General features: G+C 43.0%; 1 protein-coding gene across 1 annotated transcript; it reads right to left on the reverse strand.

Moving 5' to 3' along the window:
• Positions 1-9,461: 9,461 nt before the first annotated feature.
• LOC137325348 (cystathionine gamma-lyase-like) lies at positions 9,462-59,809 on the reverse strand. The gene is made up of 12 exons (XM_067990334.1): positions 59,518-59,809; positions 52,242-52,323; positions 49,511-49,606; positions 44,211-44,320; positions 38,679-38,810; positions 35,244-35,301; positions 33,681-33,758; positions 28,716-28,868; positions 25,209-25,330; positions 24,398-24,450; positions 15,865-16,003; positions 9,462-9,951 (listed from the first exon to the last, which is right to left on the reverse strand). The coding sequence occupies exons 1-12, from the start codon at positions 59,692-59,694 to the stop codon at positions 9,898-9,900; spliced, it is 1,254 nt and encodes a 417-aa protein (XP_067846435.1). The 5' UTR covers positions 59,695-59,809; the 3' UTR covers positions 9,462-9,897.
• Positions 59,810-64,640: the final 4,831 nt, after the last annotated feature.

Raw genomic sequence — 64,640 nt, forward strand, 5'->3', positions numbered from 1 at the left:
CTGCCCTACCACCTTCAACGATTTGTGCACATATACCCCCAGATCGCTCTGTTCCTGTACTCCTTTTAGAATTGTGCCCTCTAGTTTATTATTGTCTCCTCATTCTTCCTACCGAAATGCATCATTTCACATTTTTCTGCGTTAAATTTCATCTGCCACGGATCCTCCCATTTCACCAGCCTGTCTCTATCCTCTTGAAGTCTATCACTATCCTCTTCACTGTTCACTACAGTTTCCAATTATGTCAGAAAAGTCCAGCATAATAATCAGGAGATTGATTTTGAATTGACCAAAATATGATCTTTCTTCCAATCTTGAAGCAATATTCTTGTTTAGGTCTACTAAAGATGCCCTCCTGCCTCCCAGTTTTTCTCCCTCCTCACCTAAAGTTACTGATTCATGTTGGTGTAGTTTCATGGACACTGACCACACTCCCAAGTGATTAGTGTGCATGTGTGAGCCTAGACAAAGAGTTGCACAGCACTGAAAATTGTAAACCTACATTTGATTCCAAAAGCACGATGCTGCTACCTACTGTTGGATTTTTACTTTTCTAACTGACACTACAAATTGGCTGATAAATGGAAATCTAATATGCTTGTAAGAGAATTTTTATTTAGTAATGCAACCTTTTAAATTCAGTAGCTAAAAGCAGATTTTGCTTTACATTTGATGCCTGATGTATTCCAAATAGCAACATCTATCCATATGATTAAGTCTTTTGCCTAGCGTGTGTTCACATGGCATGAGAGAGTATCTTCAAAGTGTCACACTTCCAAAGTATCTATCACACTTGACATTCCATTTGGTTCAAATATCATTCATAAAAAAACAACAAAATCACTGGTGACTGAGCAATGCCTCAAATGTGACTAAATGTAGAAAAGCCAACAATGAAAAACCAGCAAGCAATAAAAAGAAAAGTTACCAGTAAACAACTAGCAAGTACGAGATGAGAAGAACATCGCTCAAACTATTTTCAGCCATCATGTTTGATTTCTCCATAACCTAAGGACAGTGTGTTACAGGTAAAACTTTATAACATAATAAATGCATAAAAATTAGATGATTCACAACAAAAATATTAAACTGATCCATAGAGCTACCTTTCTATGTTTTGCTCCATAAGCTTGCCTTTGGCACCTGGGCCTTGAATTCTGTTACATTCTCAGCTTGCAACATATTTCCTTTTGATATAGAAGTGATTATAACTTCAAAAATCATTCCCACTCTGCATGTGTCACCCTGTGCAGTTCAACTCCCAGAATGCATCAACGTCACTCTACACAACAATTCCCAGAGCACAACTTAAGGCTCAGCTGCTGGGGAATAATCTTTAAAAACCAACAATCTTGATTCAGTTCTGAGTGACACTAGAGAGATAATTGAAAACAAACAAACCATCACAGAATTTTCATTTCAAGGTATCAATGTGGCCACAAGCTGGGAGCTTTCATTATTCTGTCTGATACAGCTGTGGTCTGTCAGTTCTCATATAAAGCATCAGCAGGAGCCAGGTTACTGCATTGTTTCTGTCATTCAGGACATCAAAAATTAAACAGAAATGTTGGAAATGCACAGCAGGATGACCAGCAGCTGAAAGAGCAGGTGAACTGTGGAAAGTCCTATAATGTGGTACAATTAGACTTTAAAAAGGCACTTGATAAAGTTCCACACAAAAGGCTATTAATCAAATTCAAAGCTGTAGGAATTTAGGGTGAAACCAGGGAATGGATAAGAAATAGGTTGAAGGGTAGAGAACGAGTACTCATTAAAGGAGCGATGTTGAGGTGAGGGGAAGTACTGAGTGATTTGCCCCAGGGCTCAGGGTTGGGACTACTGTTGTTTCAAATTTACATAAATAATTTGGATTCAGAATCTCAATGCAGGTGACACCAAACTAGGAGGGACAGTAGAACCTGAGGATGCAGCTCGGAAATTACAGAGAGTTACATGAAATATGTAAGTGGGGAGAGCAAAGACAAGAAATTTAGTACAAATTAGGGCTGTCAAGTGATTGAAAAAATTAATCTCACGATTAAAAATTTTAATCTCAATTAATCTTTGTTTTAATTGTGTAATTAATTGATACAATTACTGCATCCATCTCATTTAAGTTTGTTTTATTACTGATGTCCGAAGTGATTTGTAGAGATGCTGGATCGGCTGAAAATTGATAAAGAAGAGGTACTAGAAAGGCTGACTGTACTTAAAGTAGATAGGTCACCCGGAATGGATGGGATGCATTCTAGGTTGCTGAGGGAAGTATGGGTGGAAATTGTGGAGGTACTGGCCATAATCTTCCAATCATCCTTAGATACGGGGATGGTGCCAGAGGACTGGAGAATTGCAAATGTTACACCCTTGTTCAAAAAAGGGTGTGAGGATAAACCCATCAACTACAGGCCAGTCAGTTTAACCTCGATGGTGGGAAAGCTTTTAAAAATAATAATCTGGGACAAAATTAACAGTCATTTGGACAAGTGTGGATTAGTAAAGGAAAGCCAACACGGATTTGTTAAAGGCAAATTGTGTTTAATTAACTTATTGAGTTTTTTGATGAAGTAACAGAGAAGGTTGATGAGGGCAATGCGGTTGATATTATGTATTTGGACTTTCAAAAGGCATTTGATAAAGTACCACATAATGCATTTGTTAGCAAAATTAAAGTCCATGCAATAAAAGGGGCAGTGGTAGCATGGATACGAAATTGGCTAAGTGACAGGAAGCAGATACACCAGATACATCGACGGCGTTCGCACATCTGCAGTGAAACGTGGAAATCCGGAACTTGCTCCTCCTAGTTCACCGGTGGTATGACAGCTTCGAATTAAAGGGATATCGCCGGCTGGAATCAATGAAATCATTGAACCAGTGCCAACTTACTCATCTGCCCAGCTGCAAAGTAACTAATATCCCACAAAACAGGTACGCTTAAAAATACCAGGTCTAAACTAAGTTTTAATAGCATGGTAAGTCTTAATGACTGCTAAATAATAAAAAATTAACTTTTAAAAATGTGGAGTCTCATTGCTCCTTATTTTTAAAGTTTTTAGTCATTAAAAACATTTTTTTTACTTTTCCCTTCTGTCTTTAATTTGATTATTTCTTACCCTCTTTTTTTCTCTGTCTATAACTGTTTGTTCTAACACTGATTTTCGTGTTGTACCTTTCACTTCCTGGATTTCACATTCCAGCTTACAGAAACCATCCGCAGCTTGTTAAAAATGCTGTGATCTGATTGGTCGAGGGGAGAGATCGATCCTCTCACTTCTTCCAGGGTCCTAGCTTCGCTGGAGCTAATGCTGGGCTCTTCTCCACTTCCTATTAGAGGAAGTACACCCAGTAAAGACTGCGGTAAGTTAGTGAGTTAGTATAAATCTATGGAGTGGCGAGCACTGATGGTTCGCTGCTCAGAGCAATTTCTGGGCCATTCAAATATTGGCATAGTAGAAATAAAAGTTACAACTGAGAAGGTTCAGATGTGACTCTGAACTTGTAATCGCTTAAAAGACCAAGATACTATGTTATTAGAAGAGTCCAGAAGCACAGCAAGTAAACCAATGGTTTCTTTCTGCAGGCCAAGACCATGCATAATGCCAATGGGAGGAACAAGATGGGTGGAGTCGTCCCCAACATCCTCATCCTCACACAGGCAGAGCAAGAAGCCCTGGACATAATGAGCATTGGTGAAGGAGGATGGTGACATACCAAAACAGGGTTTCTGCATATTACTTGTATCTCTTCCTTTAACTCAACACAGCTACAGCAAGCTTAGCAACTTCAACCTGCATTTTCAACTGTCAGACTGTCACCTGATCATGTATAACTTCTCTCAATCCCAAATGAGGCCAGACCACAAAAATGGTTTGATCTATCTCACCAGTGCCAACAGACAGGCAGAGCGATCGCTCAGCCAACCTGATGTGCTCTATATTTGAAAATTGACCCTCTGGTCTTTAAACCATTGTTCAGCAGATGTTACAGAGACTCCAGCATATGCGGGACATCATACGAGGTAGGACTAACAATCTAAGAACACAACTGCACAAATGTTTTCCCATTTCATGTTATAAGCTCTATAGAAATTAATCAAGACAGGGATAGGAATTCTAGATCCAACAATCATCTTCTTTCAAGAACCATGAATGCCTCCAGGTTTTGACCCCAAGTATAAGAGTCTGTCCTATACAATAGTAGGATCTTCCCTCAACTCTTTGTTTCTTGGACATCAGGCACAGTTTACAGGGCTAATAAAGGGTTACCAATAAATCTGCCTACTTGTATCTTTTGAACGACCTGTGGGATCAGAAACCTTCATATTCAAGGAAAGAAAACCATCCTGTCTGTAGGCTGTTACTGTCTTTGTCCTTAAGCTGAAACACAGCAGTGGCTGTTGGAAAAGGAAATGGGTCAATCACTGGATGGTTGTGGCCCTTTGGTAAACAAATCCCAAGCAATAAGCCTGCTGTACACCATCCCAACTTGATAATACCCTTGATAAATTTCTCAGCCAAGTGTTTTAGGGTTTGTACTCCTATGTAGTGGATTTTCTATGCTGGGAGAGAAACTGAAACACAACCAACAAGTTTGCATCTGACAAACTATAGAAGAGTACAATGACTCCCAGTGCACCCTCAGTCTTAGGGTTAGACATGGATAAGTTGTGATTATGAGCCTAGACCTTGTTGACTGTGGTGCATAAGGATGTGGCTATAGTCTACTCAAGATCCAGAGGAAGGGTGCTATTCTGAGGTTGGGAAACCCCTGAGCCAACATACTCGAGCTTTGAGTGGCTCTTGCTTCTGTGGATTGAGAACTTTGTTCCAATTTGCTGAGAAATTCATCACCATCTTCCTTTCCCATCCCTCTTGTGGGAGTCCTGAACCCAATCATCTAGGATTAGTAATGTTCTAAAGTGGGCTCATGAATCCCCATTAGCTGTAGGGATCGAATCTACGCTGCTATGAACAGGGATATAATTCTTATTGATTTTGTCATGTCATTAACAGTTTTGTTCAGGGAGTCAAATGAGTCACAAGTGTTCTACAGTTCCATGGCATAGTGCCCATGGAAGGGTGCCGGGTTCTCCAGTTTACAGTAGGTAGACGGGAAAGTAGAGCTGAGGTCACATTCAGATCAGCTATGATTTTATCAAATGGCAGTGCAGGCTCGAGGGGCCGAATGGCCTACTCTTAGTTTGTACGTATGTATATTCGTATCCCAATCAACCCTGCAAAGTCCTCCTCACTAACATCTGGGGACTTGTGCCAAAATTGGTAGAGCTGTCCCACAGACTAGTCAAGCAACAGCCTGACATAGCCATACTCACAGAATCATACCTTTCAGCCAACTTCCCAGACTCTTCCATCACCATCCCTGGATATGTCCTGTCCCACTACTCCATGTTGAGCACCACTTGGAGGAAGTACTGAGGTAGTAAAGGCACAGAATGCACTCTCGATGGGAGATTTCAATGTCCATCACCAAGAGTGGTTCGGTAGCACCACTACTGACCGAGTTGGCTGAGTTCTGAAGGCCATAGCTGCCAGACTGGGCCTGCGGCAGATGGTGAGAGAACCAACATGAGGGAAAATCCTACTTGACCTCGTCCTCGCCAATCTACCTGTCGCAGATGTATCTGTCCGCAACAGTGTTGGTAGGAGAGACCACCACACAGTCCTTGTGGAGACAAAGTCCAGTCTTCACACTGAGGGACACTGTCCATCGTGTTGAGTGGTACTACCTCCATGTCAAATGGGATAGATTCAGAACAGATCTAGCAGCTCAAAACTGGGCATTCATGAGGCGCTGTGGGCCATCAACAGCAGCAGAATTGTATTCCAGCACAATCTGTAACCTCATGGCCCGGCATAGTCCTCAGTCTGCCATTACTATCAAGCCAGGGGATCAACCCTAGTTCAATGAGGAATGTAGAAGAGCATGTCAGGAGCAGCACCAGGAGTACCTAAAAATGAGGTGCCAACCTGGTGAAGCTACAACACAGGACTACCTGCATACTAAACAGCAGAAGCAGCATGCTATAGACAGAGCTAAGCAGTCATACAGCCAATGGATCAGATCAAAGCTCTGCAATCCTGCCACATTCAGTCGTGAATGGTGGTGGACAATTAAACAACTAATGGGAGGAAGGGGCTTGTTGAAAACTTAAAACTTATTATTACCTATTATATACAATGCATTAACTCCAAACACTTATTTCAGACAAGTAAGAATTTATTAAGAAAACTTGTATACAAGGGAAGAGTACCCTAAACAATGGTCAGGGCTACGTCTTCACTGAGTTCAAGAAACAGCTCACGTTTATACAGTTCATTAGCAATGCCCACCTGTCATAGAATATGGGCGTACACGTACATTCTTTATTGGTTCAGGTAGTTAGTCAATCAAAATAGGGAACCCACCCTCTGGTTCCTCATGGCCGTCTCGTGATGTTGGACACAGGCCTGGGAAAGTGTTTTTCCCTAAGAAACTGTCTTTTTTATCAGTAAGTCTGTACCTAGTCTCAAGGCTATATGGTCATTCATTTCTGTTAGTCAGACAGTTATCAGCATGAGAGAACTTGAAGTAATTAGACAATAGTGCTTCTGTATGTCTTTGATGAGAAATTAAAACGTAAGCTTTAAATTGTATTTAGCTGGTCAGTTAGTATGGTCAAATATCCATCATGCATTTCTTCATTTATGGTTTAGGAATATTAAAAAGTTAATATGGTCAGGTATCTCTTTATGCATTTCCACAGGCTCCATGAACATCCATCAATGGTGGCGGAGCCCAGCATGTGAGTACATAAGACAAGGCTGAAGCGTTTGCAACCATCTTCAGCACAAGTGCCGAGTGGATGATCCGTTTCGGCCTCCTCCCGAGATCCCCGCCATCACAGAAGCCAGCCTTCAGCCAATTCGATTCACTCCACATGATATCAAGAAACGGCTGAGTGCACTGGTTACAGCAAAGGCTATGGGCCCTGACAACATCCCGACTGTAGTACTGAAGACTTGTGCTCCGGAGATGGCTGCGCCTCTAGCCAAACTGTTCCAGTACAGCTACAACATTGGCATTTACCCGACAAAGTGGAAAATAGCCCAGGTATGTCCTGTCCACAAAAAGCAGGACAAATCCAATCCAGCCAATTACCGCCCCACCAGTCTACTCTCAATCATCAGCAAACTGATGGAAGGTATCATTGATAGTGTTATCAAGCAGCACTCACTCACCAATAACCTGCTCACCGACGCTCAGTTTGGGTTCCGCCAGGACCACTCGGCTCCAGAACTCATTACAGCCTTGGTCCAAACATGGACAAAAGAGCTGAATTCCAGAGGTGAGGTGAGAGTGACTGCCCTTGACATCAAGGCAGCATTTGACCGAGTGTGGCACCAAGGAGCCATAGTAAAATTGAAGTCAATGGGAATCAGGGGGAAAACTCTCCAGTGGCTGGAGTCATACCTAGCACAAAGGAAGATGGTATTGGTTGTTGGAGGCCAATCATCTCAGCCCCACGATATTGCTGCAGGATTTCCACAGGGCAGTGTCCTAGGCCCAACCATCTTCAGCTGCTTCATTACCATCCCTCCATCACAAGGTCAGAAATGGGGATGTTCGCTGATGATTGCACAGTGTTCAGTTCCATTTGCAACCCCTCAGATAATGAATCAGTCTGTGCCCGCATGCTGCAAGACCTGGACAATATCCAGGCTTGGGCTGATAAGTGGCAAATAACATTCGCGCCAGACAATTGCCAGGCAATGACCATCTCCAACAAGAGAGAGTCTAACCACCTCCCTATGCCATTCAATGGCATTACCATCGCCAAATCCCCCACCATCAATGTCCTGGGGGTCACCATTGACCAGAAACTTAACTAGACCAGCCACATAAATACTGTGGCTACAAGAGCAGGTCAGAGGCTGGGTATTCTGTGGCGAGTGACTCACCTCCTGACTCCCCAAAGCCTTTCCACCGTCTACAAGGCACAAGTCAGGAATGTGATGGAATACTCTCCACTTGCCTGGATGAGTGCAGCTCCAACAACACTCAAGAAGCTCGACACTATCCAGGACAAAGCAGCCTGCTTGATTGGCACCCCATTCACTACCTTAAACATTCACTTCCTTCACCACCGGCTCACCGTGACTGTAGTGCGTACCATCTACTAGATGCACTGCAGCAACTCACCAAGACTTCTTCGACAGCACCTCCCAAACCCACGACCTCTACCACCTAGAAGGACAAGGGCAGCAGGCGCATGGACGACCACCACCTGCACGTTCCTCTCCAAATAACACACCATCCTGACTTGGAAATATATCACCGTTCCATCATAGTCGCTGGGTCAAAATCCTGGAACTCCCTACCTAGCAGCGCTGTGGGAGTACCTTCACCACACAGACTGCAACGGTTCAAGGCGGCGGCTCACCACCACCATCTCACCACCACCGTCTCAAGCGCAATAAATGCTGGCTATGCCAGCGATGCCCTCATCCCATGAATGAATAAAAAAAATCCTAAAGAGGAGCGTCCAGTGGACATGGTGCAGGGAGTGGAGTAAAGAACTAAGCCTGGACGAGTACAGGTGGATTGTGAACAGAAAGCTGGTTGGTTTCAAGATACTTGGCAGGCTTCCCTATGCCACTCAAGTGGCAATTGATACTTTGTTTCAAACAGTTGAGGGAATATAATCTAAAGGGTTAAGAGCACCAACTGGCAAACTCACTACAGCAATATCATCTCAAACTCAGCACTTCCAATCAAAGGGAGTCTTTATATGAAAGCAGTCCTATATTAGTAAACCAATAATTATTACTTTGGAGGGACTACGTATAATTTGCCCTTGATTTATATAGAATTTGGTGTCAAGATTCCTGATGTGTTAATCAATGCTGATGAACTTTTGATACCAAGGGGTATAAAGGGGACCTTAGCATTAGTCAGTGCCATTGCAGTCTGTGTTGTTTAACACCCGAGACCCTGATATCAACAGAAGTTGGCAATTTCTCAGCCCCTCTAGGTGCCAATGTTTCCTCAGTATTAGTGTAATACATGTTCAGCAATACCCGACTGGGTGCAGCTGGATTTTTTGGGTTTGCAGTGTTCATTTATCCTGTCCAGAGTAATTACTGGTGCTTTTCATAAAAGAGAGGCAAATTTGGTGCAAGTCACAATATGATGCTTAGGTGATGAGCATTTTATACAATGATTGTGAGCAGTGACACTCATGAATGGATTATTGCATTTTGGTATTATTAAAAGCCTTTGACAGCAGTTGGGATGGACCCAATTATGTAGAAACTTGATTTGTTTTCATTCACCCAATGTATTAAACGTATCAATACTGAAGGATTTACTGCACAACCATTATGCACTTTGGGCACACACTGTGCTGAGTGTCAAAATGTGTATTTTAGAACTTCACATGATTAAAGAAAAACAAGGACATATACCAGTTAGAAGTTTAATGTTTAGACAACAGCCTAGAATCACCAGTGATTATAGTTCATTTCACCTCTAATATATTGTAAAAATCGTTTCCTAGTTTCTTCCCCTTCCCCATCGTTCCAGAGACGGGCGCAAGATAGTAAAAAAAAACACCTGAATTTTAATTTTTTTGCAAGTGAATTTAAGTCAAACCTTCACAAAGCTACTCAGAAAATCAAATTAAAAAAGGCATAAATCTGCTGCTTATCAGTTTGCATACATATATTTTGGAATTTCAATACTCCAAGTGATCATTCATTACAGATCAAAGCATCTTAAGAGGCTGCAATTAAGCCAAGCTTCAGCAGACTTCATCTTTGATTCAAAATGTTTTGCCACACTCCTTTTGAGGTTTTTCTCCATCAATAATTGCATTTCCTTCAAAGGAACACCCGCAGATTAATTGTGAAGTGATTTGTTGCTTTGCTTGTCAGGTGTAATCACATTCGGATGCTGGAGAAACAAATTAACAAAGTAAGTGACATTTTTTTTCCCACCGCATTCCCATTGTTTAAATCCCACCTCTCCTGGTACTTCATCCATATGGCGAGTCTACGTGAACAACCCTAAAGAGTGAATGAGAGCAAGCCACTCATGTGCAGGGACATCACAGCCAAGCCTGTTCTTGTCCTCAAATTTTCAGCAGGGTCACCAACCCCACCACTGCCCTGGGGTCAGCTAACCCAGTACTGATTGAAGCCCTTTATGGTCAGTATTGACCAGATGGCCCATTTGCCCACTGAACTAATAATTAAAATTTGTGGCCGTCCTGAAACATAAAATATTAAAAACAGGAACAGAAGTTTTGCATCACATTTTGTGGCAATTGGCCAGTCAGTTATTCAGCTGAACAATTCTTTCTCCAGGCTAGAGCTGCCAAATTTCAATTTTAAAGATTTGGGAAAACTACCATAAAATTGTCACATTCGGTGCTACTGAAGCAAGAAAAAAAAAGACACGCAGACTACCAGTACGAATAAAAGTTACATATAAAAGCATAAAAGTGGTTAATTACAGTATGTACCTGGGCACTTGTCAGTTGAGGGCAACCACTTAGAATCCACAATTCGAGATCAAATCAGTGAGCATTTAGAGTTGCATATGATAACCAAGGGCAACCAGCACAGATTTATTAAAGGCAAGTCATGCTTGATTTTTTTGAAATGATTGTAAAGATGAAGGGAATGCAGTAGATGTAGCGTATATGGATTTTCAGAAAGTTTGACAAGGTCTCTCACAAGTGCTGCTTACTAAACAAAAAAAATCAGGCACATGGTAGACCAGGAAGTGTAGCAACACAGACAGCAAGTTGGTCAATGGACAGTAAACAAAAGTTTAGGGTTAGTGGGTGTTGCTTAGATTGGCGAAGCACTGAAAATGGTATACACTCAGAGACAATGCTAGGGCCACTTTTGTTGTTAATTAAGATTATGGCCCAGGGTTTCTGATCATAACACCAATGGTAACCCATTTAAAATTAATGGGTTCACACGTGCCTGTGTGTATCATAGTATGTTACAACACAGAGAGAGAGGCCATTCGGCCAATCGTGCCGGCTCTTTGAACGTGCTATCCAATTAGTCCCACTCCCCTGCTCTTTCCCCATAGCCCTGTAATTTTTTTCCCTTCAAGTATTTATCCAGTTCCCTTTTGAAAGTTATTATTGAATCTGCTTCCACCTCCTTTTCAGGCAATGCATTCCAGATCATCATAACTCTCTATGTAAAAAAAAAATGTTTCCTCTGGCTCTTTTGCCGATCACCTTAAATCTGTGTCCTCTGGTTATCGACCCTTCTGCCACTGGAAACAGTTTCTTCTTATTTACTCTATCAAAACTGTTCATGACTTTGAACACCTCTATCAAATCTCCCCTTAACCTTCTCTGCTCTAAGGAGAACAACCCCAGCTTCTCCAGTCTTTCCACATAACTGAAGACCCGCATCATTCTAGTAAATCTCTTCTGCACCCTCTCTAAGGCCTTGACATCCTTCCTAAAGTGTGGTGCCCAGAATTGAACACAATACTCCAGTTGAGGCCTAACCAGTGTTTTATAAAGGTTTAGCATAACTTCCTTGCTTTTGTACTCTATGCCTCTATTAATAAAGCCCAGGATCCCATATGCTTTTTTATTTAAAAAAAACAGCCTTCTCAACTTGTCCTGCCACCTTCAAAGATTTGCATACATACACCCTCAGGTCTCTCTGTTCCTGTACCCTCCTTAAAATTATATCATTTAGTTTATATTGCCTCTCCTCATTCTTCCTACCAAAATGTACCACTTCACACTTCTGTGCATTAAATTTCATCTGCCATGTGTCTGCCCATTTCACCAGTCTGTCTATGTCCTCCTGAAGTCTGTTACTATCCTCCACATTGTTTACTACATTTCTGTGTTTCGTGTCATCTGCAAACTTTGAAATTACACCCTGTATGCCCAAGTCCAGGTCATTAATATATATCAAAAACGTCCTAATACGGACTCCTGGGGAACACCACTGTATACTTCCCTCCAGTCTGAAAAACCCATTCACCGCTGCTCTTTGCTTTCTGTCCCCTAGCCAATTTTATATCCACGCTGCCAATGTCCCTTTAATCCCATGGGCTTTAATTTTGCTAACAAGTCTACTTTATCAAATGCTTTTTGAAAGTCCATACACACATCTATCGCACTACCCTCATCAACCCCCTCCGTTACTTCATCAAAGAACTCAATCAAGTTAGTCAAACACGACTTTCCTTTAACAGATCCGTGCTGACTTTCATACTTTTTCAAGTGCCAATTAATTATGTCCCAGATTATTGTCTCAAAGTTTCCCCACCTTCTGTACAAAAGTAACAGAATAAGCAATGAAGAAAAGACTTCAGGAAAACACAGGTTAGAGTGTAAAGTAGGTGCCAGATGCAATTTAGTGAGAAGTGCAAGGTGATGAATTTGAGGCAAAACAAGAAAAAGGGAGTATATACTCATTGGACGGTTGCTGAAGGCTGTGGAGAGACACATATGGGGGTGGTGGGGTTGCAAATCTATAAGCAGTTGGTTACCAATTTAAAATTTTCACCAAGGGAACCAACAAGTAATAAGAAAAAAATTCTTTACCCAGAGATGTTAGAGCATGGAATGTTTTGCCAGTGGAAGTAGTTGAGTTAGAGACAATTATGTCTTTTATGAGAAGATTAGATAAACATTTGAAGCAGAGGAAGAAACAGAGCTAGGGGGTTAGTTTGGGTTGCTCTAGCAAACAGCCAGCACGGATACAATAGGTCAAATGGCCTTCTTCTGAACTGTAAACATCTCTATTTATATGGCTGTATTTGCTATCACATTTAGTCTCAAGGTCACAATTATAAACACTGAACCTACAAGGCAAAACTTGGCATGAAAGCTTCAAATGCTCATTTTGAGACCCAATTAGATTGAGAACCTCCTAATTCCATAACAGTGGTGGGTTGAGTTATACTTAGAATAGGCACAATGGAGATTTGTTAATCCCATTAAGCAAGAACCTTTATAGTGGCTGCTACAAACCACTACAGAGCACCAGTTTACAAGATCTGTTGGCCTATAAAATGACCTATAGGATAATGCACATTCATTTTTTAAACAGCGCATTTTAAAGTTTATACAATATTAGGAAAACATACGCATTATTGTTTAGAATTCTATTGAGTGTTCTTTAGCGATAGATTTGTTCAAATTTGTTTGACTTCATGTCATGTTTAACTTATCAACATAGCGGTCTAATCTTGAAACCTATCAAAAATTGACTAACAGCTTAAAAAAAAGACACCGCCTCCCAAAAGCCTGACAACGCAAGAACAGCATGTGCGTGCAAAAACAAATAGTTACACAAGGTTAGGTTCAGATATTCTCTCACTTATAATGGAGGGATAAGACCACAAGAACATGAGCCTGAAAAGGAAATCTAAATAGTGAAAGCTCAAAATTGGCACTATATTTCTAATTGGTCCAGATACAGGCTAGTTCATTTTAAGACTATTACACTTCCTATACATTTGGTCTTCTTATAAAAAAAGGAAAAACTAAGCTATTTGGACTTTCAAGACACCAACCAGATCATCACACCCAAAAAGATACCTCAATAACCACTCTCCCACATCCACCCCCTCACCTAGTTCCCAAAGACATTCTACCTCTCTTGGATCTCTTCCAAATCCAGCACCCCATCCAACTCCCCACCTTTCCAGACACTCCACTTTCCAACACTTCCGGCTCAAACTGGCACTCCTCATCCTTTCCACCTATCTCTCAATTCAACTGGTCACTTTTCTCCCCACTCCAACTTAGTCAAGCTGGTACTCTTTTCACTTCTTCCACCTCCACCCCATTCAAGCGGGCACTCATCCTTCCTCCCCTCCAGAGTTCATGCTGACATTGTCTCCTGCCCCTACTCAGTTCATGCTGCCAATCTCCCTCTCAGTTAATGCTGGTACTTTCCCTCTTTCCCCATCCCAAAGCACCACTACCAGCTTCTTCTTCCAAAGCACTGTACCTACCCTGTTCCTTCTCCTCTTCATTGCTATCCATTTCCTCCCTTCACTGACATCCACTCTACCATCCCTGCATTACTATTCATTCTACCCCATACCCTATCCACCATTTCACTCACTATCCATTTCCCCACCTTCCCTCTCATTGACACTACAGTATATAGAGGCAGCAATCCTAACCATTAGCGCTAGGGGTGTGCCGAGATGATTGGGACCTGACCATTAGCGCTAGGGGTGTGCCGAGATGATTGGGACCTGTCCAGTCCACTAACCAAACTCGGGGAGAACTGGGGCCAGACAGTGGAGCCGTAGTGGTGATTTTTGTTAGTAAACACTGAAGTTGACTGGGCCACCAAAGTGCTGACCATCAGCATGAGAATATGAACATCTTATACAAAATAATACACATCTCTCCTGAAAACAGGTACTTCTGCTTGAGGTAGAATTTCACAGGGGCCAGAACTCTCCTGTACCTCAAGTGCCCGTTCTTCAAAAGGTCAGCAGACTATTTCCTCCAAAGGTGCAGAACTTGTCCTCACCAGACATCCATACACTTTCCAGAATGAGTCACTAGACAGTGATCATGGAAATGCATAGAAGTTACAACATGGAAATAGGCCATTTGGCTCTACCAGTCTATGTCGACATTTCGCCTCCATGTGAGAAAATAGTTCAAATAGCATTTACTCATCCTGTTCCCATGTCCCTTCAGCCTCTTTTCCTTCATCCACATACCCAATGTAATTTTGAATGTTAATAGTTTCTGCCTCAACCACTAACCCTGGAAGTGAATTTCACAGCCTCAATTCTTCGTAAAGGCATTTCTCCTGCCCTCTGTTCCAAGTGTCTTATATTTAATCTTGTATCTACGTCTCCTCATTCTTGACTCAACTACTGGAAGAGGTCTGCTTCTATTTACCGTTCCGTCCTTTACTAATTTTTAAACTTCTATCATAATCTGCATTATTCTAACAAAAAATACCCAATTTGTCAAGTCTTTCCTCATATTTGTAGTTCCTCATACCAGGCAGCATCCTAGAGAATCTGTGTTGTACCCTCTCTAAAGCCTCCATATCCCACCTGCAGTATACTCTAAAGGAGGTTTTATATGAGCTCATTATTACTCCTTGGCTTTTAGATTCTATACTCAATCATAAAATCTTTAACTCCATAAGCTTTTTTACAGCCTCATCAACCTAAAGGTGTTGCCTTTAATGTCCTGTGAACCAGCAAATCCCTCTGCTCTTTCGCAGCACCGAGCCAACTTCCATTCAGAGTATAATTTACTGCTGTTGTTCTTTTTTAAAGCAAAATGCATCACCTCACACTTACTGACAATGAATTGGCATCAGCCACTTTTTAGCTTTTTCCACCATCTTATCAATATCCCTTTACAGCTTCCATTCGTCTTCTAAGGAATTAACTATACTTCCTATTTTGGTATCTGCAAATTTTGACACCACTCCCTAGGTCTATGTCCAAATTATTGATATACACAGTGAATAGAAATGACCACAGAATCGAACCCACGGGACACCATTACCCACTTCCAACTAGAACGTTGGCTGATTTCCTTCCTGACCTCAGACAGGAACACTATGGCCAATTATAGGATTCCCATCTCCATCCCAGATAAAAATCAGTACTGAACCAGGGATCGAAGCGGGACATTCAACACTGTGCAGAGCACTGAACAGATGATTGGGGGAAGGCAGGGGAGAATTGATGCACTCCAAGTTACACCAAGAACAAACTTGCATTTCATGCTTTTACTTAAGATGTTCTGTTGTTATAGGGGTCAGGATATTCAAAAACCATAACTTTGTTTTCCCCTTTAAATTAGATTTGATTTCTTACTGCAGCTTTTAGTGCTTGATGAAGGTCTTCAATGATGTCTACTACATCCTCCAAACCAACAGATAATCGGATGAGGGTGTCACTTAACCCCAACGCTTTTCGATCCTTCTTCGGGACAGAAGCATGTGTCATAATAGCCCTAAGAGAGAATACAGTTCATTGGTCTTGTGCTGTTTTATTAAGGATATTTTCTTTCAAACATAGAATTGAACATTTTTACCATCACTCTTCCTCTCCTTCCTTTGGTTTTTAAAAGGAGATTCTATTCTTGTATTTGCACATGTGGGGAGGTGGGGGGTGGGGGGGGAAGGGGAGGAGAGGAGATGGAGGAGGAATGCACCTTCACACCGAGCTCAACCATGTCATCCTAATGACCTAGCCGATATTCAGATCCTGCTATAACTGCATTGAATAGATACAGTACCATGACATTCAAGAAATTAGGGCCATTATGTTTGATATTTTGGGGGGAACTGGATGATACATTTATTAGGTACTTATGGGACTTGGATCCAAACCGAACCCAGATTGATAGGATACTTGTTCACGAGATGCTAGATGAAGTTTTATAAAATTGTCTGGAAAAGGGCAGGTATGCTGGATTAAATAAGTTTGGGTGGTTTCAATACAGCCTCTAGTGGGCATATGTGCACACTGTAAAACTGCCACTAACTTGGTACTAAACTGGCAATCTCACTCAAAGGCAAAATGGCTGATGTGGAAAATAGAAAGTGTCACATTGGTGCAGACAGTGTGCTTATATGTAATTAAGGCTGAGGCATATTACTGGGTCAGAGTAAAGAGAACTTGATTCTGAATCTAACTATGTTACACTTGACCCACAAGTGCTTGATGACAAAAATGAAAAAATCTTCCTCTCATCCCTCCTCAATGAGCATAAAATTCACAAAGATTTGCTATGAGGTGCAAGATTTTGTAGGGAAGAAAGATTTACAAACTATAATTTAAACAGAGCATTAACCAGCATCTGGAAGGATGATTTGTATTCATTCCTTTCATAGTGTGAAGTTATAGACAGGCCTGTATAGACTTACGAACGTATTATCCATACTCCTGATATTGCTACATAACAATGACTACAATTCAAAGATAACTTGTATGTGAGCCACTTGACATCCTGAGGATAATGCACCAGATAAATGTACGTTCCTTATGTTCGTAAATATTGATATTTTATTACAGCCAAGCCTTTTCTGACTTTCAGCCACTTTTGGTACAACTGAATAGTGAAAACTAAGTTTCATGAGATGCCTAGAATAGGACAGATAGGCCTTTTAATAAATTTACATACACATACATTTTCAGTGGACCATATCTGCCAAGCTGAATATAATCAGATAATTAAAATAGTTACCCATCGGTGCTCACAAAGAAAACATTGAATAATTTTGCTATATACTATATTATTTATGTATCTCGAGACAGAAAGCAGACAAAGATCAAAATATATATGGAAAATAGCTGAGCAAGTCCCAGTGATATTGGTAACACAAAGCAAATTACAATTTAATGTAAAATCTTATGGATAAGTGAGGTTGTAATATTGAGTGTGGAACAAATAAGCAATCACTCAATGTTTCTGTATTTTACCCGTGGTTTGTAGTTTATTTTCATCAGTAGTGTTGTAATTCTTAAGTATTTCAAAGACAAACAAATATATTTCTGTGCTGCTGTAAAGTATAAAAAATGTTTTTAATCCATAGAACCATAGAAAAGATAGAGCACAGAAGGGGGCCATTCGACCCATCTGTCCGCGCCGGCTCGAAGAACAACCAGGTGCCCATTCTAATCCCACCTTCCAGCACCCGGGCCGTAGTCCTGCACTTTAGGCGCAGGTCCAGGTACTGTTAAAAAGAGTTGAGGGTCCCTGCCTCTACCACCAATTCAGGCAGTGAATTCCATACACCCACCACGCTCTGGGTAAAAAGGTTTTTCCTCATGTCCCCTCTAATCCTTCCGCCAATCAACTTAAATCTATGTCCTCTAGCTCTTGAACTCTCAGTTAGGGGAAACAGGTACTCCCTGTCGACTCTATCTGGGCCCCTCATAATTTTGTACACCTCAATCAAGTCTCCCCTCAGCCTCCTCTGCCCCAAGGAAAACAACCCCAGCCTATCCAATCTCTCCTCATAGCTGCAATTTTCAAGCCCTGGCAACATTCTTGTAAATCTTCTCTGCACTCTCTCCAGAGCAATTATGTCCTTCCTATAATGTGGTGACCAGAACTGTGCACAATACTTCAGCTGTGGCCTTACCAGCGTTTTATACAGTTCCATCATTACATCCCTGCTTTTGTATTCTATACCTCGGCTAATAATGGAGAGCATTCCGTATGCCTTTCTTCACAACCTTATCTACCTGTACTGCCACCTTCAGGGACCTGTGCACATGCACTCCAAGGTCTCTCACATCCTCATTATATTCCCGTTTACTGCGTATTCCCTTTTACTGTTTGCCCTCCCTAAGTGCATTACTTCACACTTCTCCGGGTTGAACTCCATTTGCCACTTTTCCGCTCACTCCATCAACCCATTGACATCTTCTTGGAGTCTACAGCTATCCTCTTCACTATCAACTACATGGCCAATTTTTGTGTCGTTTGCAAATTTGCCAATCATGCCCCCTACATTCAAGTCTGTATCATTAATATATATCACAAACAGCAAGGGACCCAATACTGAGCTCTGTGGCACACCACTGGAAACGGATTACCATTCGCAAAGACATCCATCGACTTTTACCCTTTGTTTCCTGTTACTGAGCCAATTGTGGATCCAATTCACCACATTTCCCTGTATCCCATGGGCTTTTAACTTTCTGACCAGTCTGCCATGTGGCACCTTGTCAAATGCCTTACTAAAATCAATGTAGACAACATCCACTGCACTACCCTCATCAATCCTCCTTGTCACTTCCTCAAAGAATTCAATCAGATTTGTAAGGCATGACCTTCCCTAAACAAATCCATGCTGACTATCCCTGATTAAACCATGCCTTTCCAAGTGACAGAATCAATATTGAGAGATAGGATAAACTAATAGTTTGCCCACCCCGAGGTAAGACTGACCGGCCTATAATTGTTCGGCCTTTCCCTCGTACCCTTTTTAAACAATGGTACTACGTTTGCAGTCTTCCAGTCCTCCGGTACCTCCCCTGTATCTAGTGAGGATTGGAAAATGATCCTCAGAGCGCTATTTCCTCCCTGGCTTCCTTCAATAGCCTAGGAAACAATCCATCCGGCCCTGGTGACTTATCAACTTTCAAGGATTCCAGTCCCTCAAGTACTTCCTCTCTAGTAATGTTTACCTTATCCAATATTTCACACCTCTTCTCTTTAGCTACTATGTCTGGATCATCCCTTTCCTTTGTGAATACGGAGACAAAATATTCATTTAAAACCCTACCCACATCCTCTGCTTCTACACATAAGTTACCCTTATCATCCCTGATAGGTCCCACCTTTTCCTTAGCTATCCTCTTGTTCTTAATGTACTGATAAAACATCTTTGGGTTTTCTTTAATCTTACTCGCTAATATTTTTTTCATGCCCTCTCTTTGCTTTCCTTATTTCCTTTTTTATGTCATCCCTGTACTTTCTATACTCCTCTTGGCTTTCTGCAGTATTTAGTTTTCCGTGACAGTCATAAGCTTTCTTTTTCTGCTTTATCTTGCCCTGTATACATCTAGACAACCAGGGGGCACTAAATTTGGCAGTGCCACCCTTTTTCTTTGAGGGGAGATGTCTGCATTGTACCCGCAGAATTTCACTTTTTAGTGCCTCCCACTGGTTTGCCACTGATTTCTCCTCAAGTAGTTGTGTCCAGTCCACTTCTGCCAAATCACCTCTTAGTTCTGTAAAATTTGCCATCCCCCAATTTAAAATGTTTACTCCTGATTTAACTCTGTCCTTTTCCATAATAATGCTAAAACTAACTGAATTGTGGTCACTATCCCCAATATGGTCACCCAGTCACTTCACCATCTTCATTTCCCAGGACTAAATCTAGAATTGCATCCCCTCTTGTTGCGCTTGTCACGTACTGGCTAAAAAAGTTCTCCTGCACACCAATCAAGAATTTTGCACCCTCTATGCCCCGCACACTGTTTGAATCCCAGTTGATATTAGGGTAGTTGAAGTCCCCTACTATTATTGCCCTCTTATTTTTGCACTCAGAAATTTGCTTACATATTTGTTCTTCTATCTCCCTTTCGCTATTCGGGGGTCTATAGTACACTCCTAGTAGTGTGACTTCCCCTTTTTTATTTCTTAGCTCAACCCATATGGCCTCGATTGATGATCCATTTAGCGTATCATCCCTTCTCACAACTGTAATTGATTCTTTAACCAATAATGCTACCCCCCTCCTTTTTTATCACCTACTCTATTCTGCCTGAAAACTCTATATCCAGGGATATTGAGCTGCCAATTATCCCCCTCTTTAAGCCAGGTTTCCGTTATAGCAATGATATCATGCTGCCTTGTATCTATCTGTGCCCTTAACTCATCTGCTTTGTTTGTAATACTCCTTGCATTGAAGTATATACCCTTTAACCCCGTCAAATTCCTGTGCTGAACACTATTTAACCTTTGCTTCTTTTGTCTTTCTGAGTCGCTAACTATATCACTAACTGCTTTTCTAGTTCCCGTTTCCTGGTCTGAATTTGTCCTATCTGTACCTGCCCTTTGGTTCCCATCCCGCTGCCATACTAGTTTAAACCCTCCCCAACCGAACTAGCAAATACCCCCGCAAGGATATTGGTCCCAGTTCTGCTAGGGTGCAACCCGCCCAGCTTGTATAGGTCCTGCCTTTCCCAGAATCGGTCCCAATGCCTCAGGAATTTAAACCCCTCCCTCCCTCCTACACCATCTCTCAAGCCACGCATTCATCTGGTCTATTCTCCTATCTCTGCTCTCGCTAGCAAGTGGCACTGGGAGTAATCCTGAGATTACTACCTTAGAGGTCCTGCTTTTCAATTTATTTCCTAACTCCCTATATTCTGCTTGCAGGACCTCATCCCTTTTTTTAAGCCAATGTCGTTTGTACAGATATTGCCCACGACCTCTAGCTGTTCACCCTCTCCCTTCAGAATGTCCTGCAGCAGCTCCATGACATCCTTGACCCCAGCACCAGGGAGGCAACATACCATCCTGGAGTCACGTCTGCGGCCACAGAAACGCCTATCTGTTCCCCTTACAATGGAATCCCCTATCACTATTGCTCTCCCATTCTTTTTCCTCCCCTCCTGTGCAGCAGAGCCACCCGTGGTGCCACGAACTTGGCTCTTGCTGCTTTCCCCTGATAAGCCATCTCCCCCAACAATATCCAAAGCGGTATATCTGTTTGAGAGGGAGATGGCCCCAGGGGACTCCTGCTCTACCTGCCTAGTTCTTTTACTCTGCCTGGCGGTCACCCATTTCCTTTCTGCCTGAGTAATCTTTATCGGCAGTGCGACCATCTCACTGAACATGCTATCCACGATAGTCTTGGCATCGCGGATGCTCCACAGTGAATCCACCCGCAACTCCAGCTCCGAAATCCTTGGAAGCATTTGAACTAAAAATGTCCCAGGACATATGTAATTAAAAGTTTGGTGCGATTATTTAAAAAGAAAATCAAATCAGGATGTAGATGGTTAAAAAAAGGATGAAATGTTTGTGGGGTGATAAAAAGTACTAAATATTTTGAATCCCTGTAGAAGTGGACAATAAAGTACAAAATCAACTTAAGTCAGCAGCAAAAGATAATCCTTTGAGGCTCACTGTAAATTGAAGCAGAAAAATGATACGATGGCACTAAAAAGAATAAAATGCAAACGAAATTTAATGAATCAGCATAAACGTTTAATTGTTCTGTCTGCAACTCAAAAGAATGAGCAAGTGTGATTAAATTGAAATGTCCGATAAGACGATTCAGGCAAAAGCAGGTGCTGTAAAAGTTTGACTTAATGGCTTGCTCATTATCAAAATTATTTCTACATGTCACAGATAATCTTTTGAGCTTTAATGAAATTGAGAAATATAAATGGTAACATTGAAAATGAATTCAAAGGAGTCGCTGTAAAATTCAAGGATATTTATGTGATAAAAGCCACTCAGCGTAAAGTTTAAAATATGAACAGAGCAAGGAATCAAATTGAATAGTTTTTGATTATTCTGTCTGCTGTTCATGAAATCAAAGTAGTTTAAAAATAGCAGTGGCTAATGAAATAAAAAAAAGCATAGCCAATTGCTGCAAGACAAGGCATTTTTGACATAGCCTATTCCTGTTAACTCGAAGCCATTTTTGCTCAAATAATTTGAAATATCCAGTAATAAGAATTGAGCAATTTGAACAAACAGCACAAGAACTGTCTTTGCCCGAAAGAGCTTCCAAGTAACCAAGAATTAGAATTAAGCGACTTTGAATTAAGTACACTGCAGCTTTTGATATTTTTAGTGTTTAGAAGGAATTAAATTAAAAAATTTAGTTAAATTATATTTAAATATGAATTATCTTTATTATAAAATAACAATTTTATTAATTATACAGATTATTTTTTCCTGCATTAATGCACGCATGAAAAATAATTTGAAAATAGTGTTTTTTGTAATAAGCTTGTATTTTTATATTTAAAAAATCCCTCAAGATATGGGTTAAAATCTTATAGTAAAATGTCTGTTGAAAACAATCCTTCAAAATAAATGTTTAAAAATACAACGTATAAGTTTCTGTGTATTGAAAATATTTTTTTTAATCCTTGTAAGTAATGAGTAAAAAGCAAGAGTTTTTTAAATTGCTCCCTGTTGGTCAAAAAGAATGAATGAGATTGAATGGTTAAAAAAATTAGACGCTTGTGTTTCTCATTAATGGCTTCTGACCTTTTGGCAGACTTGGGCACACCAGTAACTGGGTGGGGAGGGAGATCACATGATCACCACTGACCAAAGAATAGGACCAACAATGGGGACAGTTGGCGGTCACATGCTTCTCATGGATCAGAGAGCACTACATGAACAAACGTGAACAATGGGACAGACTTTGCTGTGAACGGCGAACAAACAGCGTTCGTTAGACTTGCACTTGCCCACCAAACAGTGGGGTGCCCTTTATAGGGCATCTGAGACCTGTGTGAACAGGGCAAGCAGCTGTGTATCTCCTTAACCAATCAGATTGAAGAATTGTTAATGAGCAGCGCAGAGTCTGAACCAGGAAGCATAAGTTAGAATAGTGAATTCAATGTCAAATCAGGTACGGAAAGCAAAATGAAGAGAGGGAAAGAAAGATTGAATTAAGGGAGAGATAAAAAAGAGACAGAAAGAAAAAAAGTTAACAAAATTTTAAAAAATTTTTAAAAATCTCTAACAATTAAAAGCTGAAGGAATGAGACTCCACGCTTGTAAATGTTAATTTTCAGTGCCAGAGAGGTTGTTTGGCAGTAATTAAGACTTACCACGCCATCAAAAAGATGCTTAGGCTAGAATGGATCAGCCCTAACTTTTTGTGGCAAGTTTAGTCCACATCTACGACATCAGTACAGGAACTTCACGTCGTTCTATAATGGAGAGCCAGACGGTGAAATGCCGTTTTCGTGCAGCATATGGAGAAGCGGCGCATCTCGGACAGCAATTTCCGGACTTTCGTGTTTAATTGCACATTTTCGCTCGCCGGAAGTTGCTGTCCAATTTTCGCATAAATAACGGTGAGCACAGTTAGCCTAATTGTTATTTTCACAGCAAAATCTGGCCCACTATATTTTGAAATATAGATTAAACATTTATATAAAACCTCAAATACATTTTTCAGACCATTGGCAAAAAGTGAATGGGAGCTGTATTACAGAATTGCTTTGAGCACACCTCTATTGTAATGTACATACGTGTATACACAACATAGCATTTCCCTTCAAGCAGGTGCAACTGTTACCTCATACCTCGCTACATTTCCTGAGGGTTTTAATCTCGCTACCAGCATAAAGGCTTTTCAAAGAACATGGACAATGAACATTACTACCAGGTATTTCTTGCCAGTGTACAGCTTTTTTTTTGTTATAGATGTTTGATATTTCTTCTGTAAACATATTACAACACATACATTGTGAAATACATGTTTTCTGTTATTACCTGTAGAACACAACTTATTAAGTACTCACTTTCAAATAACCGCATTCTTAAACCTCTATCTTTTAACTTAAAGCCCCATGTCTCCACAACTACAACAGTGTAACTCATATCTCTTATAACTCTTATCAGACTGTTCTCTGTGTCTTTGCTTGTTCCTCATTGTACTAAGAAAACTGACTACTGCCAGTTACCAAATTATTTTCCTTTGCATGTTGAAAAGCCAGTCATTCCAATCTTGGCATGTTGAAAGTTTCTTTTTAAAAAAGGACAGCTATAATAGCCAGTCAGGCAGGGTCGGATCAATAGTTCTAGCTGTATTGAGGATGTTAGCTAGGACAGACATCTACAAGAAGGATTTAGTAGCTTCCAATTTGTTTTAAAGAATATATTTTGAAGAAAAAGGTTCCTTACGGATGCTCCGCTAGACTTTCATATCCCCCCAAACTCTCGGCAAGGGCAAACAGCTGAAAGAAAAGGAAAGGTAAAGCATGAAAACAAGAAAAATTCATTGTGCTCAGAATCTCACTCCTGATTCAAATCATGCATAATCTATCCTATTGAGAACCAGAAGATATCTATTTACATAAATGGAATTTCAGGATAAGCAATGAAATATGCTAGATTTTTCTCTACCGTAGAAATACATACACTACTAAAATCCTAAAATAGCACCATATTATTACAAGAGTCAAGCAGCTGTGCTCTGCCCAAATGTGACACTGAGCCATACAGACCAGAAAGGTCGAAGGTTCAAGGCACAGTCTGAGCCACGTTTTCTTATCTCAGCCAGGTCGGCGTCAAGAGTGCGACCACTGACTTTGGTGGGGAACAAACAAAAATCACCTGCTGGAAAGTACATGTGTGGAGATATCAGGTAAGGGCAAATTTGGGGTTACCTGTGATACCCCATCACAATCTAGCAGCCTGTTGAAGGATGGTCATCTGGACACGGTACTGAAAGACAATTAGCAAATTTCTCTATCCCCTCCTCTTCTCCCCCCCACCAGAAAAAAGTAACAAATGTCCTTCTTTTTTAAAAAAAACAGCTGAACAGCTCCCCATTTAATGACCCATACATTTCAAATTGGGCTCAGTAGTATTGTAAGCAGAAATCAAAGTAGGCATAAAGTAAAATACCCACTCATTTTAGAAGTGGGCTCTCCAAAAATAGTAACCCAGGCAATTTTAAGAAGAACTATGGACGGAATTTCAAAGTACTCACTTTTAAGTTTTGAAGGAATGTCTTAGCATTTTCCAGTCCTCCTTTAATTAGGAAAGCCATCATGCCTGAAGTCCCAGTGCACTGCTGCTTCATCAGATTGTATTGTGGGTGGGAAGGAAGACCTAAAAAAAAAAATACATTTGGTGGGAAAAAGGAGGTATTTTTTAAAATATAAAAAAGTGTAAAGGAATACAAGCCACTAATAATTAAGTAGAGACTCTCCCACTTCACTAGTTTGCTTTGAAACAAATTATGTGCAACTTTGGAGAACCATATGCTGCAGTGTTGGAGAACACTGTAATTTACTATCACATGGGGGGTTACTATGGGTAGCTTGCACATGCAAGGATATTTACCATCCAGTTTCACTCTTTCCTCCTCCTCCTCCTCCTCCTCCTCCTCCTCCTCCTCCTCCTCCTCCCCCCCCCCCCCCCCACCCCACAACCACCACATCAACCAAGATGCACATACAAATAAGGCTGAGTTGACTGTTAAGATTTCTCTACCTCCCTGTGGTGGAGATTTAGTTTCTTCTTTATCTACCCGCACCAAATGCAGGCATGATTAGGAACTCAAGTTGAGTTTGGGAGGTTGGAGAAGAAGGGGAAATTGGGTTCCACCAATCCATAGCACGCATACTCAATTGTGTATTGAAAGGGTAAGGGGGTTGGCAAGCAAATTTTCCCCCAGACCTCTACAGATGAACTTTAAAGAAAACATCAACCTAACTTCAAATTAAAAATGGAGAACATTAGTATACTTTCTAAAATGTAATGTTCAGAAATGCTTTAAATCCGTCAAGTACAGATTATAATTAACTCTCAGACAGACAGCACCTCCACAATCTCTTACCACTGCTGGTTTTTACAATAGGTATGACAATAACTCTATTAGAACATATCACACCAAGTTTAAATATTTACTTCTACAACCAAAGGTTTGTAATAAAACTGTGCAATTTATAATGTGTTAAATCCATCTCAGTTTAAATGACATTTTTACACGTACACACACACACACACACACACACACACACACACACACGAGCTGCATCTCCATCCACATTCACCTACCTCTTTCCAGTTGGGATGCTTTTCATTCTCTTAAGTTCCAACTTCAACAGCTCCTTCACTGCAATTCTTCAATCTAATATTTTTCTCAATGAGTGCATGAGATAGGTAAGCCCTAATTGGCTGCAATCTGTTTAATTTTCTTTTCAGCCAGTCAGAGGCCCCTTTGCAGCCATCCCATATCCACAACAAATTTTTAATGGTTAGAAAATAAAGTCAACTTTAAGAACTGGTGGAAAGGTGGTAAACTATCGGTCACTTTTGTATAAATATGCTTTAATACCAATAATGTATAGAGTAGACCCAATAACATTCATTTGGAAGACATACAGAAATCATGTTCTAGCAGGGCCACTTTGTACAAATCTTTTGTTAGCGAAACAAACCACAGCAGTGAGCAGGTTATCAAAATGCTAGAATCAATCATGTACTCTCAGATACAAAAGCGCCCTGTAAATACTTTAGAATAAACATGTGACTACATAAACTACAAATCAAGTTGTAAGGCTTGAAGTGTTTAACTATGTCAAATTGTTTAAGTGCGGCAAACAAAGCAGCTATATGAAAACATCAAACACATAACAAACGTGACTCAACTTCCTGCTGAGATACAGCAAAAAGTTGCACTTTTGTCCCGCAACGTCTTAGTGGGTAAATGCATTGTCCAGTGTGGTATTGAGCTGTACAGACTAGGAAGGTTTGAGGTGTGAACCCCAGTCACCGTGGAGTAAGCTGATTTCTGCTGGCACAGTAGCAATAATGCTACGGTTGGCCTCAGGGGGTTGAGTTTGAGTAGGAAAAAGCCAGGCTTCTTACTCCTAATCATTATCCAGAGATCCCTGCTGGAAAGCATGAATGTAAGATGAAGGCAGCACCAGGTTCAGCTGTGATGACTTCCATGTTTGAATAGCCTGTTGATACTTCCAGTCTAGGATCTCACATGAAAGTAGCCACTTGTGCAAGGCAACGAACCAAATTTCAGCAAGAACCAGTGCTCTCAGGGGAGGGGGAGGGGGGAGGAGGGGGAGGGGGAGGGGGGAGAAGTTGAGAGAAGAAAAGATTTATGCATGTGGTTTAACATATACACAATCAAATGCAGGAAATGACTTTGGGAAAAGAAGAACTTCCCCTCTCGCATCAATGTTATCATATTGTAATGTTTAGTACTTTAGGTTTTAACCATTCCAAATATTTGTGGCCTCACAGTAGCTTTCTTTGCTATCTATCAGATTATACTTCCGAGAATTCTTCTGGGTGTCCGTAGTAATTACTATATTCATGGCTACATGAACAGAGCCATACCTATTTTAAGGAAAAAGGATATAAATGAGGTTGCTTCAAATTATAACAGCTCCCCAAAGGGCTGAGTTAACAGCTGCAGTGTCCAGCATAGAACTGAGCTATACAGATGAGGAAGTTCCCAGCTTCAATTTCTGATCTGTGTTGAGTTAGCTGATGTTAGCCGGGGAAGCAATAGAGACATGATAAATTGTCTCAGATGTGCCTACAGCCCACTTCTGATGGTTATCCAGCAACTTCTGCTGGGAATAACACGTAGGTAGAAGTCAGCTAAATACGTGATTGGGCTCAGTTGCAGTGTCCTTATACTGAAAGATAGCCTGCCAACATTCCATGCCTAAGCTCATGCATAAAAGTTACCGGAGAGGTGTTGCAGGGCATCTAGCACTCATGGAACTGTACCTCTGTATGACTCAGCATTTTCAGCAGAGAGGGGGGCAAAAGTTGTTTATTCGTCTGCCAAACATGGTCAAGGGCAAAAGGTTTACAGTTGCAAGAACACATGCTTTTTAAAAATAAAACTAGAAGCACATCAAAGTAGTCAAACTAAGTTTAAACACAAATCAGGAAATAACTCATTTTTGAATCTTCTAGAACTTGTGCCACACCACTGATGTCAAAAGGTCAATACAAGCTTCCAATAGCAAATGAAATTACAAAAAGGAGTTTTTGATTTTACATTTTGAACTGGAATTGTAGATTTTTTTTTAAATCAATTACGCCATCAGTTCTTCAAGTCTGAAGAAACACACTGCAGTTGGAAACCAGTACACAGCACATTCCTTCCCCACCACTGCATTCCATAGCAATGGCAATGCAACTCTCCACTCAAATGATTGTTAAAAAGTTGTCCACACTGCACTAGGACGTGCAGTACAAGACCGCATTAGTTATTTGAATGAGATAAGTGCACACAGTTATTAACACTGTAATTTTTTTAATAAAAAGGAACAGAGTGTCTAATGAATTAAGTCAGATTTGACCCAGTTATTGATGGATGGCTGTCCATAATTCCATCAATCAATCAATAGAATACAAAGTCAGTGCAATATCATCAATTCTACTACCTCCATCAAGTCAGTTTACTCAAGAAATAGCCTGCCGCATCTGTAATAGAAATCATGTCCAAATCACTGACCTGGAAAAATGACCTTCTCTACCCGGGGATCTGCCTCCAAAAACTGGGCTACAACCAGTGCACTCTTGAAGTGCTGTTTCATTCGAAGGGCCAAGGTCTTCAAGCCACGATTACACATGTAGCAGTCAAATGGAGAGGGGACAGCGCCAAGTGCTGCAACACAATTAATATTCTTATAAAAAGATTTCTTAAAACATTAGGTTCCACAAATCATGTTTTGAACTTTGGAAGAAGTTATTTATTTGAAGAGTAGGTATACAAAACATGGCCTAAGATGTGAAGTACAGAAAAGCATACCAGATGGGCTACTACATCTTCTACCTCCCCCTCCAACCCTATGGAGACCAGAACTGCATGCAGTACTCCAAGTGAGGTCGAACCAAGATTCTATATAAATTTAACAATACCTTCCTGCTTTTGTATTCTATTCCTCTACAAATGAACCCCAATACTATGTTTGCACTCTTTATGGCCTTGTCAACTGTGTTGCTACTTTTAACAATTTATGTGTCTGTATTCCCAGATCTCTTTGCTCTTCTACCCCATTTTGACATAGCCTATTCCTGTTAACTCGAAGCCATTTTTGCTCAAATAATTTGAAATATCCAGTAATAAGAATTGAGCAATTTGAACAAACAGCACAAGAACTGTCTTTGCCCGAAAGAGCTTCCAAGTAACCAAGAATTAGAATTAAGCGACTTTGAATTAAGTACACTGCAGCTTTTGATATTTTTAGTGTTTAGAAGGAATTAAATTAAAAAATTTAGTTAAATTATATTTAAATATTAATTATCTTTATTATAAAATAACAATTTTATTATACAGATTATTTTTTCCTGCATTAATGCCCCATTGTCTGTATTCCCAGATCTCTTTGCTCTTCTACCCCATTTAGTTTCTTATCTTCTTATTCCTCCTACCAAAATGAACCACCTCACACTTTGCTATACTGAATTTCATTTGCCATTTATCCACCCACTCTGTAAGCCTGTTTGTCTTCCTGTATTTTGGTGCAGTCATCCACATTATTAGACATACCCCCTAATTTGGTATCACCATCAAATTTCTAAGCCGTCAATTTCTAAGCTCAAAGCAGTTATGTAGATGGTGAACAATACTGTTCCCAGCATGGATCCCTGCGGGAAACCATTTCCCACTTTCTGCCAGTTTGAGAAATTTCCCCCAACTCCTACCCTCTGTTTTTTGTGGCCATCTTTCAATCTATTCCGCTACCTGGCTCTTGACTGCACATGACCTGACCGTTATCATGAGTCTCTTATGTGGCCTTATTGAAGGTATTCTGAAAGTCCATGTATACCACATCCACTGCATTTCCTTCGTCGACTCTTCTTTCTTCAAATAATTCAATTAGGTCAGTTAAACTTGACCTTCCTTTTAGAAATCCATTCTGACTTTTTTTTATTATATTCTGTCTCTAGATGTTTTGTCCTGACCTTTTAGCAAAGATTCCAGTATCTTTCCTACCACTGACGTTAAGCTAACTGGTCTACAGCTGCCTGGATTAGTTCCATATCCCTTTTTGAAGATAGGAATTACATTTGATGTTTTCCGGTCCTCTGGCACTATTCCATTTTTTACTGAATTATATATGGATACTAGTGGCTCTACTATCTCCTCCCTAGTTTCTTTGAGTATCCACAGATGAAATCCATCTGAACCCAGGGTTTTGTCCTCTTTAAGTTTGGCTAGTTTGCTTAGTATCTCCTTTCTTTCTATTATAACTGTTGTTATATTCTCTTGACTTCTTTTACTGTTGCCATTTCCTCTTTGATAACCTCTTCAGTGAAAACTGAGGCAAAGTATCTATTCAATATCCCTGCCAATTCAGTATAAATTCCTGTGAGTTATCTTGTTCATCTCTGAGGATTACCTATCCCTGTCTTAATGCTCCTTTTGTTACTTATGCAACTATAGAATAATTTACTATTTCTTTGATATTTTCATTTCAAATTTCCCCTTTGCCTTCCCAATTGTCTTTTTAACCTCTTTCCAAGCTCATCATAGTCCCTTTTGTCATCCTTTCTTGTATTGTTTATGTGCTTTGCATATGCCTTTTTCTTTAGATTCTGTTTTATCTCACCTCTATTAATCCATGGCATCTCATGCTTGGCTATTTTGTTCCTGTTTTTTAAGTGAACTCCATTATTCTGTGCTTTAAATATTGCCCACCATTGTTCTACTTTGGTAGGAAGAATAGAAAAAGTAGAATATTTTTTAAAAGGTGAGAGACTAAGAAATGTTGGTATTCAGAGGGATTTGGGTGTCCTTGTACATGAATCACAGAAAGTTAACATGCAGGTACAGCAAGCAATTAGGAAGGCAAATGGTATGTTAGCCTTTATTGCAAGGGGGTTGGAGTATAAGAGTACAGAGATCTTGTTGCAATTATATAGGGTTCCAGTGAGACCACACCTGGAGTACTGTGTACAGTTTTGGTCTTAGAGGGGGTGCAACAAAGGTTCACTAGATTGATTCCTGGAATGAGAGGGTTGTCCTATGAGGAGAGATTGAGTAAAATGGGCCTATATTCTCTGGAGTTTAGAAGAATGAGAGGTGATTTCATTGAAACGTATAAAATTCATAGAGGGTGTGACATGGTAGATGCTGAGAGGCTGTTTCCCCTCACTGGAGAGTCTAGAACGAGGGGTCATCGACCTCTTGAGGCTGCCATTTAGGACAGAGATGAGGAAAAATGTCTTCACGCAGAGGGTTGTGAATCTTTGGAATTCTCTACCCCAAAGGGCTGTGGATGCTCAGTCGTTGAGTATACACAAGATTGAGATCGATAGATTTTTGGACATTAAGGGAATCAAGGGATATGGGGAGCGGGCAGGAAAGTGGAGTTGAGGTAGAAGATCAGTCATGATCTTATTGAATGGCAGAGCAGGCACGAGGGGCCATATGGCCTACTCCTGCTCCTATTTCTTATGTTCTTACTTCTTCTGAAAATGTAAGGAAGGTTAGAGAAGAAGTCTCCATGGTGGAGAGTGAACAAAATTGACTCTGTCCATGCAGGAGCTAGAGATAGCAAATGGATCAATACCCACCGGAAAATAGTGGGCCAATTCTGGGAACCTCAAGACAGTAAAGCAGGGGCACACTATGAATAATGCATCAGCCAAAAGAAAAAAAAAGCTAAACATAATCTTAACTTTCTACTAACAGCATAGAATTTGTTATTTTAAGCTAGGAAAAGATTTTTTGGCTAGATAATGCAAGTAGATTGCCACCAAGAATAAAACAAGTGAAAACAGCTATAGCAATCTCAACAACAACATCCCAGTGGTTATAAACAGGGCAGGGGAGCTGCAGACAGGCCCAAAAAAAACTAACTAGCAGCTTTATAAATTCTACAGTCTCTGTACTGATTGGAATGCCAGGCAGCAGCTCTGGAGTACAACCACTTTATTACAAGTTCTAATGTTCTAAAGCTGGACCAATCCACGTCTGATCAATTGGACATGGCATAGAGCTAACTGATGTCTAAGGGTATTAGGGGACATACAAAGGGGCAAGTCACCAGGCTTGGGTGGGTACATTGTGGAGTTCCAGATATTAAAAAATTGCATCCCAAGTAGTGTCACAATTACTGAAAATCTGAACAGATTACTAGAAGCCAAACTCTGCAGACATTCAAATAAGATCACTAAGGTCAAAGAAAATGAAGCATCACAGCCCCAGTACAGTATTAAAGGTAAATTAAAGGCCCATCTGACTTTTAAACATTGATTGCAAGAGTATTGGTAAAGGTACTCGCAAGGCATCGGTGCTTCCACATATTATGCATGGTGATGGGGTAGGATTTGTAAAAGGCCATACTCCTCAGACGTTCTTTAAAAAAAAATACTTGTTAGACTCCTTGCACAGCAAGTATGTCCCCATGGCCGTTTTATTGGTTACTAAAAAGGAAGTTGAAAGAAGAGTGGGGGCACCTGCTGCACACCCCAGGAGAAGGCTTTGGTCCTGGTTTAATCTTTTGGCTTACATCAAATTATATCATCTCCCCTCACTTAATTAGGCTAGGGGCACAAGGCGCGGATGTCAGTTCTCTCCAGACTCGGAATTCTTAGAAACAGCCATATGGACCAAGCCTCACATCCAAGGATAGAGTCAGGCAGTAAAGAACAAAAGATTTGCTTATACCCAGTTAACATACTGCACATAACCCTATTTCTTCCCCTCTTTCATTTGATTCAAGATTATGGCTGGATTTTTTAATATAAAGTTAACTGGATAAATCAGAGACCCTTCTGTTAAACGGCAGGTTGCACTGTGAAATTGTGGGATATGACCTTACCTGGTCTTCAAGAGAGATGATCTACTTGGATTTAAATGCAGCTCAACCTTAGCAGAATACATTCTGCATTACATGATCCAAATGTTTGTCACTTTTGAAACAGCACATCAGACTTACCACAAGCAATGCCACAGGGGATCCATTAATAGATCAAAAACTACATAACTACACATAGATATCATGCTTTTGGTATAGATGCCAAGTAATCCTAAAATGATTTGTGCTTTGGAGCTGAAAACTGAAACGAACAAGCACATGCCAATTTGAAAAATTCCCTAACCAACCAATAGTTAACCCCTAAATTATTTTTGTGGTTTTAACTCCATCTTGCCAGAATAATAGGTTGTGTGTCTCACAGTAGAACAATCCTGTCCTATGAAAGAGCAGTATTAACGGAGTTACCATGAGCAACGTCACAGGAGAACTGCTGACATGCTGTCATACAACATTTCAATTTGTTTTTAGCAACACAAAAGCTAATATGACCTTACCTGGTCTTCAAGAGAGATGATCTACTTGGATTTAAATGCAGCTCAACCTTAGCAGAATACATTCTGCATTACATGATCCAAATGTTTGTCACTTTTGAAACAGCACATCAGACTTACCACAAGCAGTATAGTATTTAGAGAGCTATAAATCATTACCATTTTGTAAGAATTTCAATCTTTCATAGAGGTCATCCCGATTCACAGAAGCCAAGCCCATGACTACATCACTGTGACCTGGAAATTAAAAAATTATAAAATTAATTTTTACTAATGCACAAAACAGTGACCACATGGCTATTCAAGTGAATAGTTGCATTAGAGGATTTAGTGCATAAATTTTAGATAAAGTTACAAAAAAAAATGTAAACCAAGCAAACTTACTTTGACTTCAAGGTCTAGCAAAGTAACAGCTGCTTGTGAAAAGACAACCAAAAAAAAAACAATTATGTTACTGGACTAGTAATCCAGAGGCCTAGAATGATAATCCAGAGAACTCAAATTCAAATCCCGCCATGGCAGTTTGAGAATTTGAATTCAGTTGGAAATAAAAAGCTGGTATCAATAAAAGTGACCGAGAAGCTGTCAGACAGTTCACTAATGTCCTTTAAGGAAGGAAACCTGCCGGCCTTACCCGGTCTGCCCTATATGCCTCCAATCCTACACGAACGTGGTTGACTCTTACCTGCCCTCTGAAGTGGCTCAGCAAACCACTCAGTTGTATCAAAGGCCTAGAAAGGATAACAAGAATAAAACCAGACCACCAATCAACTACAACCTAGGTAGGCTTCGAATCAGGACACGACGAAGGCACACAGCCTAGTTGTCCCTGCAAAGCCTTCCTCACTAACAACTGGGGAGTGGTGCCAAAGTTGGGAGATCTGTCCGACAGATTAGTCAAGCACCAACCTAACAGTCATACTCACAGAATCAAACCTATCAGCCAAGAGTCCCAGACTCTTCCATCACCAACCCTGGCAGAACTACACTTCCAATGAAGTTAGGGTGGCGGGGCAGAACCAGCTACGAGGAAATTCCAGGCCGATTTTGAAATGGGCGGCAGGACTGATGCGTACAAGTACTATACACTAGTAAAGATAGAGGAATAGTGAATAGTTGGCAGGTGGAGGAAGTAATGCAGAGTACTTCAGGGGATTGCAGTAGTGGAGAGTTGGGATACTTAGATTTTAGGTTGGTGTGGAGGGAAGAAAAATTAGTTGTAAATTGAAAAAGAAATAAATTGAGAACAGGCATTCAGGAAAAAGATAATGGGGAACAGGTGTTTGGGGGGAAAGCACAGAGGGGGAACAAAAAAAACAGGGTTTTTTTTTAAAAAAGGAAACAAAGAAAAACATAGGCATAGGATGAAAAGGGATTCAACAAAAGAGGAGGGACAGGGAATTTTTTTTTTTAAAAAGAGGAACAATGAGGGTTAAAAGAGTTGGGCCAGCAATTGGGAAAAAAGGATGCATAACAGGTGGTATAAGAACAGGCCCTAACCTAAATTAATGAGGCACAACAGGGATTTGAAGAGCAGGGCTAGGAAGGATTTTTTTTTTAAAAAGATACAAATGGGAGGGGGAGGGTTGAAGAGAATTGTACTTCAGAGAAAATCAGTACAACCAGGGCTGCAGCAGACACCCGACAGAGACACAAAGCAGGGCTGGCAGGCATAAAGTTTACAATAAACATAATGCTTTATTTTATCCCAAATGCTCTCACCATTCATGTATTTTGTTGCAGAGTACATACAGATATCTGCACCAAGGGCCAAAGGGCGCTAAAGAAATGAGAAAGAAAGAAAGATTATTGCTGTGGTGACAAATATAACAAGTACATTTTTCACTTTAAATGAACCATCAAATTAGATATAATGGCCCAGAGTTTCCGCTCGATTGCGCTGGCTTTTTCAGCGCAATCCGGCAGACTCAGCGCAAAAACTAGAGGAATTTCAATTTACACAGGCTGTAATTTGCGCCGGGCCTAAGTCAAGTTTCCACGATGTTTTGCACTGGCGTAACAAAAAAAAACCAAACTCATCCCGCCCACAAAACTGGCCACGCGCCCCCCCCCCCCCCCCGCTCAAAACAACGAGAATGGTGAATTTCCACCGATTGCACCAAGCGCAAGGGCACTAGAACGCACGGTTTAAACATTTTTAAAATACTAAAAAATATTAATTTACTAAGAAACTAACTAGTCTACACCAATGAAAGCAGTAAATGCTTCAGTATAGTTTTTTTTGAGTCATTTTCAATGATTTTAAATCAGGTTACTCACAGGCTGAGGACTGAAGATCTTTACTAAAAATGCTTATTTTTAGTGATAAACCCATTTTCAACTGTTTCAATAAAACTGCACCTGGTTACCACTCATAAATACATCAATGAATTTTTTTTTAAATAAACGATTACACTATGTAAAGCTGCCGAACTGTGCTGATTCATGGCAGATTTTACATTTGTGATTATGTTAATGCATTTTAGCAGAAACTTGGCGATTCTTGGCGTAATTTGCCCTGGTGCAATTTTTGGACACAATTTGCACCCAATTGTCGATTACACTCAAAGTGGAAACTCCAGGCCAATAATTTCAAATGGATTTATCCAACTAATTCCCAATTGTTAGAAGGAACACTATTTAAATAGCTGTTATACTGGAGTATTAAGGCTGCATTCATCTAACAATTGTAAATATACTAAAATTTGGGCACAAACCTCCCACACTTCGCCAAGTTGGTGAATCTGCACTGGACTGAAGATCAACTCCGGTCTACTGAGAGCAGCTGACACAATGGCCCCGATATTATCAGAGGCGGGTTGGCAGCAGGGGGGGTCGACTGGGCGCGTGGGTAACCCGCCCAGTAAAATTGGTGGGTTCCCAACGCGATCGTGAGTAAATTGAAGCCACTTTCCTTGGCTTCCGGGTTTCCTGCGCAGCGGGTGGACTGCGCACCCGCATCACAGGCTGTCAGCTGGAGGAGCCCTATTTAAAGGGGCAGCCCTCCAATGCTGCTCCTGCAGCAAACAGCCAAAATTACAGCATGGAGCAGCCCCGGGGAAAGGCTGCTCCCAGGTTTAATGATGCCTCACTCCAGGTCTTACTGGATGGGGTGAGGAGGAGGAGGGAGATCTTCTACCCGGCGAACGGGAGGAAGTGGCCTGCCTCTGCCACCAAGAAGGCCTGGCTCAAGGTGGCACAGGAGGTCAGCAGCACCAGCAACATATCCCACACCTGGATACAGTGCAGGAAGTGCTTCAATGACCTAACCAAGTCAGCCAAAGTGAGAACACTTACTCATTCTCCTACACTCTGTCTTCCACATCACTACCCCCACCCCACAACTCCTTCTGCATTGCCAACACTACTCTATCATATCACTCCTCACACCCACTTAAACCTCATCCTCAACCTACCTGCACTTACTCACCTCCCAGTACTCATCCCACCACCACTACCACTCAACCCAATCCTCATACAATCTCATGGCTCTGTCTCATACTCACCTTCTGATGCATCTCTTTCATGGTCACCCTCAGCCAACCTGCCACTACCTCTGCATCATGTATGAGTAGTAGGAAGCGTACGGCAAAGGTTTCGTGAGCACAAAGGAGATGCACAAGGGTGTTTGATGGTTTGTCATGTTTTTTTATTTATTTTTGATTTTGGTTCAACTCACATTAAATATTATATTGTCACCACTATTGACAAGTCTTGACCATTCTTGACTGGCTTGTGTAATAAGTCCCTTTCATGAGGTTCTCCATGAACACCCACCCACTGGGTCTCCATACAGTGGGTGTAAGTGTAGTTGCACGACTATTTTGTGCAGGTGCCTGTGGCGCAGCACTGTGTTGTGGAGCTCCACGTGGCAGAGGTGGACGTCGTGCCTGGCGAGGCTGGTGATGTTGCTCATCCTTGGATGAAGTGAAGAATGCAGCCATGGCACCCCCCAATCCTGACGGTGAGAGTTTGAGGGGGTCCGCAAAGTAGGTAAATGTATTTGCACAGCAGAGTTTAGGGTATAAATTAATAATTTTGAGTGGAAAGACACAGGTGTTGCAGCCAAACCTTTGTCTGAAGTGACAGAGTGCCCTGCTGCAATAAATGAGGCTTGCCCCCCACCTGTCAAAAAATCCTTTGCATCTCCCACTGGCTGCTGACTGAAACACATCTGCTCCAACAGGGAGTGTTTCCCACAGCACGGGAAACACGCTGAGGATCCATAAAAATGGCACCCCTGCCAAAATCTCCAGTCAATGAGGTCTGTCAAGTACAACTAGGTAAGTAAGTATTTAAATTGTCATCCCGCCAGCTTTAATTGCCGGTGGGAGTCCCGCATGCGGGAGCTGCACGCGCACCCGAACGTGTCACTGGGGAACCCGGAAGTGGGCGGGTTGGAGCCGGGCTCCAGGATTCCCCGATTTTACGAGCCCCACCCCCCCCGCCCCCAACGCACCCGCTCAGCTATCCTAAAATCGACCCCAATATACTAGAAACCATAGCACATAAAAATGTCTGGGACTGACAAGATGGACTGAAATGTGTCTTTCTGCCATATCCCTTTCAGTAATGGATTTGATGTCAAAATACATCCAAAGACTGTAAAATGATTAACATTTAATTATGGACACGTTTTATTAAAATTAGCAAAATGCACAAGTTAATTGCTGAAATGCTTTCATATATATGTCCCTTAAAACATTAAATGAAATTCTCATCTCAACAAGGCCTGGATATAGAATTATTTATAGAAAACATTATATTGCAATGAAGCTGTAAAATTTACAATATGTAAAACTTTCCAGCTGCATAATGATTTGTAGAAAATACAGTTAGGATGGTATTGCAGCTATTTCTGCAACAGTAGTAGAATGATGCAGCTTTATTGTTTCATGTTTGTGTCCTTGTCGGATAGCATGAACGGTTCATATATAATTATTTTACATATGTCGATCAATTAGAGTGCCGGACATATCACTTCAGTAACAGTGGCAATTTTACTGAACCAAGTAGAGGCAGACAAGCCAAGAACCATATGCAAATAGGTCAGCAAAAAAAGTGATATGCCAGTCAAGAGAAATTAACCCATGCCAAATGTCTGAAAGCACATTCTGCAATTTAGAAGCCTGAATATTTGTGGACCACCACCATTACCTGGAAATAGGCTGACATGAAGGTGTTATCCACTGCCACAATGATGTCTCCATGCTTGTGTACAATTTCTGCACAAGCTTTGATGTCAATAACGGTCATCATAGGGTTAGTAGGAGTCTCAATCCAGACAAGCTGTGTAAAGAAACAAACAGATTAGAGGCAGAAGTTTCAGGGCCAGCAGATCCTACAACCATACCAAACCCCAGCTCTGAGCATGGAAGCCACTCCCAGTGGGATTTAAAACACCAATTTTGCTGGACTCCAGGAACATCCTCAGTGCTCTCAGACCCTAAGACCACCCGCTCCGGTCCTCTCTCAGCCCAGACAACATTCACCAGTTCTGTCATCAGAGCCAAGGAATGAGATCCCACACCCAATGCAGATAACCCCACAGAACTCCCCAACCCCAAGTTCTGAAAAACAGACTCCCCAGTCCATAGTGCTGCCCCTAGAAATTACTCCAAACTCCATGACTCCACCATAATACTCTAAAACCTCATATCTCACACCATGTTCCTGGAAAATTTCAAGACAACGCAACTTTCCTTAGTGTTACTAAGCTCCAGCAACCCCTCCCTATGCTGCTAAACTCCACTGTGCTGTATGCTACAATACCTGAGCATCTTTGTCACAGTCTTGTCAAACCCAAGTACCCCACCCAAGTTCTGATAAACTCTTCTACTACCTCCTATACTATCAAAGTCCAGGCCACACCAATGTTGCTAAATTCCCATAACTCCTCCCTCACTCTGGTGCTCTTAAATGCCAGGCGCGAACTCCAATGTGGCACATCTTGCCTACCATCTTGCATCTTAAAAGTTCAAAAAGAAAATGTAAATCATTCTGTGCATCCTCTAATTCACTGAGCAATGCCATGGGACATCTGCTAGCATTATAATAATGGTACACTCACTGACCCGAGGATAACACTTCATACATCACAGGCTAACTATATGCAAATTAACTTAATCTAGGAAATCCTTTCGGCAGTCAAAGAGGTTTATAGTACAGGAGACAGCCATTCAGCCTACTATAATTGTGCCGACTCCAGAGAAATCCAAATCGAATCTTGTGGCCCTGCTCTCTCCCCATAACCCTCTATCATCTTCCGCTTTAACTACTTATGCACTTGTTCTTTAAAAGTTATAATGGTTTCAACTACTCCCTGTAGCAAAGCATTCCATGCGCAACAATACTGCACGAAAATAAGCTTCTCCTAATCCTCTCCTCAGTGACAATTTTAAATTGACGACCACTCCAAACTAAAGCAATAATCTTCCCTATTTATCCTATCCTTCCAAAACCCTTCAGAATTTTAAAAACATCCATTAATTTTCTCTGCTCCAGTGGAAATAGAAGGCCCAATCTCTCAAGTATCTCCACAGAACTATAGCTTCCCATTCCACACGGAAGAATCTACCAGAGCCATAATATCTGCAACATAATATTTTAAATTATCTTCCTATAAATAAAACCAGGATTCTGATCTCCAGTCTGAACAATCAACTTTTGAATGTTTACTATTAATTGCACGTTGTAGCCTTAAAAGGGACTCAGCTTCATCAGAGCATTACGGTACTACATTGTGTATTACGTGATAAAATGCTCCTTTCTTTATAAAATATCCAATTATAAGCAATGCCATGAGAGATCCACTAGTCACTACAGTACATAAAAATAACAGCACAGGAATAAGATGAGTGGCCAATGTAGTACCCATTTTTAAAAAAGGAAGATAGAGCTAATCTGGGTAAACACAGGCCAGTTAGCTAAACATCTGTGGTAGGGAAAATTTTAAAGAGTCTTTCAGGATGAAATTACCACAGATCTAGATAAAGTGAAAATAGAAGTAGCCAGCAGGGATTTCAAAACAGACTATCGTGTTTGACAGACCTCAAACCTCATAGGTCATATTTAGAAAATGGCATCAAGTTTTTATGCACTCTACTTTAGGAAGGATATGTAGAGCGTGCAGAAGAGATTTACTAAGACGATACCAGGGATAAGAAGCTTTAGTTATAAAAAACAACTGCAGCTTTTTTTTCATTAGCAGGATGGGCGTCGCTGTTAAGGCTGGCATTTGTTGCCCATCCCGAGTTTCCCTGAGAAGTTGGTGGTGGGCCTACTTCTGTTTGATACAACTGAGTGGCTTGCTAGGCCACTTCAGAGTCCATCACGTTGGTGTGGTGGGCCAGTTTGGGTTCCGCCAGGGCCACTCGGCTCCAGACCTCATTACAGCCTTGGTCCAAACATGGACAAAAGAGCTGAATTCCAGAGGTGAGGTGAGAGTGACTGCCCTTGACATCAAGGCAGCATTTGACCAAGTGTGGCACCAAGGAGCCCTAGTAAAATTGAAGTCAATGGGAATCAGGGGGGAAACTCTCCAGTGGCTGGAGTCATACCTAGCATAAAGGAAGATGGTAGTAGTTGTTGGTGGGCAATCATCTCAGCCCCAGGACATTGCTGCAGGAGTTCCTCAAGGCAGTGTCCTTGGCCCAACCATCTTCAGATGCTTCATCAATGACCTTCCCTCCATCAGGTCAGAAATGGGGATGTTCACTGATGATTGCACAGTGTTCAGTTCCATTCGCAACCCCTCAGATAATGAAGCAGTCCAAGCCCGCATGCAGCAAGACCTGGACAACATCCAGGCTTGGGCTCATAAGTGGCAAGTAACATTCACGCCAGACAAGTGCCAGGCAATGACCATCTCCAACAATGATGTGGAGATGCCGGTGATGGACTGGGGTGGACAAATGTAAGGAATCTTACAACACCAGGTTATAGTCCAACAAATTTATTTTAAAATCACAAGCTTTCGGAGATTATCTCCTTCGTCAGATGAATGAATGAAAAGGTTCTCAAATCGCATATCTTATACGATGTTGGGACAGCATCACACCAATCAAAAGGTGTCGTTGTTATTCAAACAGGCCAGTCACGGAGAACAGCACGTCCCAGTACACTCGATATACATTGTGTCTTTTACACAGGCAGGCAGAAAGAAACTCAAAATGGCAGAGAGAGAGAGAGAGAGAGAGAGAATTTTAAAAAACATATAAATTTTTTCCCCCTTTTTGCTGGTGGGGTTACGTGTAGCGTGACATGAACCCAAGATCCCGGTTGAGGCCGTCCTCATGGGTGCGGAACTTGGCTATCAACTTCTGCTCGACGATTTTGCGTTGTCGTGTGTCTCGAAGGCCGCCTTGGAGAACGCTTACCCGAAGATCGGTGGCTGAATGTCCTTGACTGCTAAAGTGTTCCCCGACTGGGAGGGAACCCTCCTGTTTGGCGATTGTTGCGCGGTGTCCGTTCATCCGTTGTCGCAGCGTCTGCATGGTCTCGCCAATGTACCATGCTCCGGGGCATCCTTTCCTGCAACGTATGAGGTAAACAACGTTGGCCGAATCACAGGAGTATGAACCATGTACCTGGTGGGTGGTGTCCTCTCGTGTGATGGTGGTATCCGTGTCGATGATCTGGCAAGTCTTGCAGAGGTTGCCGTGGCAGGGTTGTGTGGTGTCGTGGACGCTGTTCTCCTGAAAACTGGGTAACTTGCTGCGAACGATGGTCTGTTTGAGGTTGGGTGGCTGTTTAAAGGCAAGCAGTGGAGGCGTGGGGATGGCCTTAGCGAGGTGTTCGTCGTCATCAATGACATGTTGAAGGCTGCGGAGAACATGGTGTAGTTTCTCCGCTCCAGGGAAGTACTGGACGACGAAGGGTACTCTGTTGGTTGCGTCCCGTGTTTGTCTTCTGAGGAGGTCTATGCGATTCTTCGCTGTGGCCCGTCGGAACTGTCGATCGACAAGTCGAGCGTCATATCCCGTTCTTACGAGGGCGTCTTTCAGCGTCTGTAGGTGTCCATCGCGTTCCTCCTCGTCTGAGCAGATCCTGTGTATTCGTAGGGCCTGTCCATAGGGGATGGCCTCTTTGACGTGGTTGGGGTGGAAGCTGGAAAAGTGGAGCATCGTGAGGTTGTCCGTGGGCTTGCGGTAGAGTGAGGTGCTGAGGTGCCCGTCTTTGATGGAGATTTGTGTGTCCAAGAAAGAAACCGATTCTGAGGAGTAGTCCATGGTGAGTTTGATGGTGGGATGGAACTTGTTGATGTTATCGTGTAGTCTCTTCAGTGATTCTTCGCCGTGGGTCCATAGGAAGAAAATGTCATCTCCAACAAGAGAGAGTCTAACCACCTCCCCTTGACATTCAACGACATTACCATCACCGAATCCCCCACCATCAACATCCTGGGGGTCATCACTGACCAGAAACTTAACTGGACCAGCCATATAAATACTGTGGCTACAAGAGCAGGTCAGAGGCTGGGTATTCTGCGGCGAGTGACTCACCTCCTGACTCCCCAAAGCCTTTCCACCATCTACAAGGCACAAGTCAGGAGTGTGATGGAATACTCTCCAGTTGCCTGTATGAGTGCAGCTCCAACAACACTCAAGAAGCTCGACGCCATCCAGGACAAAGCAGCCCGCTTGATTGGTACCCCATCCACCACCCTAAACATTCACTCCCTTCACCACCAGCACACAGTGGCTGCAGTGTGTACCATCCACAGGATGCATTGCAGCAACTCGCCAAGGCTTCTTCGACAGCACCTCCCAAACCCGCGACCTCTACCACCTAGAAGGACAAGAGCAGCAGGTACATGGGAACAACACCACCTGCACGTTCCCCTCCAAGTCACACACCATCCCGACTTGGAAATATATCGCCGTTCCTTCATCGTCGCTGGGTCAAAATCCTGGAATTCCCTTCCTAACAGCACTGTGGGAGAACCTTCACTACACGGACTGCAGCGGTTCAAGAAGGCGGCTCACCACCACCTTCTCAAGGGCAATTAGGGATGGGAAATAAATGCCGGCCTCGCCAGCGACGCCCACATCCCATGAACGAATAAAAAAAAAGACCAGGTAAGGACGGCGGGTTTCCTTCCCTGAAGGAAGTTAGTGAACCAGCTGCTTATTTATAACAATCCAACAGCTTCATGGTCACTCTTACTGGTATTAGTTTTTTATTTCCAAATTCTTTATGAACTGAATTCAACAGAGAGACGCACAGGCACGCACGCACAAAGACCCGCGCAGGCATGCACACACACAGGTGCATACGCACAGACTGAGGCGCACGCACGCACATATACACACACACACACAGAGACAGAGGGTGAGATAATAATCTTTCTTGTTTTATATTTAATACTCCTGACAATGCATCCTACCAGTCCACTCGCTTTTACAAAAGCCCCATGTGCACTGATTTTAGCTTAATAGCAAGATCTTAATATTGATTATCCCAAAATCCCTCCTAGGCACAAATTTCAAAACATGACAAGCTTAATTGATCTCCACACTTTTTAAATTGCACATATCTATAGTTTAAACTTGATGCAGTTAAAAATAAAGTGCACAAAATGAGGGAAGTGATTTCTGCTACAATAATTAAAAACGAGGGGGATGGGGAAAGTGATGGAGGTGGAACAATACAGGAAAACAATTCTACCTCCCTCAAATCCCCAGTTACCTTAGTGTTTGGTTTAATAGCTGCATCCAGACACTGCAACGATGAGCAGTCAACAAAAGAGGTTTCCAAACCCATTTCCGATGCAACTTTGCGGAAATATCGGTTAGTACCTGAAATACAAGGTTACACACACCTTCAGAATGTTTCCAGTAATACTGTGTTCTGAAGCGTTAACAAGATCTTGTCCTTCTTTCCACTAAGGCAATAAAGAAACAAGCCATGGTTTCCAAGACACCTCAAAACAAAACACAGCCACATTCTACCCTTCCTTGGATATCCTGTACTGTCTTATTGTATAATTTACAGGTTCCAAGTGTCTACTAATGCTATTCAAAGCAGCTAACAGGTACATGAAATGCTATCTCCAATTTCCCTTCCCTTCTCCTTAAAAGAGGCACCTACTGACGAATCAGCACTTTCCCCACACAGGTATTGGGAACTCAGGAGATGGGAGAATTCCCTCCCAAACCTCCCACCTCCAATTTTTACCCCATCCTCTTATTCAATGTAGTCAGAACAACTCATGGCACATGACAGTGCAGATTACCTGTAAACTGAAGTACAAACCCAAATGCTTGATAAAGCTACCACTTCACTTACTCAGTATAGCTGCCGGAAATTTATGAATGTTCATACTAACCCAACACTAGTTTTTTAAAATTTTGTGATGGTAATTACAATGCATTAAATTAACAGAAACTTGTACTTCCAATTTTTCAATAACCAACTAATAAGCTCAGTTTAAAAAGAATCAAAACAGACATCTCTTATGAGATGCAACAACTTGCTCCATTACCAAAGTAAGCTTCCAAAGGTACTTCACAAGTGGTGAAACTAATCCCAAGCAGAAGAGGAGTTAGGGCTTGAAGAGGCTTTTAAAAGGTGGGAAGAGGTTTAAGGAGGAAGATCCTGTGTGTTGGGCTCTTCCAAGGGACCCAACAGGGTTGGAGTTTGTGTAGGGTGGAGCTTGTAAGGCTGAGGAAGCGAGTGTTGGAGAGGTGGAGTTTGAAGTACGGATAAGGGTTTCGGTGCCAATTGGGGAAGATAAGGGCAATGTTGTAGAGATGGAAGCAAGTGGTCCTGGTGACAGACAAGATATGGGATCTAATATAGCTCAGCTCAGGAGTCAAACAGTAGACTGACATTGCACACCATCTGGTTCAACCTGAGGGAGCTGTGAAGGAGCAGTCAGGGAACTGTAAGGAGCTATTGTAGGAATCAAGTAAGATGGCTTTGGTTTTCCCACTGTTTAAGTGGACAAAGTTCTGATTCACCCATGACTTAACGTCATACAAGTAGTCTGACAAAATAGAGGTGCTTGATGAGAGGTAGAGCGGAATTAGATATAGAACAGTAGCTGGAGAAGACAGGGGTTGAGGGTGGGCTTTTGTGGAGGCAGTGATGACAGCTGTTTTGAAGGGGTGGGGAATCTTGTTTGTGTAAAGAAACATTAATGGTTCAGCGAGCCCTATGGCAAAGAAAGGTACTCGTGTAGTCAGGCCAAGTAAGGGATTCAGAGACAGGTTTGAGAAGGGGAAGTCTGGAGCACAGGAAACCTATACTTTCTTTGTGGGGCAGAGGATCTCTCCTGCTCCTTCAGGCCCCACAAGAGCAAAGAAATACACGTACCCTGTGGGGCCTCTTCTTCTGGTGCTCAGCCTCCAGCCTGCTTCAGCTTGGCGAAAAAGATGCAGCCAATCTCCTGCTCAGGCCAATGTTAAAATGGCAGTCGGGTCCCGATGATGTCATCGGGATCTGATCTGTATATTTAAAGAACCCCACCAGCTTTGGGCAGGTGTCCTTGGTGCCTCAGTTGGCGGGATCGGGGAAGAAGGCCAGCGAGGAAGTCTCCCTCTACATTTTAACTGCATGCCCAACCCGTTTCCGCCAGGTAGGGGAGTTAAAATTCCCCCTTATGTTCTTAGGAACATAGGAACAGGAGTAGGCCATTGAGCCCTTTGAGCCTGCTCCGCCATTTGATAAGATCATGGCTGATCTGTGATCTAACTCCATATACCTGCCTTTGGCCCATATCCCTTAATACCTTTGGTTGCCAAAAAGCTATCCATCTCAAATTTAAATTTAGCAATTGAGCTAGTATCAATTGCCGTTTGCAGAAGAGAGTTCCAAACTTCTACCACCCTTTGTGTGTAGAAATGTTTTCTAATCTCACTCCTGAAAGGACTGGCTCTAATTTTTAGACTGTGCCCCCTAGTCCTAAAATCCCCAACCAACGGAAATAGTTTCTCTTTATCCACCCTATCTGTTCCCCTTAATAATTATAAACTTCAATCTGATCACCCCTTAACCTTCTAAACTCTAGAGAATACAACCCCAATTTGTGTAATCTCTCCTCGTAACTTAACCCTTGAAGTCCGGGTATCATTCTAGTAAACCTACGCTGCACTCCCTCCAAGGCCAAGATGTCCTTCCGAAGGTGCGGTGCCCAGAACTGCTCACAGTACTCCAGGTGCGGTCTAACCAGGGTTTTGTATTGCTGCAGCATAACTTCTGCCCCCTTGTACTCCAGTCCTCCAGACATAAAGGCCAGCATTCCATTAGCCTTATTGATTATTTTTGCACCTGTTCATGACACTTCAATGATCTATGTACCTGAATCCCTAAGTCCCTTTGGACATCCACTGTTGTTAACTTTTTACCATTTAGAAAGTATCCTGTTCTATCCTTTTTTGATCCAAAGTGGATGACCTCACATTTGTCTACATTGAATTCCATTTGCCACAGTTTTGCCCATTCACCTAATCTATCAATATCCCTTTGTAATTTTATGTTTTCATCTACACTGCTTACAATGCCACCAATCTTTGTGTCATCGGCAAACTTAGATATGAGACTTTCTATGCCTTCATCTAAATCGTTAATAAATATTGTGAATAATTGAGGCCCCAAGACAGATCCCAGCAGGACTCCACTAGTCACATCCTGCCAATGTGAGTACCTTCCCATTATCCCTACTTTGTCGCCTTCGCTCAGACAACTTCCTAACCAAGTCCGTACTTTTCCCTCGATTCCATGGGCTTCTATCTTAGCTAACAGTCTCTTACGTGGGACTTTATCAAATGCCTTCTGGAAGTCCATATAAATAATATCCATTGACATTCCCCTGTCCACTACTTTAGTCACCTCTTCAAAAAATTCAATCAGGTTTGTCAGGCACGACCTACCTTTCACAAATCCATGCTGGCTCTCTCTGATTAACTGAAAATTCCCAAGGTGTTCAGTCACCCTATCCTTAATTATAGACTCCAGCAATTTCCTCACAACAGATGTTAGGCTAACTGATCTATAATTCCCTGGTTTCCCTCTCTCTCTCCTTTCTTAAAAAGCAGAGTGACATGTGCAATTTTCCAATCCAGAGGGACAGTTCCAGAGTCTAGAGAACTTCGAACGATTATAGTTAGGGCATCTGCAATGTGCTCACCTACTTCCTTTAAAACCCTGGGATGGAAACCATCTGGTCCTGAGATTTGTCACTCTTTAGTGCTATTATTTTCTTCATTACTGTTGCTTTACTTATGTTAATTTTATCGAGTCCCTGTCCCCGATTCAATATTAGTTTTCTTGGGATTTCCGGCATGCTGTCATCTTTTTCTACTGTAAATACTGACGCAAAGTAATTATTTAACATGTCTGCCATTTCCCCATTGTCAATGACAATATCCCCACTTTCAGTTTTTAAAGGGCCAACACTGCTCCTGACCACTCTCTTTTTTCCTAATATAACTATAAAAGTTCTTTGTATTGGTTTTGATATCCCTTGCAAGTTTCTTTTCATACTCTCTTTTTGTAGCTCTTACTATCTGTTTTGTGACCCTTTGTTGATCTTTGTATCTTTCCCATTCGCCAGGATCTGTGCCATTTTTTGCCTTTTTGTATGCCCTTTCCTTATGTCTTATACTGTCCCTTACCTCTTTAGTTGTCCATGGCTGTTTTTTTGGCAAGTAGAGTTCTTGCCCCTCAGGGGTATAAACCGATTCTGTATCACGTTAAATGTTTCTTTAAACATTTCCCACTGATCATCAGTCATTTTACCCATTAACAGATTTGCCCAGTTTACTGTGGACAGCCTAAGTCTCATCCCATTGAAGTCGGCCTTGCCCAAGTCTAGAATCTTAGCAGCTGATTCACTTTTTTCCCTTTCAAACACTACATTGAACTCGATCATGTTATGATCGCTATTGGATAGATGTTCACGCACAGTTAAGCCGTTAACTGAATCTGGTTCATTACTCATTACTAAATCTAGTATAGCTTGCCCCCTTGTTGCCTCAAGGACATACTGCTGTAGCAGTCTATCCCAGACACACTCAAGAAATTCACTACTTTTCTGACAGTTGCTAGTCTGCTTTTCCCAATCTATGTGAAGGTTAAAGTCCCCCATTAAGACCACTATGCCTTTCTTACACGCTTGTCTAATCTCTGCATTTATACAATCTAGCACTTCAGAGCTGCTGCCAGGGGTCCTATACATAACTCCCACTATAGTCTTAGATCCTTTCCTATTTCTCAATTCAACCCATAAGATCTCTGTTGGCTGCTTACCCCTCGTTACATCCTCCTTTATCATTGAAGTGATTTCATCTCTAATCACTAAGGCTACTCCTCCCCCTCTTCCATTTTCCCTATCTCTCCTGTGGACCTTATAACCCGGTATATTTAGTTCCCAATCTTGACCATCCTGCAGCCATGTCTCAGTAATAGCTATCATGTCATACCCTCCAATTTGAATTTGAACTTGTAGTTCATTTAATTTATTCCTTATACTCCGTGCATTTGTATATAGAACTCTTAGTTGGGCCACATACCCTAGCCTGACCTTCAGCTTTGATACTGTGTTAATCACTTTACACCTTCTAGTATTCACTTTATCTGTAGGGCCTAAAGTACACTTTCTTTCTGCTTTTCCTTTCACTTGTTCTTGAACAACTACTTGTATTGTAAATTTCCCTTGGGTCCTCCCCTCTCCTGCGGCTCTCAACTTTACTCTCTTCTGACTCCCCGCTCAGGTTCCCATCCCCCTGCCACTCTAGTTTAAACCCTCCCCAACAGCAGTAGCAAGCCCCCCTGCAAGGATATTAGTCCCGGATCTGTTGAGGTGCAACCCGTCCAGCTTGTACAGGTCCCACCTTCCCCAGAATCGGTCCCAATTCCTCAGGAATCTAAATCCCTCCCTCCTGCACCAACCCTCCAGCCACGCATTCATATGATCTATTCTCCTATTCCTATACTCACTAGCATAAATCTTACATAAATCCCAAACAAAATAATGCAAAATATACCTCCATAAACATCATTCATGCAAATGATGTTATCACCAGACTTCAACAGGTGCGTAATTGTCATCGTAGTTGCCAAACCAGAAGCAAATGCTAAACCTGAAGGAAAAACAAAAAAAATCAACAAGCTACCCAATAAAAAGCAATGTAAGACACAATGGTGCAGAATATTTAAAAAGCTGCATCCATGTAACCTTCGCCAAAATATGCTTCCTTAATGGCTTAGTGGGCAAGTACAATGTCCATTATGGCATAAGCCATACAAACCAGGAAGGTATCAGGTTTAATCCCTGGAATGTATGGAGTTAGCTCTCAACCAGAGTAACAATTGCAACATTACAATTATCATCAGTGGATAAGGACTGGAAGAAAACAAACAAACAAAATCAGCTAGGATTCGGACACCTGATTGCAACTAGTAATACCCTGCTAGAAAGTGAGTGCTTAGAGATGTCAGACAATAACACAATCAGGCTCAAATATATGCCCTCAGGTAGCCTAACACTCACCATTTGGGATCACATATGAAAGAGTCACTTGGCTGAGATTTCTAATGTTGATGCATTTAGTAGAGGAAGTTTTTTTTAAAACTGAAGTAACTAATTGGAATAACTCAAACAGGACCGGTTTCTGCTTTACCCACAGACACACACTAAAGAAATCCAGTAGCAATCTGTGGATGAAATTATATTTTGTGGCTATGACAGTTGCTTCAATTTGGGAGAAAGTGAATTGTCATTGTAAGCATCCTGAGAATTGTCATCAAAACATCCAGAGTGGGTTTTGGAAATAATCAAGTTTGAGAAATTTTAGCCACAGGGAGACACAGACTACAGCTCTTTTTCAAAATAAAGTCTGGTGGATTTGCCATTTTTTACCCTCTCCGAAAGTAGGCAGGGGCAGGCATACAGTGGGAGAATGATTGCAGTTCTGACATTTGATGAATATCCATTGAAAACCTTAAATGATCCCACATAAATCAATGACTACAGTGGTATCCAAACCATATATGATCTTTAATGTTTCAGTTGCTAAATATTGTAACTGTTTATATACTAGTTGCGGGTCCATGGTAAGCAATTGAGTGGCCCACTAAGAAAAAGTTTGGACATCCCTATATCTTTATGTATTCATACTCAATGGATAGAACTTGGCAAATCAGATGAGTTCACTTCAGATTTGGAAGCCTCATTTCACACAAGCACCTAAAAAACTCAACTGAATCTTCAGAGATTCCTTTGGTGGTAATGTCATAACATCACAATGCATGCACCCAAACCAGTAAACTTTGGAGGCATTGGGCCGGAAATTGCACTGAGCGGCAAACACACGTCACTCGCCGCTCAGAACTAACTCATCCTCAAATTTTTCGCAGGCTTCCGGGCGCCAAATTACTTTAATTGAGACCTGCAAGTAGAGCAGCGCTCGTTCCCAGGCTTCTCTGAGCTGTGAGAGATGGAAAGGATCTTTGTCCCCTCCACCAATCAGCTTGAAGCAAGCCACGCTGTAAGAACCAGGAAGTGAATCTCATTCACAAACCACGCAGGGTAAGAACCAGGAAGAGTCAGACAACATTAGTAAATGTACTATAAAATTAGATAGAGAAAGCAAAATAAGAAGATGGCAAGATTAAAAGACTGAGATAAAAGAGACAAGGAAAAAGTAAAAAACTAAAAATGTTATTTTTTAAATGTCAAAAAACTATTAAAATTGGGAGTAATGAGACTGAGTGCCAGAGAGGTTGGCAGTCATTAATACTTACCATGCTGTTAAGTTAGTTTAGACCTGATATTACTCAGTGCACCTTTATTCTTGTGTGATTAATTAGTTTCCAGCTGGGCAGGGCAGTAAGTTCACGCTGGTCCATTGATTCCTGTCTGCGATATCCCTTTAACGCGAAGCTGTCAGATCAGCAGGGAATCAGGAAGAGCGAGTTCCAGATTTCCGCGTTTAACTGCGCATGTGCGGTCGCTGGAACTTGCTCTTTGATTTGCCCATTAATAACGGTGAGAAATCTCACAGTTATTTCACGAGCAATTTCCGGCCCATTAACTTCATGCCATGAGGAACACCCAATGCAGCAATAATTTCAGGGATTGATTGAAAAAATCCTTCCTATTCCTACTGAAGATTGCTCTTCAGCACTCAATTGCTGAAGAATGCATTTACACTGTGGTTGGGGATCTGCAGCGCAGGTTTGAAACCACCAGCTGCTGGGAATAGACACTCAGGTCAGAAATCGATTTTAATTCCCACTGACCCTCTTTACACACCATCAGCTTTGCAGTAATGGTGCGTGAACACACCCCAAGTTAAATTTTGGAAAGTTCCACACAACCTACTCAAAAAAACTATACAATTAAAAAGGTAGGCTGTGCAATCTATCTGGCTTGAACAGGTTTATGAGCCGATAACTACCTCCGAAATATTTTGACTTTTGAACAAGAGAGTTTCTTTTTAAAAAAAAGATTAGTCCTAGATTATGTGCAAGACGCTTCCCAGATGGTAAACTGCTGTAATTTGGAAACAAGATCAGGAGAAATGCAAAAGTCTGAAAAAAAAACCATGGGCAACACTGACAGAAACGTGAATTTGTACAATTCACCAAAACCCAGTAACAATCCATATACATAACTGGCTTAAGCCAAAAAAGCCCCCCCCCTCCCCCACATCAATACCCTTTCCCCCAACCCTCCCCAACAAAAATCTAAAAATGCCAAGTACTGTGACCTACTGTATTTTGCTCCATCGAGTGCTGCAATAGCTTTCTCTAAACAGTTCCGTGTAGGATTTCCACTGCGGCTATATTCAAAGCCCTGTAGAAAAATCCAGAATCAGACACTTTAGCAATACAAAAGATTCACAAAAAAGCCTTTGCAGATGAAGCGACATAATTGACAGAATCCTCTGGAACGTGCAGTTAAAAAGGAACAAAAATAACAACACAAGTTTCTCTATAGCCTACAGTTTCAGTCTAAATGTTATTTCATGCAGCATACACTACCATTGTTAAATATTAGCCCTTGACTGCTGGAGAACCATTTGTTTTTTTAGGAAGCAACAGATTCTTGTCCTTTCTCACTCTCACCTACATCAAACAGTCGCTGAAGTGACACGGTGACTAACCATAACATCTCTGCCAATGCCTCTCCATACCAGCTTAAGAGGTACACAAGAGTAAAGAGTAACACCTGTAGAATCCACTGCCATCAGTATATCCATTGATATAAACACCACTGTTTTCCCAATACTACCACAGCAGCACACTATTTTGTGAGTAAAGACCCACAATCCCAAGTAGTGCCTCTCTTGACAGCCACTCTCACAAATAGTACAACATGATGTAGCAGGAGGTCATGCAAACCTGGCCCAAGCCATTTACTCCCACCTTTCCCTTTCAGTCATTTTCAGGGCCTATGTTCCCTCTTCCACATCTCTTTCAACTATGAGCCCTTTCACCTCCCCCCTTTTAAAAAATTCATTCATGGGATGTGGGTGTCGCTGGCGAGGCCAGCATTTATTGCCCATCCCTAATTGCCCTCGAGAAGGTGGTGGTGAGCCGTCTTCTTGAACCTCTGCACTCCATGTGGTGAAGGTTCTCCCACAGTGCTGTGAGGAAGGGAGTTCCAGGATTTTGACCCAGCGACGATGAAGGAACGGCGATATATTTCCAAGTCGGGATGGTGTGAGACTTGGAGGGGAACGTGCAGGTGGTGTTGTTGTTCCTCCTATGTGCCTGCTGCTCTTGTCCTTCTAGGTGGTAGAGGTCGCGGGTTTGGGAGGTGCTGTCGAAGAAGCCTTGGTGAGTTGCTGCAATGCATTCTGTGGATAGTACTCACTGCAGCCACAGTACACCGGTGGTGAAGGGAGTGAATGTTTAGGGTGGTGGATGGGGTGCCAATCAAGCTGGCTGCTTAGTCCTGGATGGCGTCGAGCTCCTTGAGTGTTGTTGGAGCTACACTCGTCCAGGCAAGTGGAGAGTACCCCATCATACTCCTGACTTGTGCCTTGTAGATGGTGGAAAGGCTTTGGGGTGTCAGGAGATGAGTCACTTGCCGCAGAATACCCAGCCTCTGACCTGCTCTTGTAGCTACAGTATTTATATGGCTGGTCCAGTTAAATTTCTGGTCAATGGTGACCCCAGGATGTTGATTGTGGGGGATTCGGTGATGGTAATGCCGTTGAATGTCAAGGGGAGGTGGTTAGGCTCTCTCTTGTTGGAGATGGTCATTGCCTGGCAATTGTCTGGCGCGAATGTTACTTGCCACTTATCAGCCCAAGCCTGGATGTTGTCCAGGTCTTGCTGCATGTGGACACGGACTGCTTCATTATCTGAGGGGTTGCGAATGGAACTGAACACTGTGCAATCATCAGCGAACATCCCCATTTCTGACCTTATGATGGAGGGAAGGTCATTGATGAAGCATCTGAAGATGGTTGGGCCCAGGACACTGCCCTGAGGAACTCCTGCAGCAATGTCCTGGGGCTGAGATGATTGGCCTCCAACAACCACTACCATCTGCCTTTGTGCTAGGTATGACTCCAGCCACTGGAGAGTTTTCCCCCTGATTCCCATTGACTTCAATTTTACTAGGGCTCCTTGGTGCCACACTCGGTCAAATGCTGCCTTGATGTCAAGGGCGGTCACTCTCACCTCACCTCTGGAATTCAGCTCTTTTGTCCATGTTTGGACCGAGGCTGTAATGAGGTCTGGAGCCGAGTGGTCCTGGCGAAACCCAAACTGAGCATCGGTGAGCAGGTTATTGGTGAGTAAGTGCCGCTTGATAGCACTGTCGACGACACCTTCCATCGCTTTGCTGATGATTGAGAGTAGACTGATGGGGCGGTAATTGGCCAGATTGGAATTGTCCTGCTCACCAGCATCACGCCTCATGATCCCTCCCCTTCTTTCTCCACATCTCTGCTTCACACTACTTCTCAGCCAAACTTCACTGCTGCTGCCAGCCCAGGCTTGAGCCCCTTTGGAACAGACCCGCAGCCTCCCCTGGTATTATCCACCTTGGCACCAGTTGTTCACTGTTCCAGTGCAGCAATCCTGACTGTCTCATCCTCTGCTCCCAGAGACCATCTCACTTAGTTTCTTTTGACAGTATTATTCTCTCCAATCTCCAGCCCAACCCTTACCTTGCCTTCCCCCCAATGGATCAATAATCATTGTCTCTCTCTAGAATGTTCACACTCTCAAACAAAGCTCTCACCATCAATGACCACATGATACATGAAACTGTTAATATCCTGGCATTGACAGAAATCCAGCTCACAATTCCTTCCCCTCACCAGAGCCACCTAGCTAAACGTTCCATTATCAGGATGATCCTGGAAGGCCACAATAACCCAAAACTCCCTTTCTCCATGATGAACCACTTTTTCAAACCTGTCCCCTTGCCCTTTCCATCTTCGCCTCCAACACTAAGTTCATTAATTTCTTAGTTGCTGAGTTAGAGACTATTTGTGCAGCTAGTTTTACCTCCCATATCTCTCCCCCATTTCCCTCACAGCTTACTCCTGATTTTCCCCTAATCTCATCACTCTGCAGTTTTTCTTCCATCTCCCACCGCCTTCTTTCCGAGCTTACTTCCTACTTGCTTGATTGCACCTGCACTCAGCTCCTGGTGACTCTAATACCCCTCCCGGCCCTCATACTTGCTGACATGGTAAACTTGCTCTTTGCTAAAGCACTATCCCAGTCCCTTTAAAAACTATCACCCCTGTCCCATTCATTCTCTCCAACTACCGCCTCCATGTCTAACTTACCTGTAAAGGTTCTTGAACGTATCGCTGTCTCTATGCCCATTTGTCCCAAAATTCCGTGTTCGAACCTCTTTAGTCCAGCTTTCACATACAGCACCCAAGACTACTCTGGCCAAAATCGTAAATGACATCCTGACTGTGACCTTCTTGCCTTCTTCAACCTCTCTGCAGCATTTCACATGATCCATTGCCTCTTCCTAACCAGATCCGTGGGACTGCCTTCACATGGTTCCATTCCCACCCTTCCCAATACAACCAGCACACCTCCAGCAAAGGCATCTCTTCCCTCATATCTGTGATCAACTCTGGAGATTCCCAGGGTTCTATCCTTCCCCAGTCCTCTTTCTCATCTACATGCTACTCCTTGGGGACATCTGCAAGCATGGGGACAGCTTCCCTAAGTATGCTAATAAAACTAGCTCCATCTCTCCACCAATTCTCTTAAACACATCTATGCTGGTGGATTGCATCCCTGACATCAAATTGTCAATGAATCAAAATTTCCTCCAACTGAACAATCAGGCAAACTAAAGCCATCATTTTTCAGCCCCACATCGAGAAATTCATCCCCAGTTTTGTGCCTCCAACATTTGGATATTCCCTCCAAGCACTAATGTTTTTGAAGGAATGTTGTCTAAGTAACAAAGACGTGTAATTAGTTGTTTTCACAAATCAGGCCAGCTTTTTCCAGTTTTCTAGATTGGTGTGTATGTACTATTAACACAAGCTTGGCATGAAAGCAAGATGTTTACATGAACCTTATTAGACAGGCAGAGATAAAATTTGAGCTTCAGCCTTTTAAATTGAGTCCAATGCTGTATACCACCTGATGTACCAGACCATTCACAGCACTGCAGCTGAACTTTGGTTTCAGGTACATAGAATGAACTCAGAAGTTAGAACCATAAAGGTTTACAGCACATGAGGAGGTCACCTGGCCCATCATACCTCTAAGTACTTGGCTTATAATAATCAGAAATTAATCCCACTGCCCCCATAACACTATCTTTTTCTGATTCAAAATATTTATCCAATCTTCCCTTAAAAAATACAATGGTCTCAGTCTCAACCACTCCCTGTGACAAAGCTTTCCATGCTCCAACAACGCTCTAAAGAAATTTCCCCTAACTCCTCTCCTCACTCACTGAAATGTTTCCCTTGTCACTGACTCCCCAACCAGAGGAAATTTTCTTTCCCCATTTACTCCATCAAAACCCTTTAATTTTAAAAGCCTCTATTAAATTTCCTCTTAGCCATCTCTGTCTAGAGGAAATAAGTCACAGTATCTTCTGTTTCTCCTCATAACTATAGTTTCCTATCCTGATGAATTTTAATCTCAAGATTAATTGAGTTCATTGTTTGTACAGTAATGTCCAAGTGTAAGTAGAATTTAAACCCGCATCAAATTATATAATTACACATTACCCCACTCAAAATTTTAATTAACTACATGTTTCAAGATTATCATAGTAGATGGGTCCAAACAAGTTGTGCAATGTGGCAAAGGTTATCAGAATGCAATAATCAGGTTTTCGATTAAAATGCACACGCAATGTTAACAGTGAATAACAAAAATTTGTTGGTTACTTCGTGGAAGGGACTTTGGGACTGTTCCAAATGTTGGTTAATATTTAGAACCAACATTTTGCAACTTTGAATTTTTTTTTTTAAGTTGGGCAACAATATTCAACTAGTTATTTGGGAAAATTATTAATTCCAACTTCACAGCAGGACAGAATAATCAAATACTCATTCTTATTAATTACTAAAGATGAACAGAAGGAAGGAGAGAAGCCGGAGAGAATGTGTGCGCGAGCGGGAAGAAGCGTTCACTCGCTCCTGTTCGCACGGTCTCTCCAGCACGATTAGGCGTGCGTTCCCTCCCTCCAGCACACTTGCTCTCCCTCTAGCTGATTCGCACGGTCCCACCCGCTTGCGCTCCATCCATCAGTCTGTCCCGCGCTCCCCCTCCCTCCCGCTGCCACCCGCTCGTGTTCCCTCCCTACGTCCCCCCCACCCGCTACGCACCCCGCTAACGCCCCTGCGCTCCCCTACCCTCCCCGCGCGCGGTCCTCCCCACACCCCCATGCGAGCTCCCCCTCCGTCCCAACGCCATCCCCACAGCGCGCGCTCGCTCGCCCTCCATCACTACGACGGCCCCGCCACCGCGTGCGCACACCCCCCTCTCTCCACCCCTCCACCCCCCTACCCCCACCCCTCCACCCCCCTACCCCCCTCTCTCCACCTCTCTACCCCTCCACCCCCCACACCGCGTGCGCACACCCCCCTCTCTCCACCCCTCCACCCCCCACACCGCGCACGCACACCCCCCCTCTCTGCCCCTCCACCCCACGCGCTCACCCCCCCTCTCCGCCCCTCCACCTCCCCCGAGCTCCCACTCCCTCACCGCGCCTCCCCCACAACCGTGCGCGCGCAACCCCTCCCTCCGCGCGCGCTCCCCCTCCCTCCATCCCGACGCCCCACGAGCTCCCCCTCCCTCCCCCACACCGCACGCACCCGCTCCCCCTCCCTACGCTCCCAATAGCGCGCCCCCTCTCCATGCACCCCACACCACGCGCGTCCGCTTCCCCCTCCCTACGCCCCCCAACAGCAGCGCACGGCGCCCCCTCCACGCCCCCCCAACAGTGGTCGCGCCTCCTCCCTACACCACCGCGCCCGCTCCCCCGCCACCCCCACCGTGCGCCCGCCTCCCTATGCCCCACCCCCACACCGCACGGCGCCCTCACTATGCTCCCTACGCGCCTGCCTCCCAACGCGCCGCTTCCCCCTCCCTACACCCCCACATGCTTCTCCCTCCCTACGCCTGCGCTTCCCCCTCCCTACACGCGTGTGTGCACCGCTCCCACTCCCTCCCTCCGCCGCCCGCGCGGCTCCACCACCGCCTCCCCCACGCGCTCCCTCCCTACTCCGCCCGCGCCTCCGCCTTCCCTCCCCCGCGCGCCCCTCCCGCTCCCCCACCCCGCACACCCCCCTCCCCTGCACGGCCCCCACGCGCTCATGGGCACGCACTCCCTATACCCCGCCCCACTCCCTCTCGCGCGTCCTCACACTTGACTGAAGTTTGACAGATGCACATTTTTGATATAGCCAACTATTTGTAACTTTGAATCATGTGATTTACCATGCTGGCACTGCACCAGCTGTCTAATAAAGATCCATCCATTCTAGAGTTTTATTTCTGTCCCAAGTCAATTTACATTATAGAGTACAAAAGCAAGGAAGTCATACTAAACCTTTATAAAACACTGGTTAGGCCACAGCTGGAATAGTGTGTTCAATTCCAGACACCACACCTGAGGGAGGATGTCAAGGCCTTAGAGAGGGTGCAGGATGGTACCAGGGATGAGGGACTTCAGTTAATGGAGAGACTGGAGAAGCTGGGGTTGTTCGCCTTAAAGCAATGACAGTTAAGAGATTTTATAGAGATGTTCAAAATCATGAACGGTTTTGAGAGAGTAAAAAAGGAGAAACTGTTTCCAGTAGCAGAAGGGTCACTAACCAGAGGACACAGATTGAAGGTGATCGACAAAAGAACCAGAAGCCACATGGGGAAACGTGTTTTTTTACACCAAATTGTAATGATCTGGAATGCACTGCCTGAAAGGGTGGTGGAAGCAGATTCAATAGTAAATTTCAAAAGGGAATCAAGATAAATACTTGAAAAGAAAAAAATTACATGGCTATGATGAAAGAGCAGGGAAGTGGGACGAATTGGAAAGCTCTACCAAGGGGGGGGGGGGGCGGTGCTCACAGGCACGATGGCCTCCTTCTGCGCTGTATACTAGGATACTAAACAACTGCACCCAATATGCAAAGCAACTGACCAAAGTGAGTGTGTGCTCAAAATAAAATGAGCAATTGACATCAAAAGAACTTAACATTATGCCTCAGTGGTCAAATCGGAAGCAACAAGGTGAAGTTTCAAAATCGTTTAATACTAAACATTCGTTTCCAAGCACACTTCCAATTCCTCTTGCCGGTAAACCATCTTTAAACGATATACAACACAAATTAACAGTAAAGCCTAAATGCGTCCTCGTGTGTATGTGTGTGTGTGTGTGTTTTTTCCCACCCCCAGTAACTTTTTTTTAATTTTTCCAGTAACTTTTTATTGCCGATCAAAACCCATATGTACACGTACAAAAGGCCCTCGCCTCTTCGTATTGTCTAAGACTAGTACCCGGAGGCCTAGAGCGGTCTCGCCATCAGACACTCACTGCGTGCTCCCCCGGCGCCCTCTGTTTGAACGTGGTGGAGAGCGATATTGGAGGCACCACTGCCATCGACTTCCACTGCTCGGGATCCTGCCCCACATGGAGCGCCTGGGTGGAAAAATGTTCAAAAGGCTGCTGAAAACCCCTCGCCAGCTCGCCGTCCTTATCTCCAGCGGACATCGCCGTAGTTTATTTCGGCAGGATAACCTCCTCGGCTGGCAATCAATCAATAAATAAACGAAAAAATAAATACCCCCGCGCTCTCTGCCTCCCTGCCTCCCTCCCTCCCTCCTCGGCTGATTGAGGGGACTCGACTGATTCGCGAGATCTGGAGGCGCGTCTTCCCCGCGTGACAGGACACGCAGAGCGGCCGCTCTTAACCACTTCAATGCTGGAAACTACTGCCAGTCACCTCCAAACCCAACGTCGTGCCTTTTCTAAATAATAAAGAACTTGACCCTAAAAATTAACGAGATTTGTAAACTTAAATAACAATATTGTTACACCCCCCTCCGTGTGTACTATGCATCCCAGTCCACCGTACGAGGAAGTCTCATGCAGGCTGGGCAGAACTCCAGTACAGTACCTAGGGGGTGCTGCACTATCGGAGCTACTATCTTTCAGATGAGATGTTAAGCCTGTCCTCTCAGCGAGATGTAAAAGACCCCATGGCACTATTTCGGTGAATAAAAGGGGAGTTCCCCTTAAATGCATTTATGCTATTTGCCTCAACTACTCCTTATGGTAGCGTGTTCCACATTCTTACCACTCTGGGTAAAGACGTTTCTCCTGAATATCCTATTTGATTTATTAGTGAATAACTTATATTTATGATCTCTAGTTTTGGACTCCCTCACAAGTGGAAACATCATCTCTACATCTAACCTATCAAATCCTTTCATTATCTTAAAGACCACTATCAGGTAGCCCCTTGGGTCATCCCCAGCACCAATCTCTATGGAACACCAATTCCCACCTTTTGCCAGTCTGAGCAGCTACTCTTAATCCCCTACTCTCTGTTTTCTGTTTTGTAGCAAGCTTGCTATCTATTCTGCTACCTGTCCCCTGACTCCACATGCTCTGACCTTGGTCATGAGTCTACTATGCAGTAGCTTATCGAAGGCCTTTTGAAAATCCAAATATATTACATCTACTGCATTAGCCTTGTCTACTTTTTCTGTTACTTCTTCAAAGAATTCAATAAGGATCGTCAAGCATGACTTTCCCTTTAGAAATCTGTGCTGACTACTCTATTATATTTTCGGTTTCTAGATTTTTAAAAATTCGTTCATGGGATGTGGGCGTCGCTGGCAAGGCCAGTATTTATTGCCCATCCCTAATTGCCCTTGAAAAGGTGGTGGTGAGCCGTCTTCCTGAACCACAGGGGATGTGCCAGAGGACTGGAGAACCGCTAATGTAATACCATTATTCAAGAAGGGGAGTAGGGAAAAACCGGGGAACTACAGGCCAGTGAGCCTAACATCAGTGGTAGGAAAATTATTGGAAAAAATTCTGAAGGACAAAATTAGTCTCCACTTGGAGAAGCAAGGATTAATCAGGGATAGTCAACATGGCTTTGTCAAGGGAAGATCATGTCTGACTAATTTGATTGAATTTTTTGAGGGGGTGACTAGGCGTGTGGATGAGGGTAACGCAGTGGATGTGGTATATATGGATTTCAGTAAGGCCTTCGATAAAGTCCCCCACAGGAGACTGGTCAAGAAGGTACGAGCCCATGGAATCCAGGGTGCCTTGGCACTTTGGATACAAAACTGGCTTAGTGGCAGAAGGCAGAGGGTGATGGTCGAAGGTTGTTTTTGTGACTGGAAGCCTGTGGCCAGTGGGGTACCACAGGGATCGGTGCTGGGTCCCTTGCTGTTTGTGGTCTACATTAATGACTTGGATATGAATGTAAAAGGTATGATCAGTAAGTTCGCTGATGATACAAAGATTGGTAGGGTGGTAAATAGTGAGGAGGATAGCCTCAGTCTGCAGGACGATATAGATGGGTTGGTCAGATGGGCGGAACAGTGGCAAATGGAATTTAACCCGGAAAAGTGCAAGGTGATGCACTTTGGAGGGACTAACAAGGCAAGGGAATACACAATGAATGGGAGGACCCTAGGCAAGACAGAGGGTCAGAGGGATCTTGGTGTGCAAGTTCACAGATCCCTGAAGGCGGCGGAACAGGTAGATAAGGTGGTAAAGAAGGCATATGGGATACTTGCCTTTATTAGCCAAGGCATAGAATATAAGAGCAAGGAGGTTATGATGGAGCTGTATAAAACACTGGTTAGGCCACAGCTGGAGTACTGTGTGCAGTTCTGGTCGCCACACTACAGGAAGGATGTGATCGCTTTGGAGAGGGTGCAGAGGAGATTCACCAGGATGTTACCAGGGCTGGAGCGCTTCAGCTATGAAGAGAGACTGGGAAGATTGGGTTTGTTTTCCTTGGAGCAGAGGAGGCTGAGGGGGGACATGATTGAGGCGTACAAAATTATGAGGGGCACAGATAGGATGGATACTAAGGAGCTTTTTCCCTTCGTTGAGGGTTCTATAACAAGGGGACATAGATTCAAGGTAAAAGGCGGGAGGTTTAGATGGGATTTGAGAAAGAACTTTTTCACCCAGAGGGTGGTTGGAGTCTGGAACTCACTGCCTGAAAGGGTTGTGGAGGCAGGAACCCTCACAACATTCAAGAAGCATTTGGATGAGCACTTGAAATGCCATAGCATACAAGGCTACGGACCAAATGCTGGAATATGGGATTAGAGTAGACAGGGCTGATGGCCGGCGCGGACACGATGGGCCGAAGGGCCTCTATCCGTGCTGTATGACTCTATGACTCTATGACTCTATACCTGGGCAATTTTCTACATGTCGGGCAGATGCCAGTGTTGCAGCTGTACTGGAACAGCTCAGCTAGAGGCGCGACTAGTTCTGGAGCACAAGTCTTCAGCACTACAGCTAGGATGTTGTTGGGGCCCATAGCCTTTGCTGTATCCAGTGCACTCAGCCGTTTCTTGATACTACGTGCCTACTTCATTGGCCACAGTGGACCCTTTCTCCCATCTTCACAATTCTCAATCCACCTGAACCCCTCTCTCTGGCCTCTTAGCCTCTCTTGATCTGCCGGTGTGACATCGGCGGTCTCAATTTCTCTACTCCCCTCACTCACTCTAACCTACCTCCCTCTGAACTTGCAGCACTCCGCTCTCTCAGGTCCAACCCTGACATTGTCATTAAACCTGCTGAAAAGGGTGGCGCTGTTGTTGGGTGGCAAACAGACCTCTACCTTGCGGAGGTAAATTTAAATTCAATTAATTAAATAAAATCTGGAATAAAAAAAACTGGTATCAGTAACGGTAGCCATGAAACTACTGGATTGTCGTAAAAACCCATTTGGTTCACGAATGTCTTTTAGGAAGGAAACCTGCTGTTCTTAGCCGATCTGGCCTACATGTGCTCCAGACCCACAGCAATGTGGTTGATTCTTAGTCGCCCTCTGAAATGGCCTAGCAAGCCACCCAGTTGGACAGTCTCGCTACTGAAAATCACAATAAGAATAAAACCGGACCAACCACCTGGCATTGGACCACTAGGTACCTGACACGACAAAAGCAAACCAAACCCAGTCAACCCTGCAAAGTCCTCACTAACATCTGGGGACTTGTGCCAAAATTGGGAGAGCTGTCCCACAGACTAGTCAAGCAACAGCCTGACATAGCCATACTCACAGAATCATACCTTTCAGCCAACGTCTCAGACTCTTCTATCGCCATGCCTGCGTATGTCCTGTCCCACCGGCAGGACAGACCCACCAGAGATGGTGATACAGTGATATACATTCAGGAGGGAGTGGCCCTGGGAGTCCTCAACATTGATTCCGGACCCCATGAAATCTCATGGCATCAAGTCAAACATGGGCAAGGAAACCTCCTGCTGATTACCACCTACCGTCCTCCCTCAGCTGATGAATCAGTCCTCCTCCATGTTGAGCACCACTTGGAGGAAGCACTGAGGGCAGCAAGGGCACAGAATGTACTCTGGGTGGGGGACTTCAATGTCCATCACCCAGAGTGGCTCGGTAGCACCACTACTGACCGAGCTGGCCGAGTCCTGAAGGACATAGCTGCCAGACTGGACCTGCGGCAGATGGTGAACGAACCAACATGAGGGAAAACCTACTTGACCTCGTCCTCACCAACCTACCGGTCACAAAACAGATAGTAAGAGCTACAAAAAGAGAGTATGAAAAGAAACTCGCAAGGGATATCAAAACCAATACGAAGAACTTTTATAGTTATATTAGGAAAAAGAGGGTGGTCAGGAGCAGTGTTGGCCCCTTGAAAACTGAAAGTGGGGGTATTGTCAGTCCCTCTACAACTCTGTCCCCCACCAGGACGGCCTGGAGGCCCTCCGCTTCTTCCTTGAACCAACCAGTCCCCATCCACCACCACCCTCTTCTACCTGGCTAAACTTGTTCTTATGCTGAACAACTTCTCCTTTGACTCCACTCACTTCCTTCAAATAAAAGGTGTCACTATGGGAACCCGTATGGGTCCCAGCTATGCCACCTTTTTGTGGGATAGGTGGAACATTCCTTGTTCCAGTCCTACTCAGGTCCCCTCCCTCGCCTCTTATTCCGGTACATTGATGACTGTATCGGTGCTGCTTCCTGCTCTCACCCTGAACTGGAGAATTTCTCAACTTTGCTTCCAATTTCCACCCTTGCCTCGCCTTCACATGGTCCATCTCCGACTCTTCCCTTCCCTTCCTTGACTTCTCTATCTCCATTTCTGGGGATAGGCTATCAACCAATATCTATTATGAGCCCACCAACTCCCACAGTTACCTTGATTACACTTCATCCTAACCCGCTTCCTGTAAGGACTCTATTCCCTTCTCCCAGTTTCTCCATCACTGTTTCCATTGCATCTGTTCTGACGATGCCACCTTCCACACCTTTGCTTCTGATATGTCTTCCTTTTTCCTTAACCGAGGATTCCCCTCCACTGTAGTTGATGGCCCTCGACCGTGTCCGTCCTATTTCCCACACTTCTGCCCTCACCCCTTCCCCTCCCTCCCAGAACCATGATAGGGTCCCTCTTGTCCTCACCTTCCAC

The sequence above is a fragment of the Heptranchias perlo genome, chromosome 9 (assembly GCF_035084215.1).
Source record: "Heptranchias perlo isolate sHepPer1 chromosome 9, sHepPer1.hap1, whole genome shotgun sequence".
Taxonomy (NCBI): Eukaryota; Metazoa; Chordata; class Chondrichthyes; order Hexanchiformes; family Hexanchidae; genus Heptranchias; species Heptranchias perlo.

Bases quoted from the DNA above. Each gene is read 5' to 3' on its own strand.
- LOC137325348 (XM_067990334.1), bottom strand. From the start codon at position 59,694: ATGTCCGCTGGAGATAAGGACGGCGAGCTGGCGAGGGGTTTTCAGCAG. The intron at 28,869-33,680 runs GTAATGATTTAT...ATTGTGTTGCAG, and splicing joins ATTGAAATTCTTACAAAATG to CACTTGGCGCTGTCCCCTCT. The intron at 9,952-15,864 runs GTAAGAAATCAA...TTGTTTCTCCAG, and splicing joins ATCAAGCACTAAAAGCTGCA to CATCCGAATGTGATTACACC.